This window comes from Clarias gariepinus, chromosome 3, assembly GCF_024256425.1.
Source record: "Clarias gariepinus isolate MV-2021 ecotype Netherlands chromosome 3, CGAR_prim_01v2, whole genome shotgun sequence".
In the NCBI taxonomy this organism is placed as follows: domain Eukaryota; kingdom Metazoa; phylum Chordata; class Actinopteri; order Siluriformes; family Clariidae; genus Clarias; species Clarias gariepinus.
The window spans coordinates 22,023,071-22,095,159 of NC_071102.1; the positions used below are offsets into that span (position 1 = coordinate 22,023,071).

Here is a 72,089-nt window from a genome sequence, read left to right on the forward strand (position 1 = left end):
TGTAGGTCATCGGTGAGACCATTACCTATGTGTGTGTGTGTGTGTGTGTGTGCGTGTGTGTGTGTGTGTGTGCACGTGCGTGCGCTCATTCACTTACACCAACACACACACAGACACACATACTCTCTCTCTCGGCTTCACAGCCCCCCCTCCTCTTATGTTCCCAAACAAACACACAGAAACTGGTCTGTCGCGATTCTTTTCAAAGGTAACTTCGAGTGTAACTAGCGATGTTCCTTGCTTATTTTTAAATGGTTAATTTTTAAACGGTTTTAAAAGCGGTCTCTCCTCCACACACACACACACACACAGCGCCTGCGTGCAGAAACGGAAACACTTATCAGCAGGATTTATTTTTACGTTTTTTAATGGTGAAGTACAGGTTAATTTGTTTTATTTTTACTTTATATTTTGTGTTAGGGCTGTAGAACGAATAATTTGAGTTTCCATTATTTCCTATGGGAAAATTATAAAATTTGGTTTACGAGTGTTTAGGAATACGAGCCCACTTCCGGAACGAATTATGTTTGTAATCCGAGGTTCCACTGTAATGGGGAAATTCGGTTGCGCTGTTTGTTTACTGCTTGTTATTTGGGCGTGCTGTCTCTTATTTAGTCTGCTGCATTTCAGGGTCGGACTAGCGTTGTTTTTCCCGTGTCAGGCAGTTTCTGCCTGTGTCTGGCTCTCACTTGCTCAGTACTATAATGTCTTGCGCAATGGTTTTTATTTTTTTCCTACTTTTCTTTTCTCTTTTTTGCCTCATTTTGCATCTTACCTCTGTAATAGATATTGGATATTCACCATCTCGGCTAAGGGCTTTGAACAGCCATCCGCATCCTGATTTTATGACGTATGAGCACTGCCGGAGTTTAGGGACTCTCCAGCGCCCATGGTACATTCACCGCTCAAGGCGTGCGTTCAGGAGTACCTTTTGCTCTAAGCCCAAAACGCTTCCATCCATCTAGACTAACTACAGATTGTCTGCTGCCAAACAACTTCCTGCTGGTCGTACTGTTCAGCGCTCTCTAATTTATCTCACTGGTACTCAGCATCGTACTGCAAATCTGAATTCTGTACATCGTAGGGCTGGGCGATATGGCTTAAAACTGTATCACGATATCAGTGTTTTATATCGGTCGATATCGATAATTATTGATATTTTTATAACCCATTTAAAATAAGGACCAGGAGAAAAATATATTACATTTAAACATTTTTATTTTAAACTTAACCTTTCTCTGATCATATATAAAGTGTAATAAAATAAGTGCATTTTCTGCTTTTGAAGAGGAATCCAGCAGACCAGCATGAAACAACGACATGGCGCAACCAAACGTGATACTGTTACATGATTGACGTTAGTGTATCACTCCCTACGTTGCTAGGTTACCAGAGAGCGAGTGCCTTTGTTAATGCAACTGTCACGGGCAACCGGAAGCGGACCAGAAGACTAGCAGTTAGCCCTTGTAGCATGGACGGTAAATCCAAACGCGGAAATAGTGCAGACAGGCTGGATAACCACGTGAGTCATTGTAAGAACTCTCTCACGCCGAGAGCAAGAGTTAACACAATTATACCCGCTGTTGCGGGAGAGAGGTTGATTTTACGGCAGCTGTTTATGGTAGTGTAGTCCAGTGCAGGCAATGCTTTGTGGGTAATGCAGTCCAATGTGCGTGAACGCAAAAATTTGAGATGAGAATATAGAGCCTGAACCTGTTTTCTTTCAGTAGTTTTTGGTTTGATTTAAGTACGGAATCCACCCGGAAGTTTGTAATATCGCCTGACAACGCAGTAAATAAAAGAATGGCCATGCATCGACTCATTTGTCTTTACCATCAGCGCCATCTTGTCTCCTTTTATACTTCCTGAATCGCGACCGGCACTAGGACCCTGAAATAGTACGGTCGCGATTCAGGAAGTGAGTGAAGCGGGTGTGCATGACAGCAACCAAACTAGCTTCGCGACCTCTGTTTTTTCCCGACAAAGAATAAAAATTATCGAACGTTTTATCTAACAGATTTTTTAGTGATATCGATCACATGTCTATCGCGATACATATCGTTATCGTTTTATTGCCCAGCCCTAGTACATCATCACTTTGCACTTCTGAACTGTCTGTCAATATTGAACAAAGCCCCTTATCCTAATGAAATTATCACTGACAATAAACTTGCCTTTTTTTCTCACTGAAACCTGGCAAGCTCCGGATGATTTTATTCAGTTAAATCTTCTTGCACCTGATGGATATAAGTATCTCACCCGACCTCGACTGCATGGCAAAGGGGTCTTGCTGTCATTTACCGAGACAATCTTTATCTGAAACAACTTGATTTTCTCAGTAGTGCAATGTTATACTCTTCACCTTAGTATACCCCTGAGTTCCGTATTCTTAAGGCTACCGGAAGATGGCTTGAACGTCTTTACAGGAAAACCGGTCTTACTGTTCATTATTTGGCTTTTCTAGATCATCTTAAATGTTATAAATCTGCTCTCTTTTCAGCCCGCTCTAACTTTATCTCTACCACAATTAATAAATCGAGCAACACGCCAAAAGCATTATTTAATACGATAAATAAACTTACCAACTGCCCACCTCAGGATGCTCTAGTATCCAATGAGTTTTGCTGCTCTTTTTTGGATTATTTGCTTGAGAAGACTAATGCTGTCCACCAATGTTTCCCTACTGATACGGAGCTCAGCCATCCAACAAATCTATCCCGTCAGTCTCTGTCTTGTTTTTTCTCCGACGACCCCAGATTCTGTCTCTAAGCTAATCCTGAAATTCAACTCTTCATCCTGTCACCTTGATCCTGCTCCTACTTCTACGGGTTCGACCCTTTTTGCACGGGTGGCACCTTTTTGCAGGGGTGTGTACTGAGCTCTCTACTGTACTCACTTTACACATACGACTGCATGACCACTAGCAGCTCCAACATCGTTGTGAAGTTTGCGGATGACACAACAGTGGTGGGTCTTATCACCAACGATGATGAGACAGTACAGGGAGGAGGTCAGTGCCCTGACACATTGGTGTCATCTCTCCCTCAATGTCAGAAAGACCAAAGAGCTGATAGTGGACTTCCGGAGGTGTAAAGGTGCACATTCCCCCATCATCATCAACGGCGCTGCTGTGGAGAGAGTGAGCAGCTTCCGTTTCCTGGGTGTTCATATTGCAGAGAATCTCACATGGTCAGCTCATACTGACCAAACAGTGAAGAAGGCGCAGCAGCGACTCTTCTTTCTCAGGAGACTGAAGAAATTTGGCATGAGCTCCTGCATCCTCAGGACCTTCTACCGCTGTGCCATCGAGAGCATCCTCACTGGATCCATCACGACCTGGTACGGCAACAGCACCGCTTACAACCGCAAAGCTCTGCAGAGAGTGGTGTGGTGTTCCGAGAGGATAATTGGAGGTGAGCTTCCCTCACTTCAGGACATCTACAGGAAGCGGTGCCTAAGGCAAGTGAGAAGGATCATCAAAGACTCCAGTCACCCCAGTAACAACCTATTTAAACTGCTCCCGTCAGGCAGAAGGTATGAAAGTATCCGGTCCTGAACCAGCAGGCTGAGGGACAGCTTCTATCATCAGGCCATCAGACTGCTGAACACTGACCAATAGGTCTTCACAGACACTACACTGTCACTTTCACACTGTCACTTTATAGTCACTTAGACACTTTATTCACTCCATACTGCACATAATTGCCTTTTGCACAACATTCATTGCGGACATTTTTTATACATTTATACACATTTATATACAAGTAGACACACTCTCACAAACGTGTGTTTATGTGTATATACATGTATGCATATGTGTGTATGTGTATATGTAGATATATGTATGTATATATAGATATATATACAGTAGATGTGTATATGTATGTATATTGTGTATATATATATATATACACAATACACAGTTTTTTTTTTCATTTATATTATAAAATACTACTTGGCGGCCCGCTTGGATTTTTAGAAGGTCCTCTGATGTGCGCTCCAACCCGTTACTCTCCATCTCACTTCTGACACCAATGTAGCGTTTTTCACCGCTAAGAAGGATGTTGGAGGGACGAGCGAGCTTACTTGCTGCCCAATGCAATGGCTGGAAGTACTTTATTTTGTACATGCAGTCACACAAAAGCATAAGTAGCACATTCACACGAAGCCTATACTTCCAATTCAGCCTAAGCATGTACCGGAGCACATTCCACACGTCACACACACATCACACACAAACAGGGCCGAAGCCACTAACCCAAACACTCTTCCCCAACATGGTGAACACACCGACATCCGCAAGGCATGCTTGTCGTCAGTCGCCGCCCCGCCCACGCTACAATATATATAACACACTAGGTAAGGACAGTGCTACCCTGCGCAAGCTCACAGACGCCCCTGATTGTAGAGCTGTGATTAATATGGGAGCACCAAGTACCTCTCATCCCTCCCCTGTGAGAGAGCTTGGCCAATCATTTCTCTCTAGACCTCCGGCTGTGAGAGGTTACAGCATCACCCAGGAATCGAACTTGCGATCTCCGGATGATGGGGTGAGCACTTTACCAATGCGCCACTCGGAGGTACCCACTGTGTTTTATAGCACGGGAAAAAGCCTGGGATCATTAGCTCACCAGCCCTGCCTAATTCCGCGGCCCCGCTCCTTCGCGTCCTTCGCGTCCTTCGCATACCTGGGGAAGGGGAGGCAGTCTAAATATTGAGCGAAGAGTGAGCGAGAAGCAATATTGATTTGGGCCCCTTTTTTATTCTCCACCAGTGTAACGGGTTCATCCCTTTTTGCACAGGCGGCACCATAAAGCACGGACACGAGGGAAGGTCTAAAGGGATAAAGGATCATTTATTTAAGGAAAAGGGTGAAGGTAAGTGTTAAAGGAGGGAGGACGAAAAGAAAGGAATGTTGTGAGCGGTGGGCAGTGGGCAGAGTGGCAGCAAGGGCCCACGTGGACAGCAGCTCCTGCGCAATCCGCTCATGCTGACTCTCCTCTTGGTGCATGGCCGGACCGAACGTGTAACCCCTTTGCGGCCTTCTCCTCCTCAGCGGCATGATCACAATATCCGGCTTCATTAAGAGCTGAAGAGCTGGCCGCTGTCCCTCTGCGGTGATCAAAGGCGTACTTGACTCTTTGAAGTCACTGGGGCCTCTTCCATTTTCCCCCTGTGTGTATGCTGATCCCCCGCCCTTAGCGCGCATTGCACTCTTTGCACTGGAAAAGCCCACTATCCCAAGGGATCATTAGCGGCGATAACTCACCAGCCGTGCCTAATTCCGCGGCCCCAGTCCTTCGTATACCTGCAGAAAGGGAGGCAGCCTAACTAGTGAGAGAGGAGTGAGCGAAGAGCAATATTTATTTGGGCGCACGGCCACCACAGGCGCACGCCGTGACGGACCCTAATGAATTTATTAAAATTAAACTGCCAAATGGCGAACTTACTTTACATTCTGTATAAATGTCAATATGTCCAATATGTCCAATTTGTGTTTCATGCATCTAATTTACAACTGGCTTTAATTTCTATATTGTTAAATATTAAATTTTTATAATACATTAAGATATGTATTTAAATATATTTCTCAATATATGAAAATCAGCAATTCCTTATGTATTTTTCAATATATTGTAATATTTTAACACACATATTATTCATATATTTACAATACATTGTAAATATATTTAGATCAGAACACTAAATCATTCAATATATGGACAGTTATTATATGGAGAAATATATTTTCTTTGCGTACAGGAAGGTGTGTTTAAAGTTTTGACTAGTTAACATATAATAGTAAAAGTCGTAGTAGTGTAATGTATAGCTATTAGTCCTATAATGTATGTATATAACATTGTCATACACAACGGCTAGACACAGAGAATGCTAGCATTATAATATTGGTATAAAATATTATTACAATATTATACCTTGTACAATTTCAGCACTTTATTAATCAACACCGTAAATAATCAACACAACGTAACATACAGAAGCATAACAAGAATATAATTTTGCATATAAAAATGTCACATTATCAAAAATCATTTATAAAATGCATTTCAGTTCATAAAGCTTTTTTTTTTATAAATGACAAATTGTATACTGAGACTGTATTCTGTTCTACTAATAAGCATTAAACACTGAACAAATTTTACTATAGCATGTAATAAATCGAATTATACAGCAAAGTATAGATAAAAATACACAGAGGCAGGATTTAAACCCATGTGGCTTCACATGAATCCAATCTTCACTGATAAAACTAACCAAACTACTCAGAAGTACTCAGATAGATACAAATACAGTACTGAATTACAGTAAGATTTTAACGAAGGTCCTTGATATTATAACCGTTGTTTTGGACTGCTTCAGTGTTTGGGGTCCTGACAGAGGCTGCAGTCTGGTCTCTGGTCTGATTGCTGCTCCAGCTGGATGGTGACGGAGTGAAAGCTGTATGTGGTGAAGCAGGACTGGGTCATCTCTCTGAGCACCAGCTGTGGCTCTGCAGTGTCATCTGAAAAGACAATGATAGTGACACGAGTTAATGTGGTGAAAATTACCCACGATATGACAAAACTTTGTGGACACCTGACCATCAAACCCTTCTGTGGTTCTTCCACACTGACAGATGGAAGCATACGATTGTTTAGGATGTCTTTTTATTCCGTATTATTACAATTTTAATGGAGCTGAATGCATCTTAATTCCCTGTATGCAAATCAAGCTCCATGAGGTTTGCCAAGGTTGGAGTGAAAGAACTAAAATGATCATCACTGAGCCCATTCGTTAGCGGACATAGATGTACAAAAGGTTTTGGCCAAACCTGTTAATCATTAACAGGTTTGGTGAAGTGAAGGTCAAGCTTAATGCTTTAGCATACCAAGACATCTTGGACAATGCTATGCTTCCAACTTTGTTCCAAACTTACAACAGTTTGGGGAAGGCCCTTTTCTAGTCCAACATGAGGACTATAAAGACATGGTTTGATGAGTTCAGTGCGGAAGAACTCAACCGACCCAAACACAGAGCCCTGACCTCAACCCCATTGACCACCTTTAGGATGAACCCGATCGGAGATTGTGTGCCAGGCACTCTTGTACAACATCAGTGCCTGACTTCATAAATGCTCTACAGAATGAATGGGCACAAATTCCCACAGAAACAGTCCAAAATCTTGTGTATGGCCTAATATGGATCAAGTCCATATTAAAGTATATGTATCATGTCATCATTTGGTTTGAAAACTATTCATTTCTCTAACTTTGATCATCCAGTGAAGCACCATTACTATTCTAAAATAAATTGCTTATTGGAGACCATCCACTGAAGGTCACCAGATGTCAATGTCCAGGTCCTATATGGAAGCTCAAGCTTTTTAATGAGAACAAAGTAAAATGTTTTGGCAGTTTGATGTTACGGCTTTGATAGAAACCAATGCTGATCATAACCTAGAAAAGTCCGTGTTGTAATACTAAAAAATAAGGAAAAAGTTCATACCGAAGACTCTATATAATACAAGGAGTGTTCAAGTTAAACTAGGACAATTGCAGTGGGCTCCGACCCACCGCCGAGATCATCATACACAGAGGTACACCCATCTTTAAAAGGTTCACATAATTTAAATGTTTTACTGTGGCTAAGTGTCTCATCCCCAAACTGTCCTTCTGTAAATGTCCATTGGTTTTATGCCTTCATTCAGGAGAAATCTCATAACAAGTCCAGGTTTGACTTGAACACCTGTTGTATATGTTTTTGTCCAACAAAAATGTAAAAGAAAAAAAAAACAGTTATACATCCTGAATATATAATTTGACTAACAATATTTGCTGATGCTCTTTCCTGTTTTTAATGATGGAAAATGTAATGTTTCTGTGTAAATTTTCTATACAATTTTTTTTTTTATCTTACCTATAGCTACGTGTGCAGAGAGAACTGCCTGGTTCATGGTCAGAGCCCAGATGTGGAGGTTGTGTACTGCTTTCACACCCTTAATGGAGAGCAACCTCTGTCTCACCTCCCTATAGTTCACACCTGCTGGTGTCCCTGCACGAGATATACATCAAACATATAAATCTCTAATTTATTGCAAACACAGATATAATCTTGTTATAGTCACATACTGTACATAATTATCATCATTGCTCATAATTAAATCAAATGAGAGTCATAAAACACACTGAAAACTCCTAACGTGAACCATGGTTAGACTTAAGACTGAAAAGTCCAATACATCTTATCCTGAACATCGAACTTAATTCAGTTTTTAGGATTTAATATAAAGCTCTGATAACCTTCAAAGGCCAGGTCATGGACATACCTTCCATTAAGACCAGCAGAATGTCCCTCATGATGGTGATTGTGGTGCCCAGGACAAACAGAGAGAACAGGAAGGTGCAGATAGGATCTGCAATCTTGTACTCCGGCTGCAAGATATAAGGTTATCAGAAGCACATTCCATTAGAAGCAGATGCCCTGTAATTAGGCCTATAGTGTGCTACTTTAAAGTTCAAGGCTGCACAGGAGGTAATTTAAGCTTTAGAATACTTATGAATAACCTCTTACCCTGAAAAAGATGATTAGTGCGCTAACAAGGACACTGGCGCTCTGCAGAAGGTCTCCGATCACGTGCACAAAGGCAGCTCTAACACTGGCATTTTCCTGGGTCTTCTTAACATGCCCTTGATTTTCTAGACTGTAGCAGTCAACATTAGAACGGCTCGGATTTTTTTTCTTTCCATGGCTGTGGCTGTGACCATGAGAGCTAAGTCCCCCATGGCTGTGACCATGCCCTGACTGGTACAAAGTGAGTGCCATTCTACATGTGAAACAGGAAGAAATTATCATTATGGTTCAATCATTCAACATAAAGGAAAAGAACCAGGTTAGAAGTAGGTTTAGTTTACGGCTTAAAGTTTAAAAGCACAAAAAAGCATACGAACATGATGTTGGCTATGACAGCACATCCAGAGGTGATGAGCATCACAGTGCCCTCAATTTCGAAGTCATCGCTGATGAGACGTTCCACTGCTAGATACACCAACACTCCAGTCACCAACCAAATTGTAAAGACCGACAGTAGAGCACCAAGGATTTCTGAAAAGACACAAAATATTCACGTGTTAAACAGAGCCATGATGAGAAGGAGAAAGAGGATTATGCTTACAGACTTACCTGCACGATGCCATCCATAGTTTAGTGTGTGTGTAGCAGGCCTGGATGACAACCACAAAGAGCACAGGCTAATAATGAAACTAGTGAAATCCACAAGTAAGTGGGCAGCATCCGTCATCACTGCCAGGCTGCCAGCGAAATAGCCACCTGCGAACACAGCCACCAAACAAAATATCATAACTGAAAATGAGTTACAACATGCTATCAGAATTGTCTTCATATCTCATATCCTAAAATCCCAATAGCCATACCCAAGATTTCTCCCACCATGAAGATCAGACAGATAGTCGAGACGATGTAGAGACGTTTCCTGGCCACTTTTTTCTCCTGTTCCCTGTCCTCAAGAGCATGGCTGCTGTCATGACAGTGCTTACTGTCCTTCTCGCCTTTGGACATACTAGAAATAGAAAAGGAAGAAACAAAAAATGACAAACATATACTGCATAAATTGCTGAACTACGTGAATATTTGCTGAATTTAAAATCATTTAAAATCATCACAGAAGCCAAATGTGCTCTACTAAATATCACTGGATACTGCTCAAGTTAGTACAACAGCGTACTCGGACCAATATGGGATTTAAAAAATAATAATAATAATTGGACGGGTAGGGGGGTAGGGAATTTCGAAGTTTAAAACTCAGAAATTTCAAGTTGTACGTCAAAATGTTTGAGGAATAAAATATAAATTTTCAAGGTTAAAACTGAAGTTATTGCAAGGAAAAAAAATGCAAGTCAGTATGGTGTTTTCTTCTAAATAGGTTCAGCTTATCTCTTCAAAGTCTGGATACTTATGATGATCTGATGATTCTGAGCTGAAGTAACAAGTGTGTTGCTAAATCCAAGGGAAAAGTAGAGCTTGAATAGATCTTCCACTCCAGGTATAATGCAAAGCAAGTGACCTCTGTCCAACCTTGCAAAGTGTATATGGTGTATATGCGTTTTTTTTCCTTGTTGGAAAAAAAAACCCCACATTTTTTTATTCTTAAACACAAAACTTCAAGTTTATTTCTCAAAATTTCTGCGTTTTTTTTCGTGAAAATTTTAAATTTTTTTCTTGAAACTTTGACTTACACCTTTAATTGCCCCTCCTCATCCATCCCTTTTTTAAAAAAAAAATCCCATATTGGCTGTAATACTCCATCGTGGGTTAGTCTGTTTATATGAGAGTGCTCTTAAATTCTCAAATATAACAGTTCAGGTTCGATTCCCGGGTGATGCTGTAACCTCTCGCAGCCGGAGGTTTAGAGAGAGCCGATTGGGTCAGTTCAGGTGTCAGATAATCTGCTATATCAGCTGAAAGGACAGAGGACTTTTCACTTACAACAGCTGAGCTCAAAGTGTTTGATTCCTCTTATAGAGCAGTTAGATGCAACCGAGCAATCTGACTGGACAAGAGGTATTCCTAACCTCTGTGATAGTGGTGGTGATAATAGACAGTAACAGTTTACTATATGTATCAGTCCTCGTCCCAGGTGTTCTAACAATCGTTAATTACACTAACTGTGTACTGGGGAGAGAGCAGCTGCCTGCCAAGACTTACATTCACAATCAGTCATAGAAACACTTTCAGTGAAAAAACACACATCTGATAACATAATAACAGCTTAACCAACAATTTGTCTCCTTAGTGATCACTCCGAATCTTTCCTAACCATCCCTGGTTTTTTTATTTACAGCTACAAAGCTAACTAGCTTCAAATTTCCAAATCCCTCTCTAACCCCAGATCAAGGGCACTTCTTTTTACCCCACTCTCTGCCCCCTGACTTTGCATTGCTGCAGCACCACCGCCGACCCCTAACCCTCCCCTGCCCCCATGATACTATTAAATGGAATAAGTGGGAATATAAAGAGAAACGTACAAGATTTACAGGACTACAGGACCCACCACCTCTATGGTTTATTCTCCACACCTTTTGGCTACATTGTAAGTATTTAAAACTACTTTACTTGTTAGTTAAACGTTGGTCACTAAATATCGGTCGCCAGCTTCGCCAGTCGAGGTTGGTAAGTTCTTCCAGTTGTGAAAGTATATGCATTGGTGGAACAAAATAACTGGCTCGATAAAGAGACAAATGATAATCTGTTGATAATAAATGGTGTTTGTGAAACTGTTAAATAAAAGCAATATGACACTTGAGGTTGTGCTGTTGTGCTAAATATCAGCATTCATCAACTATTCAGATATTTATCTCGTCTGATATTGTTTAATTACACCTCCGCAAACTGGGCAATGATTATAATTTACAGATTAGTACTAAAGGACAAGTCATACTTTTTAACCAATCACTGTAAAAGCCAAACATCTGTGAAACAAGTTAGTTTGTTGAAGTTAATTAAACAAAAAATGACGGAAGTCAGAAAAGTAGCTATTAATGTGTATGTGACAAATAAAATTTTAATTTATAAGTGGGAACAATTTTCATAAATATTATGAAAATACGTAAAGATATAGTATAATATAATATAATATAATATAATATAATATAATATAATATAATATAATATAATATAAACGTCTCCTTAAAGAACGTCATCATTCCAATAATTAGACTTATAATAGCATGTTTTTTAATAGGTTTCCTATAGCCAGACGCCTATATGTAAATTGCGTGAAGTATCTGTCAATCATATCCCATATTCAAATGACTTGTGGTTTTAGAATTGAAAATGAATGAAAATAAGAACATTAATAAAAACCTAGACTATGTCTTTTCATCAGAGCTGTGCTGTTAGAGGAAATAAACCAACCAGATTTGAGTTAACTTTTTAAATTATTGTTTAGTCATAGTTTCGGTCACAATTACTCATTTTCATGAATGATTGATTGATTGATTGATTGATTTCTTAAAATACAACAAGGGTAAAATAAATCTTTTAACACAAAATCTTGTGCTTTGCTTGATTTATTTAAAAATCATTTAGCCTACAAAAACAACAGGCACATCACAGAGATCTTTATCAGTTTATTTTGGACTTAGTGGTTCCATAATAAACTTTGATTCCTGGTCTGAGTACCAATCAACAGTACCCACCCACCCACCGCAGGTAACACGAGTGTGTGCAGCCCTTGTGCTGAGTCCCAAGCAGTAAATAAATTAGAGAGGGTTATATCAGGAAGGGCAGCTGGAGTAAAACCTGTGCCACATCAAATACTTGGACCCACTCATCTGCTGTGCTGTGGTGTTCCCGAAAAATTGGACAGCATTTTATTTCATTGGGTATTGGCTATAATATTGGGTTACGTACTGTAGAGGTAGCATTTTGATGTGAATTTTACACATATAGAGTAGATATGATCCGATGCCAATATCTCTATAATGAATCAATTATTTTTGAATTCTTAATATCTAACACAATCAGCTAAATCTTTTTTGCAATATTCACTTTAGTCTATTTACAGATGCAGAATCTTTAAGAAAAAAATAAAGACAGATTTTTTAGGGATGCAAAAGACCGAAATAAGATTCTTATTTCGGCAGGGATGTCTAAAATGGTTAAGGCTCTGGTTTACTGAGCAGAAGGTCGGAGGTTCAAGCCCTATTTACTACCAAACTGCTACTGTTGAGCTCTTGAGCAAGGCCCTTTACCCTAACTCCCCCATGGGTGCTGACCCAGCGCTCTGACCCCAGCTTCCTACCTGGGATATGTGGGGGGAAAAAATCACTTTGCTGGTACGCGTGACCAGTAATTGAATCTTAATCTTCATATTACAGTGTATTGAGTAAAAATTAATTAAAAATACACTTCAGTACAAATTGAGGCAGGATCAGTGCGGCTTTCTTTTTCACTCCCTAAAATGTCATAACGTCTTCAAGCTTTTTGACAGCTGCTTCATTTTTTTTTTATACATTTTGCAAAGTAAGCCTATATTTACTTTCATTCATTCATGTCATAATTGGTAGTGTTACTTATTAAGGTTACACCTTGGTTCATTTAGAGTGCCTGCTCACTTGTAGCTTCCGAAATCTGTAGTCTTAGGCAGAATAAACCGAGTATGCAGTCATGATATTAAAAGAAGAAAAAGAATGTAAGTAGTATTAAGGCCAGAATATCTCCAGTTTAAGCATCAGCTCCAGATTGGTAAAATTAATATTATTCTTCAAGGTCAGTTCATAATTTAGATTTAAAACCTTGAACACAAAAGCAAGGTTTAAGAACAGCAGTAGGTGCGTCTGGAAATATTGCATCTGAATTCATTATTTTCATATAAAAACAGAAACTTATTAATAATACATTTTCCACATTTGGACATTTGCTTTGTTTGCACCATCAACAAATTTCTGATCCGGGTGACAAACTAAAAATCAAATAAAAATAAGGATTAACCTTTTTTGTAAAAAAAAAAAAAGAAAAAAGAAAAAACTCTCAAAATGGGCATATTATTGTTATATATCATAGAAACAACTAAAAACAAGATAAAAATAAGTATTAACCTTTTTTTTGCTGTGCACACATACTATACACAATCGATTTTATGATGCAATAATGTTACACAATCGATTTTATGATGCAATGAGGTTATTTATTATTTATTTATTTTTAAATCACATAAAACCAGGCTATAGGTGTAGTCAAAATAAAAGCAAGCACGATGAAAGTAAGAGCATTTGATCAAAGAGTTGACTTATCTAAGTTGAGTTGATTTATCTAAAATGATATGATGTAAGATGAAACTGCACACATAACTCAAACTTTCTGTTTGCATACTGATGGCAGGCTTTCAATAATAACATTGCAATGTAAAGTAAATAATGTAAAGTGTTTCTTATCCAGTGTTACTGAAAGGATTAGGATTTATTCAACAGAGTCATATTGCATTACAGATTACAGTTCTGTAATTTTTTTTTCACAACTGAGATATAACATTTTTTTATTCTTGGCTATTGCATTTTTTATTTAACATATCTGTGCCCTTTTATTATATTTAAGTATCAGAATATTAATGTAGTTCAAAAATATGTAAGCTCAGTATTTGTCTACTAATTAACATTGCTGCATTAACTACTATATTTTACCTATACCTCAACTTTTATACTCAGCTCAATACAATTATGAATGCATACATAGCTTTGCAACTCAGTAATCTCATGCAGAATTTGTAAAATGTCATGCATGAAGGTCAAACAGGATGGCCAGCAATCTTGTGAATCCTGAATAATAAGACTTACTGTAGCTCAAAAAAGTCCTAAATGTCAGCATATATTAATATAAATATAAACCATTCAATTGAATATGATAGTTATGGGGTTTGCTTTTGAGAAACAGGATGGATTGGGTGGGTGTGAAGCTTTAAAGAGTTTGATTCCCTTTGGTTGAAAAACAGGAATAAACAATCAGAATTTCCCCTATTTTCAGACTAATCACTACCACCATCGTTCACATGACCTGTACGTCTGTCTGTCTGTCTGTCTCGGCCTGGAAAGGTGTGAAAATATCCCATAAAAAAGTAACCCAAAGAACATTTTAGGGATTTTTAGTTATAAATTCGCTACTCTGTCTGCCTCGACTGTGAAAAGTGAAAAGTGCACTTAGGTCAAGGCTAGTCAGGAGCTCAGAATTGCCATACACACTTTTAACAACAGCAATAGATAAGGTGAGGCCTTTAAGATGCTTTTACGGGTGAAGTTTTCTTTTCAGTATGTTAGCTGTGGAACATGTAAAAGTGCCACAAAGAACCTTGTTGTGGAAGTTTATATCAAGTTCTAGAAGAATCAAAACCAACAACTAACTAACAACCAAGTCCAAATTGAGCTACATTTTGAGGTCAAGCCGAACTGAATGAATATTTAATTTTTTAACCCTTAAAACTCAAGCGGTAGAGACCCGTGCCGGCAACACAGCATAAGCAAAGCTCAATGATGATGTTAAAAAATTGTGATAAACTTTCTTTTTTTTTAAATGTCGGGAAATTGTAGAACTCTCAAAATGAGCATATTATTATATATTTGGTCATAGAAACAACCAAAAACAACAATAAAAACATGTTATCACATGTATCTGTGCTATTTATTCGCCTGTGTGAACCATTTGTATTTTTTTGCTTAGTCTTTTGTATGGTGGGTTCAAATTAAATTAAATCCAGTTCATCATAATGCTTATTTTAGTGCTATTTAGTGCTAAAAAAAAAAGAGGATAAGTCACTACTACACAATCGTGGGCCATATATACTCTATGTTTATTTTAAAAAACAGCAAAACAAAAATGTTTGTTTTAAAGGCTACATGGATTTTCAAGGATCTACAATGATTTTCTTATGGGTCTGACTCAAATAAAACTGCTGTGCATGTGTGTGTGTGTTTAGACCTAACTGAACACATGACCAGCTGCTCTTTTCCCTGAGGTAACAGGGGTTTTGAAATTTGCACACAGCCAAAAAAAGACTCGTGCATAAAGCCCTGAAGCTCCCGGGTAACCCCACCCCCTCCCAAGTTACCCAGGCAATACCCCCCTATGGTTAGTTCACCCGCCAACCAAAGCATCAGGGTCCAAAATATAAAATCACAGTAAATGCATATAATGAATTAGATTTAAACCCCAAATCAAACATTTTTATGCATGCAGCAAGCTACCTTACCTTTCCCGAGTTACAGTGTACATCTTGGCAGCCTTCTCCATGATTAACAGCTCTTTCTCAGGATCGTTCTTTTTGGACATGATTAAGACTGATGAGATTATACTAGATGACGTTACTAAGACTTAGTCCTGGCCTACTGTTAAAAAATGTTTCTCAAGTAAAAGACAACAACATATATATATATATATATATATATATATATATATATATATATATATATATATATATATAAAAAAAAAGATTAAGCGAGGGGGAAAAAGTTTCACTCCGACGGTACTTGAGAAGAGCGTGAGAAAGTGAGTGTGTGTTCTCTGTTTGCAGAATCCTCAGTTATATGTAGTGTGTAAAGTCTGTGTGAGGCCGTGTGACTGTGTGAACCGTGTGCAAATAATCAGGGTGCTCACAGCACTACTGCAGTCACAGTGTGGGGTGAAAAACTGCCCCATCTGATCTGATCACACACACACACACACACACACACACACACACACACACACACACACACACACACACACACACACGCACACACACACACACACACACACACACACACACACACATTCGGCTATCAATCTCAACTGTGTAAGGGTAAAGTAAAAAAAAAAAGTTTTTTTCTATGTTTAAACATTACTTAAAGTCTTCAAACACATTTAGAATAATAAACTATAAAGGTTACTATGGTAACAGCTAATGTACTTAAATTTGAATATGTTGATGAATATTAAATAAGCACCAAATAAATAAAAAGAATTCAGGATAGATAGATGCTATAGACTGCCACAAAAAAAATTTGCCCCACCCCTATTTTTCTTTATACTTCGTCACAAATGATTGAGATCATCGGGAAAAAAAAAGCTTTCCAAACCTATCTGCGTATGTAAAAAAAAATTATTACACCTTAAACCTAAAAACTGATTATGCCACCCTTGGCAGGAACAACTGCAGCCAAATTGGAGGGTTTTCAGCAGCATCTTAGTTATACTTGGACAGGGGTGGCTCAGTGATGAAGGCAGTGGACGACAGTTTGGAAGGTCCCAGGTTCAAATCCCACGACCACCATGTTGTCCCTGTTGGGCCCTTGAGCAAGGCCCTCAACTACTCAGATATATAATGAAAGAAAAATGTAAGTTGCTCTGAATAAGGGCGTCTGCTAAATTTAAATCCAGATTTTGACTTCAAAATCGTAACACTTTTGTTGCCTTTGAGAGGGGGACTTGCTGGTGCGTTTCGGATTGTTGTCCTGCTACATAAATCCAGTGCGCTTGACATAAGTTCACAAACTGACAAGCAGATATTCTCCTTCGAGATTTTCTCACAGTACAGAATGGTTTCACCAATTATGGCAAGTTGTTCAGGTCCTGAAGCTACAAAGCAGCCGCAGACCTTCCAACAACCACCACCATGTTTGACTGTTGGTATGATTTTCTTTTTACCGTATAAAACACTGTGTTAATTTTATGCCAGACACAACAGGATGCACACCTTCCAAAAGTCCATTAGTCCACAGAATATTTGCCCTAAAGTCTCAATAATAATCAAAATGATGTTTGGCGAACAAGCCTTTGTGTTTTCTTTTTGGTCAGCAGTGGCGTTGGAATTGTCCCATGGATGCCATTTTTGCCCCCAGTCACTTTTTTATTGTAAAATCCTAAACACTTACCTTAACTGAGGCAGGTGAGGCCTGCGGGTCATTAGATATTGTTCTGGGTTTTTTAATGAGCTCTTGGATGAGTCTCTTGGAATAATTTGGGGAAAGTTCACAACTGTTCTAAGTTTTCTCCATTTGTTGATAATATCTCTCACCATGGTTTGCTGGAGTCCCAAAGCCTTAGAAATGGTTTGGTGAGACTTTCCAGGCTGATACACGTCAATTATTTCTTAATTTAACAGGTCTGCCAGTAATCAGATCTGGGTGTGGCAAGTTTATAATAAATTACTTAGCTTTAAAAAAAAAAATAATAATAATAATAATAATCACAGTTCATTTATGATTTAGCAAGGGGGTAATTTTTGGAAATTGTAAATTTGTAGTGTTTTTTTCTCCTAAATAAATGAAATCATGATTCAAAAACTGCATTTTGTATTTACTCGGGTTATCTTTGTGTAATATTAAAATTAGTTTGCATATTTGTCATACATTTAAGTGTGACAAATATGCAACAAAAAAAAATACAGTGCTGTTTTTCATCCCCCTGGAGATGATGGTTTTCCTGAACTGAGCAGCTCTGAGACACAAGTCTTCCACTGAACATACTCATCTGTTTGGCAAGAGTCCTGCACAGCTTATAGTTGGTGTTGGAAATTATAGACAGTAATTCTAGTTTGGTTCATGTTCCAGGATGGAGTCCAGGGAGTCCAGACAACCACAGAACCAGCTCTCCTGACAAACTTGTCCAGACATGTGGGATCCCTGCTCTTAAGGCAGTCGTGCTAGCACATCTTGGCATGAAAGAGAGTGCTGGCAATAACCGACTGGTAAAACATCTACAAGAGCTTCTTACAAGTGAAGGAGAAGAAGGAGTCGCACTGTTTCCTAAAAAATGAAATTTTTATATGATGATTACGTAATGAATCAAGCAGTTGTTTAACTTGTGAAGCCTGATTCATTGAGAATGCCAGCCGCCCGCTCACCCTCAGAGCATGCCAGGCATTATCGTGTTTGCCAATCGGATTTAGGAACTACAGTATGTGTGGCTATTCTGAAAGAAGCTAGGATTACCAGGAACACTTCCAAAAGTAGCTCAGTTAGACCTGCTTGAATATAGTGCCTTGCAAAAGTATTCATACCCCTTTTTTAAAAAAAAAATTCTATGTTCCAACCACAAACATAAACATATTTTATGTGAAAATTATTGTTCACAGACGCTCACCATCCGATCTGACCGAGGTTGAGCTATTTTGCAAAGAAGAACGGGCAAAAATTTTACTCTCTAGATGTGCAAAGCTGGTAGAGACACACCCCAAAAGACTCTGTAACTGCAGTAAAAGCTGTTTCTACAAAGTATTGACTCAGGGGGGCTAAATACAAATGCATGTCACACTTTTCAGATTTTTATTTGTAAAAGATTTGAAAAAACATTTATCATTTTCCTTCCACTTTACAATAATGTCAATTGTGTTGGTCTCTCACATAAAATCCCAGTTAAATTACCATTGTGGGTGTAGTTGTAAGGTAACAAAAATGTGAAAAGGCTCAAGGTGGAGTGTGAATACTTTTGCAAGACACTGGTACATTTGCACTTTCTGATCTGGGTTATAAGCATTAAAACATCATCCACCACAGACGGCGATCCATCCAACTGTGAAACAAAGACGTCATAAGTTTCTCATGAAAGAGGGCAACGTGAGAGCGGTGACGCATCTGAGAGAGCTAGTTGCCACACACTAGGGATGTAACTGACCATGATGTTCTTCTGAACGAACAGATACGAACAGGAGGCTTTCTTTGAAAGCTGCCAGAAAAGTAAACATGGCATCTGGTTGAAATAAGAAGTGTGCCTCAGGATTGGGATAGTGTTAGATGCAGCAGAACACAGCACTAGCAGGAGGTTTATAAGTTTTATACAGAATTGTGTGACCAGTTCTGATCCCTGGAAGCTGCTTGCATGTGCAGTAGCACACGTCTGATGATGCTTTCATGCAAAAAAAAAATTATGCATATTATATGAAAAATTCACATAAAAAAAAATGTAGCACTTGATAGCATTTTGCTTTATTTTTGAAAGCTGAAACAAGACCACTTCAAAACATGGTTAGTACCACTGCCTACGGAATTCCACCTCCACCACAAACACCACTACCTGTGAGTGTTAATTGTTTAATAAACACTGCTGACAATCACCTGTTGCATCTTGTTAGCATAGCTGCTTTGTCAAGAACCATCTTTTCAAGCAAGCCGAGTCGTTTCCTCTTGGCATTCATGATCAATACTGTATGTGATCCACAGTTATATATCAAACAAACTTTCTAAAAATTATATTAAAAAAAAACAAAATACAATAAAGTCTGGCTCTTTGGAAAGAAAATACAAATAAGGGTTGGCTCATTACGTGTATATATATATATATATATATATATATATATATATTTATACACACTACTGTTCATAAGTTTGGGGTTACTTTCTAACTCCATGACGGTTCCTGATTTTTATTTCTTTCTACATTGTAAAGGAATGCTGAAGGTGTCCAAAAAATGCATTAATCTCCTTTGAACAGTTAATGGTGAGATGTTTCTGCTACTTCTGCTCTGTAAAGACTTCATAACGCCTCTAATTTGAGGTGCTGTTAATTGGTCATTTTTCAGGCTGATAACTCTAAATGATCTTCTTGTCTGCGGCAGAGGTAGGTTTTGGTCTCGCCCTCCTGGGATGGTCTTCATGAGAGCCAGTTTCATTATGGTGCTTGATGGACTTTGCAAATGCACTGTTCTTGCAAGAACTGTTACAGAAAGGCTGACCTCTGTCTCTTAAAATAACTGTTGTTTTTGTTGTTGTTACATAATTACCTAATTCCATATGTGTTATTTTATAGTTTTGAAATCCCCAGTATTGTAAAATGCAGAAAATAAATCACTAAACAAAAAGAAATTTGCAAGTGACCCCAAACGTTTGAACAGTAGTGTGTGTGTGTCAGGTCAGGTCAGGGGTCAGGGGTAGCTCAGTGGTTAAGGCATTGGACCACGGTTCGGAAGATCCCAGGTTCAAACCCCACAACCACCAAGTTGCCACTGTTGGGCCCTTGAGCAAGGCCCTTAACCCTCAACTGCTCAGATGTGTACTGAGATAAAAATGTAAGTCGCTCTGGATAAGAGCGTCTGCCAAATGACTAAATGTAAATAAATGTGTGTGTGTGTATACTCAGCAAAAAAAAAAAAAAAAAAAAAGTCCCTTTTCCAGGACTGTGTATTTTAACAATAATGTTGTAAAAATCCAAATAACTTTACAGATTTTCATTGTAAAGGGTTTAAACAATGTTTCCCATGCATGTTCAATTAACCATAATCAATTAATTAACATGCACCTGTGGAATGGACCTTAACAGCTTACAGAAAGTAGGCATTTAAGGACACGGTTCTAAAAACGCAGGACACTAAAGAGACTTGTCTACCAACTGTGAAAAACACCCAAAGAAAGATGCCCAGGGTCCCTGCTCATCTGCGTGAACGTGCATTAGGCATGCTGCAGGGAGACATGAGAACTGCTGATGTGGCTAGGGAAAATAAATTGTCAAGTCCGCACTGTGAGACGCCTAAGACAGCGCTACAGGGAGACAGGAAGGACAGCTGATCATTCTCGCAGTGGAAGACCACGTGTAACAACACCTGCACAGGATCGGTACATTCAAATATAACATCTGCGTGACAGGTACAGGATGGCCACAACAACTGCCCGAATCACACTTTTTTAATAATAAGCACTACAAGTCATTTTTTTCACATCTTCTCAACCTTTATTTGGTTCAAGTATCCAAACATTTTTTTTTTGAAGGTTTGACGATAAAATGCACAGTGGCAAATAAGTTATAACTTGTGATTACACAGACAATCCATTGGATGATGGACAAAAAAGTTATAATACAGTAAACACGCACACAAAATGAACGCTTCAGTCAACAACCTCCTGACAAAAAGAATATTGTGGAGCCATTTCCAAATGAAAAAAATAAAATAAAATCTTTGGGGTGCATCTGCAACAGAAAGCTACAGCAACAGAATGGCTCTTTGGTTAATGATAAGTGAATTTAGATGAACAAGTAGCATATTGTTTGTTACCTTAGTTAAATGCATCTAATAAATGGAACTGAAACAAAAAGAAAGTAAAGGAACCTTTTGCAGACAGGTAACAATGATTCTGTGGATATTGCAGATGACCTTCACATTACATTGTGATCACGGTAAAATGATTCAAATGCTTAAAATAACCACATTGCATGGTTTTTCTGCATCATTAGTGTAATAACGCTAAATTGAGAACTTTAAAAATTTTAAATAAAAAAATGCAACCATCCACGTGCAGTATTTTAGGAGAAAGGTTTTAACTACAGCAGGTATAAATTCCTCATCTCTTCCAGACCTGGACAAAATATTTCGAAATTGCTATAATAAAATACTCCAGTTGATAAGATACTGCACGAAGACTGTTTTTTCCACAAGCTATGTGTACCCTCCAGTGAATTCATTAAAATTCACTACACATATATACACACACACATATATACATACATATACATATATATATATACATTATATATATATATATATATATATATATATATATATATATATATATATATATATACATACATACATACCCACACACACACATGCACAAAAATATTATCACAACAAATTTCAAGTACTACTGGGCAGTTCTAGCAGTTTGTGATTTGAAAAACAAAAAAGAAATCTACTGGCTATACTACAGAAGATTGGGCCAGGTGTAGTTCAAAACAACAACAATCATGATCTAACTTGAAAATAGCTAGCAGGGAATAATAATAAACCAGACAAAGCTGACCAAAGTAAAAAAAATAAAAATAATAATAATAAAAAAAAGACATCCAGCACGAATGAGGGGTTTAAAATACGTGACGTCGATACCAAACTTATGGCATGCCACTGACGTGAGTGGAGAGTTTTCTGTGCAAAGCCTCTGTTCGAGGCTGAGTGAAGGTGACAAGGTATGAGTGAGCTTTTTAAAACATGGCTTATGTAATGTCTGCAAAAACCACGTGTCGAGTCGAGGCTTCAAAGAGGTTAAGCCACTCAATAAAATCCTAGGATCTATTTCAGGACACATAACCACATACTGATAGTATGATGGGGTAATGGACATGAAAATCAATGTGTCAGGACCGAGCTCATGATGACGGTACAAATAGAAAGATGGCTCAGAAGTCCAGCTCAGTCAGAGGGGCTGTAGAGATCACCAGACGAGGGCAAGCGCACGTGGGCACCTGTCACATTAGGAAGCCGAGATAGATCCGGGAAGTTGTTGAGGCGAGATCGGAGCTCCTTCCGTACCTGGGTAACTTGAGCCAGTTTGCGCTTGTAATCCTAAAATATACAACAAACACGATTGTTGAAGAAGTTGTAAATGGTGTAATGAGCAAGAACATAAATGTGACTTATAGCAGGCAAGATGATAATGTAGGTGAGCAAGTGCAACTGAGGTAAATTAAAAAAATATTTCTTAGAATTTGAATAGGTTCTAGTTGGATAAGTCTTCCTCTTCCAGATCAGAGAAGTTATCTCTCCATGAAGTGACATATAACGGAGGTATGTAGACTAACTCACTTTATTTCTTTTCTGTAGTAGAATTTTCCATTAAAAGCATCTCTAAATATAACTTTGATTTAATTTTTTAATATATTAATATTTACCATATTTGTATTTATTATTATATGCACTTCAGTGTATTTAAGCTATATGCAAGATGTATAGTCACGTTGAATTAGTATTATATTGGTTCACTAATAAATTTTGTAATTTGAAAATCATCTTTTCCTCATCTTTTAGGTAACGTTAATTAGACATTGAAATAATTAATTAGTATTTAATAAGAGATTAAAATTTTCTACATTTAAGTAAGTAAACATTACACACACATTATGAGATGCATTACCATTCACTTTAATTACTATTGTGGTTTGTTGCCAATTAAGAATAAAATTTGTATAGCACTTGCTAGAAATAGAGCTAATAACATAAAAGGATAATTTTACCAACATTCTGACTATTAACACAGTTAGACATATCCATAGAAATGATGAGTGCAAAATTAAAACAAAAAATTGCAAAATTAAACCCAATTAATATTTACCCAAAAAAACTCTTTTGAACATACATTTACTGTAGTACGCTAATAACTGTAAACGCAGTTATAAAAATAAAAAAAAAGGCATAATAAGTATGTATCTTTGTGTTCAATAAAATACATACTATAAAGTCAAGGGATAATTAAATTTAAACTCCATGAGCATGTACATGTTAAATCAAGTTGCAAAATAAAATGAAGTAAATAGCACACTCCAAACTGTATATTTATTTTCATGGCGCTTAAAGGATGAAGACAGAAGAAGGCAAGACCTTCTGAGACCTGTATGTAAAGTTTGGAGAGTTAATCTCACAAGTCTCCAATTATTAATACACCTTGGTCATCTTTATTAATTTGTAGTTATACCTGCCACCTAAGGTTAAAGTGGAATTTTATAAAGGTTGAACTCAGTCTGTGATTGAGAAGGATGTTGCAGTTTCAATCAAATTCAAGGCCGATACTGTATGTTGGACTGAGAGTTTACCCAAAATACCAAAATGTTCAAGTTTACACATCAATAAGTACAAATCTATCGGGGCTAATCAATGAACTTTAAATCTGACTAAACAAAGTGGGTAGTCCTTAAATTACCAAGTCAATAAAAGAAAACAGTCATGCAAACTTTGGTGTCTGGTCTGCAACACTAGTCTGAACATGCAAAAACATAGGTGAAAACTTTCATGTCTTGTGCCGTTATTCCCAGTCAATGGGATTTTACTGAAGAATAACAGGCATATTATATAATTTCCAGCAAACATGAATGCTAAAGCAACTTCATTATGTTAATTCTACTTCTTACCACCCATCTAGAGTGGATTAAAAGTTTTGTTTATGTCACTGGCATTAAATTCTCCTTGCACAGGCATACCTTTGAACTGGATCAATTGTACAAAAAGGGTGTTTGTCTATACTCTAGGTGTCCAATTTACAAGACATTTATATATTACATGTTTATAAGTCTGCAAACGGAATAAAATAAAGATAAAAATGTAAAGATAGCTGAGAATTATTACATGTAAAAAATAAATAAATCAATAAAATAAAGCAGACAGTGTTTGTAGTTTGTAGCTGTTAAATTACATTACTATAGTAATTAGCTCTTACTTTTTTACATAAAACATAACTAAATCATATTGGTGTTTGATTCGTGCTGCTCATCATAATGTACGCGAGAGCAGAAAACTCTGTATAAGGATCATTCTGGATTGTTCCAGTTGACTTTAACCTCTGTTTATCACCAAACATGAGTGAAAGAAAGGTGTAGTTTCTTACATGTTTTTGCATTAGTTGGTGCTGCCCTCTAGTGGACAAGAAAACATTAAACAAGATTTCAACAAAATGTTTGCTAAGTAGGGGTAAGAAAAATGGAAGAGTTTACGCACTTCTAGTTTCTGCTCATTCTTGGCCAGGCCATCCCGCTGACTCTGCAAAAAAAGTGCGAGCAGACGTGTGAGCTGCCGTCGGTCATCGATCTCGGCTGCCAGGCGTCCACTGTAATCTGCCAGGAGCATGCAGGCCTCCTCTACCAGTCTGGATAAGCGTTCTCCCGACTCCTTATCTGGGGAAAAAATAATAATAAATACAGACTAAGCTAAGCATTCCTATTAAGAGTAATCTGTATTTTTATATATACACAAAAATGCCAATATAAAATATAAATATACATAATAATAAATAAACATAAATTTAATATATAATGTGTTAATTATATTTATGTATTTATTTTTTGGGCTATAGAACGATTAATTTTAGTTTTTATTATTTCCCATGGGAAAATGAAATTTGGTTTACGAGTGTTTTGGACAGTACACACACACACAAACAAACACACTCAGACATGTATGCATATTTATAAATGGTCCCGGCAAAGGGTCGCCACAGACAAGCACGCAGACAGAAAGGACAGACAACACGCAGACAGAAAGGACAGACGGAAAGGCACGCAGACAGACAGACAGACAAGCACGCAGACAAGCACGCAGACAGGCACGCAGACAAGCACGCAGACAGGCACGCAGACAAGCACGCAGACAGACAGACAGACAAACAGACAAGCACGCAGACAAGCAGGCAGACAGACAAGCACACAGACAGACAGACAAGCACACAGACAGACAGACAGACAGACAGACAGGCACGCAGACAGACAGACAGACAGACAGGCATGCAGGCAGACAGACAGACAGGCAGGCAGACAGACAGACAGACAGACAGACAGGCAGACAGACAGGCAGACAGACAGACAGGCAGGCACGCAGACAGACAGGCACTCAGACAGACAAAAAAGCACACAAAGACAGACAGAAAGACAAAAAGACAAGCACACACAGACAAGCACACACAGACAGACAGACAGACAAAAAGACAGACAAGCACACACAGACAAGCACACACAGACAGACAGACAGACAGACAGACAGACAAGCACACAGACAGACAAGCACACAGACAGACAAGCACACAGACAGACAAGCACACACAGACAGACAGACAGACAAGCACACACAGACAGACAGACAAGCACACACAGACAGACAGAAAGACAGACAGACAAGCACACACACAGACAGACAAACACACAAGCATAAATAAACAAAAAAAATAGAAAAAAAAAGACATGTATGCATATTTATAAATGGTCCCGGCAAAGGGTCGCCACAGACAAGCACGCAGGCAGAAAGGACAGACAGACAGGCACGCAGACAGACAGACAGACAAAATAACAGACAAGCACGCAGACAAGCACGCAGACAAGCACGCAGACAGACAGACAGACAAGCACGCAGACAAGCACGCAGACAGACAGACAGACAAGCACGCAGACAGGCACGCAGACAGACAGAAAGACAAGCACGCAAGCCGGGCACGCAGACAGACAGACAGACAGGCACGCAGACAGACAGGCAGACAAGCACGCAGACAGGCACGCAGACAGGCACGCAGACAGAGACAGACAGGCACGCAGACAGACAGACAGACAGACAGGAACGCAGACAGACAGACAGACAGACAGGCACGCAGACAGACAGACAGACAGACAGGCACGCAGACAGACAGACAGACAGGCACGCAGACAGACAGACAGACAGGCACGCAGACAGACAGACAGACAGGCACGCAGACAGACAGACAGACAAGCACGCAGACAGACAGACAGACAGACAGGCACGCAGACAGACAGGCACGCAGACAGACAGACAGACAGACAGGCACACAGACAGACAGACAGATAGACAAGCGCTCAGACAGACAGACAGGCACGCAGACAGACAGACAGACAGGCACGCAGACAGACAGACAGACAGACAGACAGGCACACAGACAGACAGGCACGCAGACAGACAGACAGGAACGCAGACAGACAGACAGACAGACAGACAGACAGGAACGCAGACAGACAGACAGACAGACAGACAGGAACGCAGACAGACAGACAGACAGGCATGCAGACAGACAGGCACGCAGACAGGCACGCAGACAGGCACACAGACAGGCACGCAGACAGACAGGCACGCAGACAGACAGGCACGCAGACAAGCACGCAGACAGACAGGCACGCAGACAGACAGACAGACAGGCACACAGACAGGCACACAGACAGACAGGCACACAGACAGACAGGCACACAGACAGACAGGCACACAGACAGACAGACAGACAGGCACGCAGACAGACAGACAGACAAGCACTCAGACAGACAAGCACTCAGACAGACAGACAGACAAGCACACAATAAGACAGACAGACAAGCACACAATAAGACAGACAGACAAGCACACACAGACAGACAGACAAGCACACACAGACAGACAGACAAGCACACACAGACAGACAGACAAGCACACACAGACAGACAGACAAGCACACACAGACAAGCACACACAGACAAGCACACACAGACAAGCACACACAGACAGACAGACAGACAAGCACACACAGACAGACAGAAAGACAGACAGACAAGCACACACAGACAGACAGAAAGACAAGCACACACAGACAGACAGACAGAAAGAAAGACAGACAGACAAGCACACACAGACAGACAAGTACACACATACAGACAGATAGACAGAAAGACAAGCACAGAAAGAAAGACAAGCGCATAGAGACAGAAAGAAAGACAGACAGACAGACAAGCACACATAGATAAAAAAAAACAGACAAGCACACACACACACACACAGACAGACAAACGCACAAGCATAAATAAACAAAAAAAATATTTAAAAAAAAGACATGTATGCATATTTATAAATGGTCCCGGCAAAGGGTCGCCACAGACAAGCACGCAGACAGAAAGGACAAACAGACAAGCACGCAGACAGGCACGCAGAGAGACAGACAGACAAGCACGCAGACAGACAGACAGGCACGCAGACAGACAGGCACGCAGACAGACAGACAGGCACGCAGACAGACAGACAGACAGGCACGCAGACAGACAGACAGACAGACAGACAGACAAGCATGCAGACAAGCAGACAGACAGACAGGCACGCAGACAGACAGACAGACAGACAGACAAGCATGCAGACAAGCAGACAGACAGGCAGACAGACAGACAAGCACGCAGACAAGCAGACAGACAAGCAGACAGACAGGCACGCAGACAGGCACGCAGACAGACAAGCACGCAGACAGGCACGCAGACAGGCACGCAGACATACAAGCACGCAGACATACAAGCACGCAGACAGACACGCAGACAGACAGGCAGACAGACACGCAGACAGACAGGCAGACAGACACGCAGACAGACAGGCAGACAGACACGCAGACAGACAGACAGACACGCAGACAGACAGACAGACACGCAGACAGACAGACAGACAAGCACGCAGACAAGCAGACAGACAGGCATGCAGACAGACAGACAAGCACGCAGACAAGCAGACAGGCACGCAGACAGACAGACAGGCACGCAGACAGACAGACAGGCACGCAGACAGACAGGCAGACAACCACGCAGACAGACAGATAGGCACGCAAACAGACAGACAGACAGACACGCAGACAGACAGACAGACAGACAGACAAGCACACAGACAAGCACACAGACAGGCACGCAGACAGACAGACAGACAAGCACGCAGACAGGCACGCAGACAGACAGGCACACAAGCACACAAGCACGCAGACAGGCACGCAGACAGACAGGCATGCAGACAGACAGACAGACAAGCACTCAGACAGACAGACAGAAAAGCACACAACGACAGACAGAAAAGCAGACAGACAGAAAGACAACGCAAACACACGCATGAATATTTATCAACATATACAGATAAAAGATATATATATATTTGTATAAATTTGTATATATTTATATGAATTAAATATATACAAATGAATAAACATAAAGTGTGTGTGCGTGTGTTTTTGTGTGCATCTATGTTCGTGTGTGTGTTTGTATGTCCATGTGCATGTATAACACATGCATGCATATTCATAAATATATATATTTATATTATGAATAATATATATGAACTAAATATATATAAATGATTATACATGCACACACAGTGTATAAAAACTTCTTTACAAACAAAAAAATATAAATAATAGATATACATATATTAAATATAAATAAACATATAAATTATAACAGACAAACACACACAAGCAAACACGCATGCATACTTATAAACATATATAAATAAAAGATAGATGTTTATAATTATGCATTAATATTATCTATTACTATATATTATAAATAAAATATATAAATAATATACATATGAACAATATACAGTACATGAACTAAATATTAGTACTACACTGTGTGTATGTGTGTTCATGTGCATGTATAACGCATGCATATTCATAAATATATATTTATATAAATAAAATATATAAATATACATAATATACATATATTACGTATATTAAATACGTACATATATTAAATTAAGATAAATATATAAATTATAATGAACACACAAACACACACATAAATAATATATATGAATTAAATATATGTAAAAGAATATACATTAAGTGTGTGTGTGTGCGCGTGTTTGTATGTTCGTGTGTGTTTGTATGTTCATTTGCATGTATAACATGCATGCATATTCATAAATATATATATTATGAATAATATATACGATATATATATATATATATATACGATATATATATATATATATATATATATATATATACATATACACGATATATATATATATATATATATATATATATATATATATATATATATATATATATATATATATATACACAAGCACACAGTGCGTGCGTGCATGTTTGTATGTTCGGGTGTATGTATAACATACAAATGAATATTCATAATGTATAAATTTATACGAATAAACAAAAATATATATATGAATAGATATACATATATTAAATATAGATAAATATATAAATTCTAACGAACAAACACAGACATACACACGCACGCACACAAACAAACACACAAACGTGCACACAAACACACACAAAAACATACGCACGAAGATAAACGCATGCACAAAAATATATAAAATATAAATAAACATACAAATACTAAAAATGTTTAAATAAAATACAGACAAATAATACATAAAAAATAAGAATACACAAACAGACAAACAGAAACACAAACAGACAGACACAAGATATACGCACGCACAAAGATATATAAAATATAAAAGAAACATTCAAATTAAAATGTTTAAATAAAATACATACAAATAATAAAATAAATATGTACGCACGCACAAAGATATATAAATATGCATCCAAATAATAAAAATGTATAAATAAAATACATACAAAGATATACATAAGTATACATATAAATAAAATAAATAAACTATACAAATATTTAAAAACATACAAATACATATATAAATAAAAAATAAATATACGCACAAAGATAAACACACGCACAAAGATATATAAAATAAACATACAAATAATTTTTTTTTACATAAAATACCTACAAATAAAATAAACAAAATTAATAATACATATGTACGCACGCACAAAGATATATAAATATTAGTGCTGTCAAAATTAGTGCGTTAACGCATGCGATTAATTTGAAATATTTAACGCATTAAAAAAAATTAACGCAATTAACGCGGTTGCAGTTTTTTTTATTTCCTGTTGTGGCCGACGTGTGTTCAACGTGCAAAGAAGTATGGATAAGACCAAGGAAGGACTTTTAGACGGAAAGTTTCAGTATAAAACTCTGCCGGATGGTCCTGTGGATAAAACAAAAGTAATCTGTACATTTTGCAAAGCCGAATTTAAATACCAGAGAAGTAATTCGTCTTTGACATATCACTTAAAAGCAAAACACCCCACCGAAACAATCTCTACAGGGCCTCACCAATGTAAATTGCATTGATTGTTTTGAAATTCAAATGACACAAATGGCACATACCTGTGTTTTTATTTCTGTAATAAATATGGCTTTCAAGCCAACAGTTAATTTGGAGAATATTGATGGTTTATTGCAGGTATGTTGTTTACATGAGAAAATCTGTGTTACAAGTTAAACAAAAATTCCAATAAACAATCATATTTGAATTTAAATAGTTTCATTGTCTTGAGTTTACATTAATTATTTACATTTACATATCCAAAAAGTTTCAGTCTTTTAATTGTGATTAATCGCGATTAATTGCAAAAAATTGTGCGATTAATTAGTTAATTTTTTTTAATCAATTGACAGCACTAATAAATATACATACAAATGAAAACATACAATAATAAAAGTATACATTTAAAAAAATAATAATAAATGACATACAAATAATAAAATAAACACACGCATGCAGAAAGGAGAGAAAAAACATAAATAATAAAAGAAATAAAAAATGTTTAAATAAAATACATACAAATACATAAAAAATAAGAATACACAAACACACAGACAGAAACAGACAAACACACACAAACACGAAGATATACGCATGCACAAAGATACATAAAATATAAAAACCATTAAAATAAAATGTACATCAATCAACAATAAAAACATGTACCACGCACAAAGATATATAAATATACATCCAAATAATAAAAATGTATGAATAAAATACATACAAAGATAAACATATAAATAATTATATATATATATATATATATATATATATATATATATATATATATATATATATAAATAATTTATATATATATATATATATATATATATATATATATATATATATATATATATATATATATATGCAAGAAAGCACAAAGATATATTATATACATATAAATTATAAAACGCATACAAATAAAGTATACATATAAATAATAAAACAAATAAATATACGCACGAAGATATACGAATGAACAAAGATATATAAAAGATAAATGAACAAACAAATAAAAAAGTTTAAACAAAATAGATACAAATAAAATAAATATAAATACATATGCATGCACAAATATATAAACAATAAAAATTTATAAATAAAATACATACAAAGATATACATATGAATATACATAAATAATAAAATAAGTATACATATAAATAAAATAAATGTATACATATAAATATTAAAACAAATATACGCAAGCTCAAAAAAACATAAAATATAAATATACATACAAATAATGAAATACATAAATAAAATGAATAATCAAAGAAAAAATAATGTATAAATAAAATACATAAAGATATACAAATACATATAAATAATAAGTATACATAAAAATAAAATTATATACATATAAATAAAATACATAAATATACGTGTGCACGCACAAAGATAAAATATACATACAAATAATAAATTTATAAATAAAATACATACAAATAAAATAAATATACATCTAAGAAATACACCCACACGCAAAAATACGCCCGCACGCAAAAATATAAAATAAACACACAAATAAGTATACATAGAAATAATCAAATTAATACATACATTTAATAAAATACATGATGTACATAATGTATATATATAAATAATTAAATAAATATACGCACACAATAAACATACATACAAATAAAAAAACAAGTATACAATACATACAAATAAGTATACATACAAATAAAATTTATATACATAAAATAAATAAAAACATGCACGCACAAACAAAGCTATATAAAATATAAATATAGATACTAATAAAAAAATTTTAATAATACAAATAATAAGTATACATAATAAAATAAATAAATAAATGTACATAAACAAAATAAATTTACATACATATGAATAAAAATATACGCACAAAGATATATAAAATATAAATATGCATACAAAAAAATGGTTAAATAAAATACATACAAAGAATAAAAAAGTATACATATAAATAAAAATACTTTACATATAAATAAGAAAATGAATAAATACATAAAATAATAATTAAATAAATATACGAACGCACGCACAAAGATATATTAAATATAAATACAAATAAAATAAGTATACATATAAATAAGAAAATATACACACAAAGATATATAAAATATAAAATATAGATACAAATAATGCTTAAATAAAATACATAAAAATTTGAAGTATACATATAAATAAAATACATATAAATAATAAAATGAATAATATACATAAATAATAATATACATAATAAATAATAAAATAAACATATGCATGAATATATACGCATGCACAAAGATATATAAAATAAACGTACAAATAATATTTTTTTAAATAAAATGCATACAAATAATAAAATAAATAAACATACTAATAATAAAATACATACATATAATAAAATAATTAATAATAAATAAATATGCATGCACAAATATATAAATATACATACAAATAATAAAAATGTATAAATAAAATACATAAAGATATACATATAAATATACATAAATTATAAAATAAGTATACATATAAATGAAATAAATAAAATGAATAGACATACGCACGCACAAAGAAATAAAAATAAATAAATAAATAAATAATGTTAAAATAAAATACATACATATAATAAAATACATACATATAAATAAAATAAATAAATATACATATAAATAATATCTTAATAAAATACATACAAAGATAAATATAAATAATAAAATTTAATACATATAAATAATAAAATAAATATACGTGAACAAGCACCAAGATATATAAATTATACATACAAATATTAAAAAAGTACACAAATAATAAAATAAATAAATATACATAAATAATAAAACTAAATAAAATATGCATGCACAAAGATATACGCAAACACAAATAAACACACGCACACGCCCACATACACATACACACCTGTGATTCTGTGCAGCAGGGAAGAGTCCTGCACCTCTGGGGGTAAAGCAGAGATCCTCTGTCGTAAAGTGGAGTCACTTGAAGCCGCGTTCTCCAACTCCTGCAGTGCCCGGATCAAATCCGCTGTCTGAAACAGACAAAATGCTTACACTTTAGAATAAATGGACTGCACAGAGGTCAGCAACTGTGCGACTTTAAACTACAGCTACATGGTTTTGTGGTACCTGTGGTGGATTCGCTGGAGAGCTCTGGCAGGGAAAGTCATCATCTTTCACTTTAATCTCCTCATACGCTCGCTTCTTGGCCTTCTTGTCTCCATCTAGAAAAATGTCATTGAAAGGGAACCTTTAACATACTGCCATATTTTCCAGACTATAGTACACATCCTTGACCTATAACAAGTGTATAAGCCTAACAAAATGGCATGTATGAACTAAGTAGATAAGTTTGCTTAGTAGTTACTGTTTCTACAGTTGTGATTGTTGCCAGTTTGCATCACAGTGGATTTTCGCGAGAAAATATGGAAAAAAAAAAAAGAAAAACAACTTTAGCACACAAATAACGCAAAGTTATTTCAACCTTGTGCTCCAAAATATCCTAAATATCTTTTCTTTTATTAAAGATGGATGCTATACAAAGCAAGGATGAATTAGAGCAGAGACTGCGAGCCAGGCCTTCTCGTCCAACATCATTGTCTGACCTTACAAATGGAACAGTGGTAAAAAAAAAATTCCCATAAACACACTGCTAAACCTTGTGGAAAGCCTTCCCAGATGAGTTGAAGCTGTTATAGCTGCAAAGGGGGCAGGGCCAACATCATATTTAAAGTATGTTTTTGTTGCTGTCCGCAACCAGCTCTGCTTCTGATTTCAAACACTTGTTACATTATAAGGCGCGTTTCGAAAGAAAGGTCAAGTCATACAGTCAGCCAAACACCCACATAAACAATACTAAAATACACTAATCCTAGCAGAAGGCAGCACAAATATGATCTGGACTTACGTAGTACTATGACAAGTTTCTCCAAGAGGTCATTTTCGTACACTGCTCTCTCCTGCCAAATCGACAAAACCCGATCCAGGTGCTTCTTACAGCCCTCTTCTCCTTCACTACACACAAAGGCAGAAGCAGGTAGGATCAACGACTCAATTGAAAATAAGAACATCCTGTTGCATAATGAAATTAGGCTGGAGTAAAACTGTGAGCGCTCACCTGGAGACATGTTTAAAGGCGTCGACAATTACTGGAGCGAAGTCCTGGGTGAACTCTGGCCCTTTTCTTTTGCTATTCTGGATGACATCGTTTGCGAGATAAAGGAATGTCAGTTTACGAGATACCTGGGCTGGAAAAAAAAAAAAAAAAAAAAAAAAGTGCAATATTTTGAGCAATGTTGTCAATAAGGCATCCTATTCTTGTATAGCAAAACAATTTTAAAACCGTACCTCCACAAACAGTATACACACGAGACTTTCATCACTTTAAAGAAATCGAGACTGTCTGAATGAAAGGTTTGTCAGACTGAGCGACTATCCAGCGTGACTTACACTTCATCCCTTTTCACAATCAGAGCAGATAGCCCAGCGCCCTCCTCAAGAACGCAACAAACGCAGCTTGGTGGTTCTGGGGTTTGAACCCGCGACATTCCGATCAGTAGTCCAAACGTCTTCACCACCATCTGAACTCCAGACATTTCTTACAGTCTACTATTTATAATCATCTTGATAAAAGCAGTTGTATTCTTTCAAAGGAAGCCTCAAATAAAACAGGAGACTCATTCTCTTGGTTGTTGATGGGTAAGCATCTCACAGGATTTAATTAACAAAAGCAATACACACACACACAAACACACACTAGAGTAACAACGACCCTTGGAGACAAAAGGTTCCATCGTACCCGCTTCAATGCCACTCAGGACATATCCTAAATGACAATCTAAACTAATGTGACATAAAAAAAAAAAGATATGACCCCAAGATCACACACTGTGTCAAGATCACACTTTCCTCCATTGTGATGTTTTATCTAATTAAAACTCTTAACCAATATGGGCCTAATGTTATGCACTGCGCTACTACCAAATGATTTGCTGATTAGAGGAATTCTGTCAATAGGGAAAAAAATTTGTACCTCAAAATGTTCATTGTGTGCTTGTAAAAGTACATAGTGAAAGCTGTTTTTCGTCACTATCTGCAACCAGCATGTTACATTGTTAGGCATGTTTCGAAGGACAGGCGAGTCACACGGTCAGCAGGTCACAAAATCCCCACTTCAAATACTGAAAATAATACACACCAACACAGATGTTGCTTTTAAAGCTGAAAAAATGAACTAGATACTTTCAACCCTGTTAATAACACTAACGGTCAGTCGCCAACACCACCAGTCGCGTGTAGTTAGTTCTGAAAGAAATCTGTATGGGCGGAGGAAAATAACTGGTTAAATAAACACCAAATCATAATCTGTTAATAATAAATGGTGGTTGTGAAACTGTTGTATAAAAAAAAAACATTACACTCAAGGTCATGCTGTTGTACTGAATATCAGCACGGCTATGGGGCACCCATGTTGCTATGACTGCATCATGGCCGTGCTGATATTCATCACAACAGCACCTTCTCTTTTGATATTGCTTATTTTACCGTAAATCAACACAACATTAATCAGTCTATGATATACTACAAAAAAAAAAATAATAATAATAACAGATTTCACTAATGCTTCTTTGTCGTAAAAAAAAATCTTTGTCTCAGAAATGCTAACATGTTCCAGGCTGAAAGTGTTAGGAGTCTGACTCTGGGGTAAACTTTACAGTTTGTTTATTTACATCTCGGTCGTGTTAAACATTATAACATCCCTGCTTAGGACACGAACCACATGAGACTATGGTGTCACGTGAAACATTCAAAATAAAGTGGCTGATCACTATGCTACATAAACCTCAATTTGCATCAGTGTGTCATTAGACAGAACTAATTTATCTTTTATTCTGAGCGCTTTAAAAAACACTGTGCCTCTCTCGGTCACACATGCTCACACAAGAGAGAAATAATGCTTCCTCATCTGCAATATTCATGTCATGTAGGGGGCTTATCGTGATCTAAGATTGTACGCTAAATCACAGCGTGAGTGGCTTCATAAACAAAAGTAGATGACAGCTGGGGGTAAAAATTACTAACTGTAAGGGAAAGAAGTCCTGATGAGTACACACTGCACTGATATTGCTGGTCTTTCGGCTGGAACAGGCAAGGGGTCGCCACAGCTGAATACTCGGTCCGCACAACACCTTAGCACAGGTCTACAGCGATTTTATGCCGGGCTTAGGATCGGCACTGCATCCAGTGGCCAGGGTGGTTTGGGCAATGGCTGGGAATCGAACCGGGGTCTTCCGCATGGCAGGTGAAACACCTACCACTGAGCCACCAGTGCCCTAAACACTGGGTACTGATTTTAAACCTATAAAACTAACCTAAATGCAGACATTAATTAGAATTTTTTTAAAAAGGGACAGAAGCTTACTAATCCCTTTCATCACCCTTTAATAGCCGCAGCATCATGGCCATCTCTAGCTGCATAAATTCCTCAGGAAATGGCTTGAGTGCCTGTGATCCGATTTAGTATTTTGCATTTTCAGAAAGTCAGTCACAGAGGGCTGAAGTCCTCGGGCAAACAGCATACACACCCTGACAGGTCTGACAATAACTTAAGCCTGGTGCACACTACTACATGGTTTTAATATCATGCATCATATCAGCTACTCAGTACATCACATCCACAGGTCGTTAGGCATATCAATAACAAAAACAAACATAACGTCTGACAAACACACTACTTTTTGCTACTACTATACCTGAAGTTCTCTTTGCAGAACAGATCTATCCAATCTATCTGACTTTTATCTTACTTCTTTTCTGATTTCCAGACAAAATAGTGACAGAACGGTGTTACTGACAGCACCAGGCTTTGTCTCACAAAGAAATGCCAAACATATACCAAAAAAACAAACAAAGAACCATGTTTCCTGCAAAAAAGCTGCTACAGTAGAGCAGGACACGCTCTACGCTTTTTACGCAGCCTTTAATTAAATGAACACATCACTATTAAAAGATAAAACCAGTTTATATACTTCATGTATATAAAGATGTAACTTACAAAATTATAAAGTAATATGATTCTGGTTTACTTAAGTACAATGTCAGTTGGTAATGTCAGCTGGTTGGTTCAAATTTATATTCAAATGAAAAAAAATTATTTATCCTAAGGAGGCAATTTAAGGTCTGTAGTAGCACAGAAAAAGAGCAAACACTTGTATGTCAAGACGTTTAGATGGACTGAGACGGGCCTGAGTTTACGTTGCATATTCTGTAAATCCTGTTATTTATTATAAATTTTTCATTTTATTATGTAACTTCTGTAAATAAACTTGTAGTTTGAAGCGGTATATATAAAATTATTTTTTCGCCTAAACAGTAATCTAAAAACAATAATAAATAAAATTTTTGTTATAACATTACTACTTATATTGATGTAAAGCAAATGCTGTACAAGCACTGTGTAAATGGTCAAATTTGACTAGCACAATTATAATTTTGCCTTTCATACTTTTACCACAAAGCTGAAAGGACAGAATAGTCCCTGTACACAAGCAAGCCCCCTGAAGACATTTAAAAAGAACTTGAACGGCCTGTACAGAGCCCTGACCTCAACCTCAATGAAAACCTTTATGATGAACTGGAACACTGGCTGCTTTATCACCTATCATCACTGAATGATCTTACTAATGCTCGTGTAGCTGAATGATTACAATCCCCTACAGTTGTTTCCCTTCTTTTGTAGTGAAATCTTGAATTTATTTTTTCATTTTTAGGTCATGTACAGTTTTATAAGCTCTTCACTGCATATCATACTGTCTGTGGTTGTGTACGATCATTCATTCATCTTCTATACCAATTAACTTGCGCAGGGTCACAGGGGGCTTGAAGCCTATCCCAGGAGATTTTGGGCATGAGGTTGGATAAACCCACAAAGCAGGGGAAGAACATGCAAACCACCTGCACACAGAACTGAGTTGATTCTGTGTAAAGGGTCACGTGGGACCTGGAGCCTATTTTAGTAGAGGCGGGGTACACCCTGGACAGGGCATATAATAATGACGCTTAGGTTTAAATGGCAGTCTGACCATCTGACACAGGTAGGCCAGAGTGCTAGGTTTACTACAACTATAACATGACCTAAAAAAGACCAACTTTGGGAAAAAAAAAAAAAAAAAAGCTTTTTTTATGTGTAGATTTATACATCGCACAATGATACAGTGCTGCTCTTTTTGTATATTCAGTGTATTTAAACAGATATAGCTACATTTATACATACATAGAGTATATTGTTATTAAACAGTACCTACTGACATATTACATATACACATACATACACACACGTTTGTATATGTATATACAATTGTACTTATTTAACCTGCACTTTATAATTTGCAAAATGCACACCATTTGCACTGATGTACATGCACTACTATTTGCACTTCTGGAAGATGCCAAGGTTGTTACTAAGAATCTGTACTGTGCAAATGCAATAATGCCATTAAAGTTGTACCTACCTAACAAACACTGGCTCAGGTTGTTTGTTACCAACACTGCACGTTAGTCAAAGTGATACACAGATTCCTAACTGGACTGTTGCTGGTAAATCACGTTACAGACAGTATAGTTCACAGATTCTAGCTGGTTTATGTGTTAGTTAGTGTTTGTCATTATCTCCAACACAAACGCTGCAGATGAATGGCGCGTGCTCTGCTCTGTGCTAAGCGGCTAGCAAGCGGTGTGTGTTTTTTATTTTTATTATTATTGCCGATTAATACGTATCATTTATTGATGTGTAAAATGTCCGTGCTTTGTGTAAACCCATTTGCGCTGGTCCTTACCTTTTGTCAGCTCATTATACCAGACTTTGACGATGGTTTTCGAGTGTTTTCGGTGGTGGATTAACCATAGAGACAGGGTCTGTACACTCTGCTGCGAGTTGCTAAGTTCTGCCAATTTTTTCTCCAAAGCCGATTCGGAGAAAACTGACATTTTCTTTTTTAAGCTCCTTTTTAGGTAACGCACTTTATTGTTTTTCACACCAAACCAAGCAAAAATAAAGTCAGACAAACCTGAGCAAGTGAGGTATACAACCGTCAACATCGAACTGCGCATGCGTCCGCCCGCGAAACCTTAAAGGCGCATAGTGCTCTTGCTTAAATACCGTTCCCTCACGCGCTAACGAAAATGACGTCAAAAAGGAACGCGCACCAAGTAACACTAAAGCTGGTATATATATATATATATATATATATATATATATATATATATATATATAAAAATCTAAAGCTAGTGTCGGCGATTACGTTATAAATTTAAAACACTTTAAAAAAAAAGTCTTCACGAAAACGGGAAAACTTTATGATTTCTAAAAGGAAAATCTGCAAAAGGCTTCAATTATTGTACTTGAAAGCTTTTGAAATGTTTACCGATCATATTTCTTTCATTTGTTTTCATGTTTGTTGTTCTTTCGGCTGCTCCCGGCAAAGGGTCGCCACAGCAGACCATCCAGTCCGCACATACAAGCTTGGCACAGGTTTACGCCAGATGCCCTTCCTCACACAACCCTCCTATTTTATCCAGGCTTAGGACCCGGTACTGCATCCAGTGGCTGGGATTCGAACCCTGGCCTTCCGCATGGCAGGAAAAACGTCTATCACTGAGCCACAAGTGCCCATGTTTAATGCAAACTATAAAAAAAACACAGGCTCAACCAAGTTAAAGAATATGCCAGAAGTAGCAGAATGTGGGCCACGGAATATATGAATAAACAGACATGTTGATCATGTCATTGAAGTGACAGGGTGGTCTAGTGGTTACCGCGGCACAGTGGCCGCGCACCTTGAGTGTCGAGTGATCGATTCCTAATATGGATCTGTTTGCGTGATTTTCATGTTCTCTCCATGCTTGGTGGGTTTCCTCCGGGTACCACATGCACATTAGGCATGCGAGTTATATGGGTATTGGTGGCTCAGTGGTTGGTTTCTCGCCTGCCATGCAAAAGGCCCAGGTCCAATTCCCACTGAATGCAGTGCTGGTCCCAAGCCCAGATAAAATAGGAGGGTTATGTCAGGAATGGAATCTGGTGGAAAAACCAGTGCTAAGATGGGAGTGGACGAAAGACTAGCAACAATCTCCATACTATCACTACGTCATCATATTAGGCTCAAACATAATTAACATTAGCTATATGTAAGTTTTTTGTTTTTAAATAAATAAATAAAAACCAAGCAATAGGCTTTAAAAGTCTATTGTTTGAAATATATAATTGACCTAGACTGATGAAAGGGCGTAGTGGTTAGCACTGTCGCCTTACACCTCCAGGATCCAGGTTTGAGTTCCATCTGGGGTTTGTATGCGTGGAGTTTGCATGCTCTCCCTGTGCTTTCCTCCGGGTACTCCAGCTTCCCACAGTTCAAAGACATGCAAAATATTCTAATTGGTATTGCCAAATTGCCCATAGTGTGTGAATGAGTGTGTGTGCCATACGATGAATTAGCACCCCATCCAGGGTGTATCCCGCCTTGTGCCCTAAGTTTTTTGCAATAGGCTCCAGGCACCCCGTGACCTTGTATACAGGATAAAGCGGTATAGATGATAAGTGAGTAAGTGAGTGAGTAAATCTTGTTTATCTGACATGTTTCTCTCCTTGCCTTGCTTCTGCCTTTCTACCACCTTACGTAGCTGAGTGACAAGGCGGATCAGGCAGTATAGCAAAAGCGGTATATGCGAAATTATTTCCTCTCCTAAACAACAATTTAAAAACAATAATAAATAAATTTTTAATTATAACATTATTACTTACATTGATGTAAAGTATATGCTGTACAAGCACTGTGTAAATGGTCAAATGTTTATGGGCGCCTGACTAGCACAATTATAGTTTTACCACACTTTTACCACAAAGCTGAAAGAACAGAATAGTCCCTGTACACAAAGCAAGCCTCCTGAAGACATTCAAGACCTCAACCTCACTGAAAACCTTTATGATGAACTGGAACGCTGACTGTACTCAAGGCTTCATCACTTAACATCACTGAATGATCTTACTAATGCTCATGTGGCTGAATGATCACAATCCCCTACAGTCATGCTCCAAAATCTAGTGGGAAGCCTTACTAGAAAAATGGGAGAAATACTCACATCATCATCTAGGAGTGATTGTATACAGTAGGTGATTGCTCCTATACAGCAGATGGGTTCCTAGCCGTGGTCCTGGAGAACCCATTGTCCTGCACATGTTTTTCTTTTTTCCCACTCAAGTCAGGATGGGCTGTTAATTATCAGGTTAGTGGAGTAAGGTACATTGGAGCAGGGAAAACACTGCAGGACAAACCCTCACCCTCACGTATTTGCTTTCCAGATGTAATCCTTCTTTGCTCTTATAATATCTTCCACACTACTGTAAAGTTTTTCCACTAGATCTTGTAGCATGGCTGTAAAAATTCATTCAGGTGTTCATTTACCCACAAGAGAAACAATACCATTATCATGTCAGCTTAGGAGGCCTGGTGTATATAGTATTTAGCCTTGAAATTCATCTGAAATCTGTGTCATCTGTGTTTAATATGGTAGGGTTCAGCTCTCTGTGCAAGCACTTAAGTTCTTCCACTCCAGGGATTTTGTGTTGTGTTCAAGGGCATTGTCATGCAAGACATATTTGGGTCTCTTTTCCTGTCATAACTGGTTATGTACCTTAGTGAAGGGAATTTGTAATGCTCCAGCAGATTAAGAAATTCTAGACAACTCTGTACTTTTTTTGTGCCAGCAGTTTGGAGGAAGGAACAGTATGTGTGTCGTTGCTCAAGTGACTGTTTATTTCAAGCAGAATTTGCACATGTATCTTAAACCTTTTTTTAAATTCTCTTATAAGTAATAAAGTGCAGTGACTTTTTATCAGCCTTAAAAGGAAAGATGTATCACTATATTGTACAGAGGATTGTAAACTGATTATAAATTAAACAATAATAGAACATTATTAAATAGTCTGTTAGAATAATATAATATACTGTATCTAACAACTCTTAAGTTGTAGATACTGTATATTTAAATAAAAAAAAATTCTCTCCTGCAGGCAACTTGTGCAAAATTAAAATTAATTTATGAAACATATATGACACAAGAACGTTATGTTCTACTTCTTCTAGTTTCTATGTCTTAAAGTTAAACAGACAAACATTGGATTTTACCCCACACGTGTTGCAGTCACTGTAAAAAAAAACACTGTAAAAAGCACAAAAACAAGTATTTGTTTGTTTTTGTTTGATTGATTAATTGACTGATTGATTAATTGATTGATTGATTTATGATTGTTTAATTGATTTATTGATTTACCTATATTTATGCCAAACCATGTATTGGCATGTACTGTAAAAACATTCTGTATATTCAAAGCAGATATACTAGTTTTAATAGGTATCATTAAGGCTTGTCAATGTAAGAGGTGTATTTTCAACAACATTTTTAGCTTCAGGGCCGGCTCACTTACTTTTGGTTTACAGTAAATAATATGCCATTATGCTTAGACCCAGTCACATTCATGATTACTATTTGCACTGTTGCCATCACTACAATTTCAAATCAAAGTATGTACTGCATTTCACTACATCTCCTTCTTCTTTTTCTTATTATTATTGTTATCAATCATTTATATGTATGTACTGTATGGGTCATTCTAGAATTGCGGGTACATTTTGCGTCTCCGAGATAAACCTTTTATTATTTTTCAAAAACAAAAAATTTATTAAAAGAGTTTTGAAAAATTACACAAATTATATCAAGCTATCACTAAAAATAATGTTTATATGTGTATTTAGGAACATTTTGTCATGAAAATATTAAATTAAAGACTCCCTCTATACCTATTTTTGACTGTCTATGCCTCCTAAATCATACATTCAGCTTTAATTATCATGAAATAATTACCACCAATTTAAATCTTTTTTGTGTGTTTACTCTACTAATTTATGTAAACAGTTGCATAAAACATCTATTTTCTGTATTATTTGTAATTTTAGTAATAAAAAAATACATTTTGTGTTGGTCCCTACGTTCTGGTCAACTCTGTTAACTCTGTTATAAAAAGGCACAACAATCTTTAAAGCACTGATAAAAAAAAATACATGTGACTTGTATCATCCAAGTGATGTCACTTCCTCTGGCGGGAAAATCTGGAAGGCACTGAGGTATGTTATTATTCCTCTCTCATTAATTTGTACAAAATGTGTAGGATACACCAATAGTAGATTAATTATTTGTCAAATCTGTTATTGTGATATTTCAGTGAATCTCTTATTCACTTTTTTAAAAACAATAATACTCTATGATGAAAATACATACATTTCTGTTTTAGACATGCCATGTGGTATCTGGTTTGAGGTTAGCATCTTGAGCTAAAGCACAAAATGGTGGAAAATGTCAACTCTGTTATTGTCAACTCTGTTAGTGGTCTAAAAAGTTTAATGATAACAGAGTTGACAATGATTAACAGAGTCAAATGTTCCCTACCACATTTAAGCATTTTGTATTATTTTACAAATATGGATTCATTTTATTGGTAATTATACATTTGTTGTTGTATATCATTACAGGTTAAGGAAAATGAATGATAGGTAAATGAAGCTGTCAGGCAGCGGCAATACAGGGCACGGCGAGATGCCGACCCTGTAAGGAAGTCAGAAAATTTGAGAAAGGACAGAGAAAGATGGCACAAAAGGAAAAATGCAGGGCAGACAAATGAAGTGGCTGATCTGTGTGACAGGGAGAAAAGATACAAGCGCAGGTATTGGAGAGAGGCACAGCAGAGGTGCAGAGCAAAAAGATAGAGACTTCTAGAGATGACACCACCACAAAGTCCCGAACTAGACCCTGAACCACAGATATCCGGTTGACATTAGGTCCAAGAGTAGAATTTTATTTAGGTTATGTAGACACATGCAGATTGAGGAAAGTTAAGTTCTGTGTTAGGACTGACAACATAATAACTGAACTGTTTCCTCCAAGATGTTTTGTGTTAAAGGTATACTCTGTAATTTGCATTGTCTGTTTACACATTTTAATAAATAGTTCACTGTGCAACTTTGGAACTGCATAGGAATTCTCACCTCAGAAGACAAACAAAGCGTTTACGGGTTTGGAACGACATCGGGGTAAGTGATTAGGAGTGTGACAGAAAACATTGTTGTTTTTGGACTTATAACTATGGGTGGTCAACTCTGTTATTAATATCAACTCTGTTACCATCAGTGTCAACTCTGTTTGTTTAAGATTTTGCTTTAAAAATATAATTATATGTGAAAATTATTAGAAACTGATTTGCCTAAATAGTTTTCTTACTACATGAAATGTTGTAGAATTTCAGTCATTTTTAAAGCTATGTTTAGAGAAAATGCACAATATCTTGGCAACGTTTCAGTTAAAGGTGTTGATATTTTTTACTCCAAGAAAAAAAGTCAAACATTTATCAGGCTTAAAGTTGAATTAATTGATAAAAAGACATAAGTTTTCTTAGAGCAGACAGTGTTTTAAATTTTGTCACATTTATTAACTGTATATATTTGACCCAGTTTGTCAGATTTGAGTTGACAGATTTTTCTGTTCGTACTTTGATTTTCAGAAAATTTTTAAGATCAGCAAATATTGAAAATATTAAATTTGAAGTGTGTTCTATGAAAATAAAAAAGTTTAACATAAAAAGAAAATAAAATTTTTTGTCTTCTTTTTCTATTTGAAATGTACCCGCAATTCTAGAATGACCCATATATGTGTTTATTTATTTATTATTTATTAATTCATACTTATTTTTACTTTTGGCTTATATCCTTTAATGTATATTCTTGTAGTTTAGCATAAAAGAAACCTATTAACATGTATTAGTAATTCAGTATTTGGTAAATAATGTTCTAATCATCCAAAACATGATTCTAGTTTCTGAGACATTATTTATCTCATTGACTCATTAACAAATTTATCCATTCAACTAAATGATATTAATCAGCGTATTAAGGGACTCCACTTCCAGCCATTGAGAACATTCAAAGGAAACACTGTGTGCGACGGGCACGCAGGATTCTTATGGATTACTCTCACCCCGCCCACAAACTGTTTTCTCTCCTGCCTTCCGGTAGGCGCCCCTATACTCCTCCCATTACAGTATTTACGCTTTACACTATTTAATATGGACTGCACTACAGTGTACATACCTGTTTGAAAATAGTAATATCCATGCACAATATATTTGTAAACTTCTGACTGAGTATATACTCGTTCATGTCTACTTGTAAATTCCTGTACATTATGTTCATATCCACCTGTACATGTCTACTTGTAAATTCCTGTCTATAGAGAATAGAACATTATGTTCATATCTATTTTCAAATTTCTGACTACAGTTAATACTGTATATACGGAATAATACCTGTATATACGGCTCAAATTTATAAGTATAGTTACCAGCAATCTGTATAATATCCTTCTGTAATAGTTACCCATAGCTTCTCCCTGCACATATCCATCTTAAGTGTACTTAGAACTTATACCTTTATCCTGCACTTTCTGCTAATTGCACTTCAGTTAGATCCAAACTGCATTTCGTTGCCTTGTACTTGTACATGTGTAATGACAATAAAGTTGAATCTAATCTAATCTAATCTAATCTGATCCCTCTCCAGTTTCCTTAATTTATAGAACCTGATAGCTGAAAATAAAAAGCCTGAGAGACTTCATATTTAGCTAAAATAGAAAAATGCTTGTTTGATCATATGACTAGAGGTAAATAGATTACAAGTGAATTATTTGCACAATTTATTAGCCGTCTGGACTCCGTGATGGAAAGTACCACCGTTATTCAGGATTCTCACTGACACTGCAGTCTGTTTGTGTGCGGCTGCTATGAGTGTTTCAGGTGCAGCAGCACTGATGAGGTTTAATACACATCAGCATTGTATCTGTTACAGTATAAGACTCGGTTAAGAGTTATGATGCCCACTTGGGGCTAAAATGAAAGAATGAAAATGAAAAGAGCATACATGGTTTACAGGTATGAATTGATTACTGACAGCAAAACATTCAGGCAGAAATACAATAAAAGAAGGAAAACGTGACGGACATTAGGACTTTTGGAGTGAAAAACAATCCATTGTGGATATTGTGATATCATGCTTTTTCTTTTGATAACTAAAATATTCTTCACTGTCTTGGAAAATGTATGATTTAACATAACTTACATAACACTTCCTGAAGTGTGTATACAAGTTCTTCCGCTTCATGGACCTTGTGTTGTGTTCAAGCACTATGTGTGTAATTTGGGTCTCTCATTTCTCTCTCTCTCTCTCTCTCTCTCTCTGTATATATGTATATATATATATATATATATATATATATATACACACACACACACACACACAGTGGGGCAAAAAAGTATTTATTCAGTCACCAATTGTGCAGCTTCTCTCACTTAAAAAGATGAAAGAGGCCTGTAATTTTCATCATAGGTATACCTCAACTATGAGAGACAAAATAAAAAACAAATAAATCCAGAAAATCACACAGATTTTTTTATGAATTCATTGGTAAATTCCTCAGTAAAATAAGTACTTGGTTAACTACAAAAAAGCAACAATCCTGGTTCTCACAGACCTGTAACTTCTTCTTTAAGAGGCTCTTCTGTCCTCCACTTACCTGTTACCTGTATTAATGGTTATCAGTATAAAAGACACCTGTCCACAACCTCAGTCACACTCCAAACTTCACTATGGCCAGGACCAAAGAGCTGTCAAAGGACACCAGAAACAAAATTGCAGACCTGCACCAGGCTGGGAAGACTGAATCTGCAATAGATAAGCAGCTTGGTGTAAAGAAATCAACTGTGGGAGCAATTATTAGAAAATGGAAGACAGACAAGACCACTGATACTGTAATCTCCCTCGATCTGGGGCTCCATGCAAGATCTCACCCCGTGGGGTGAATGACCTGCAGAGAGCTGGGACCAAAGTAACAAAGGCTACTATCAGTAACACACTGTACCACCAGGGACTCAAATCCTGCAGTGCCAGACGTGTCCCCCTGCTTAAGCCAGTACATGTCCAGGCCCGACTGAAGTTTGCTCGAGAGCATTTGTATGACCCAGAAGAGGATTGAACACCATACCTACTGTAAAGCATGGGAGTGAAAACATCATGCTTTGGGGCTGTTTTTCTGCAAAGGGACCAGGACGACTGATCCGTGTAAAGGAAAGAATGAATGAGGCCATGTATCGTGAGATTTTGAGTGACAACCTCCTTCCATCAGCAAGGAGATTGAAGATGAAACGTGGCTGGGTCTTTCAGCATGACTGTGATCCCAAACACACCGCCCGGGCAACGAAGGAGTGGCTTCGTAAGAAGCATTTCAAGGTCCTGGAGTGGCCTAGCCAGTCTCCAGATCTCATCCCCATAAAACATCTTTGGAGGGAGTTGAAAGTCTGTGTTGCCCAAAATACCAGTAACAGTGTGTGAAAACCTTGTAAAGACTTACAGAAAATGTTTGACCTCTGTTATTGCCAACAAAGGGTATATAACAAAGTATTGAGATAAAATTTTGTTATTGACCAAATACTTATTTTCCATTATAATTTGAAAATAAATTCTTTACAATGTGATTTTCTGGATTCTTTTTTTCTTATTTTGTTTCTCATAGTTGAGGTATACCTATACCGTGAAGATTACAGGCCTCGCTCATCTTTTTAAGTGGGAGAACTTGCACAATTTGTGGCTGACTAAATACTTTTTTTTGCCCCACTGTATTTTTCGTCCAGTATACAGTTTAATGTTCTCTCTTATGATTGAAAAAAAACATGACTTATTGCCTTTAAACTCCCCACTAAATTATAACTTTAAAAAGCAAACAATATTTATTTTTTATCTTTTTTTGATTGACCCCTTTTAATGGAATGCAAACAGTCAGGTTAAGGTTATTCAGTCCAACTTCAGTTTAATGCAAATGTACAATGCAAAGAGAACTACAAAGCCAACTACAGTTAAACATGAATGAGTTACAAACGCAAAACTGTTTCTCAAATAAAAAAAACAGGGCTGCAGCACATTCAAATTTATTAGTATCCTTAGTAGTCTGTAAGTAATCCAGTGTGAGAAATCTGCATGCAAACTAAGGAAGGCGCGTGCAATTATAACATGAGACAAAATAGGGGGTTTTAAGGGTTTTAAATCACATTCAAGCCACGGTTTAGGCGGTAAGTAAGCATATTAGGAAACGACCCATCTGTGTACATTTTTACAGGTTTTTTATTTTACATCTTTTCTCTTAGTGTAAATTATAGTTTGCTGACATTTTCCAGTTTTTCACTCTTAGAAAGATTGCACTTATTTATACAACTGAGAGCCTCTGACGTTAAAACAGACTGGTCAAACTTTCTAGCGCGAGTGCTGATCTGGGAACGCTGAACCAGTCTGCTCCTGGTCATCCACGGCGGGATAGAGAAGCTGAAAAGATCCTAAATCCCTCACATTACGCCGATCTGTGGTAAGGGGGTTTGCACAACAGAGCTCTGTAAGAAAATCAATCACACCATCCGCAGTCCTGCAGGCTATATCGGCCTGAAATAAATAGTTTATAATAAATAACAACACCGTGGATTAACCCTCAACCTTCACTAGGGAAGAAAAATTCATAAATAAATTTCAGTATGCAAGCGTTTCATGCTGGTTTAAATAACGAAATATAAATGTGCTACTTGAATAGAAAAGATATTCATATACCGACATAAATGATGGGAAGAAAATTCAGGAATAAACTGTTCTATCAAATGATGGAGAACTTCTAATACCTACTTTTCCAATGATACAAACAGCACAGATGCCACAGTTGAAAGAAAATAAAAGAAAGCTTAGTCTTTATTATGTATAAATATATTTACTGTACACAGCCTATCTTGTAGTTTGTGGTTACTAATAAGGTATGAACCATCATCTGAAGTGTTGAATGTGTGTTTTGATTCCTAAAACATGATGTTAGTTTACATTTCTCCATGCTGCACCACAGCTATTTCTCTGGACATGCTCTGAGCTGAGTGGAAAAACTTACTGAATGAAAATTACGAATATTTACAGCTCTATCATAACCAGATGTTAGAGAACCTAGTTTTTGTCTTTCTTTACAGTTTTTGTTCCCCATGCATCCTTTCACAGCGTACGGACTGGTCAGAGTGAATAGACAATAGAAAAGAGAGACGAGATGACTGATTTATCTTGCCGGTTCGATCATTTGGTTCTCTACACAATTTATTCCCCTCATTGCCAACATCCTGGCATCCTTTCTTTCTCTTGGTTAATGAAGTGCTAGCTAGTGCCAAGCTTTTTTTTTGTTTGCAGCGATCAGGGGAAGAGTGATGTCTGCTCATGCTGTTTAGATCAGGGTTTGGTTAGTCATACTACACTGTACCTTATTCCCAATGCACAAAAGCTGTTTCAGCAGACGACATGGTGGATCTTCTGTATATATATATATATATTTATATTTATATATATATATATATATATATATATTTATATTTATATATATATATATATATATATGCGCCTTTACGTTGGTGTGATCACCAAGTCTGCTGGATGCATAGAGCTATTACTCTGACCTTCCTGCATATCTGCTAAACCCAAGGGAATTATGGAACAAAGGGTCTACACACACTGAGAGACAATATGAGAAAACGAGTGCAATGTTAACACTGTGTGTGTGCGCGCGTGTGCAGTGTTTTTTTTTCTTCTTCGTTGATCTATTTTTGCTCACTCCCTAGAGCGGCCCACGATGGCCAGGAGATAGATGAAGATGTTGATGATGTCAGTGTAGAGGTTCAGAGCAGCGAAGATGTACTCCTCAGGGCTCAGTGCCAGCTTCTTGTTGCCTAGGAGAAGCTGAGTGTCTACAGCCAGGAACTAGGAAAAAACAAACAAAGGTTTATTATGGTTGTTTTTATTTCTTGGATAGCTAAAAGGACTGGAAAAAATAAAAGCAGTTGTCACGTTTTGTCACGTTGTCACGTTAAGCATACGATACCGCATCGTAGTATCATTTTATAAAGTATAAATTGATTTGTATCACCCAGATGACTTTCTGATGTGTCTGCTTTCACGCTTTTTTTGCTCTTTTGATTTTAATCTTACCAGTGTCACCTCTGACTTGCTTACTATGTTTACCTACAGTATACACCTTTAAAATGTATTCTGCTTACTGGCTGATCGACCAGTTCATCTCTATTATAAATGTAATAGTAATAGCAAAAAATATTCTAGAGTCAGTGTGGCGATATGTCTATTGCGATTCATAACTGAATAATTTTCCCCCAACTCTCATATTAAGGAACATTAAAATGATCCTAGCATTTATGAGCCTCCAAAACCAAAATGGACTCAATTTTAACTTAAACAAATCTCCTGTTATACTGAACTTTCAGTCTCACACACTATGATGCAGATCAATCCCTGCTACCCATTATCACTCAGATGAGGATGGGTTCCCTGTTGAGTCTGGTTGCTTTCAAGGTTTTTTCCTATGACCATCTCAGGGAGTTCTTCCTTTGCCACTGTCGCCGTCGTCCTTGTAAAGCTGCTAGTCAAAAGTCAATGGCTAAAAGCGATATACAAATAAAAAAGCGCTAAATTGAATGTTGTTACTAAACTGGTAACATAAAACAGTGCATTCAGCACTGCCATAGTATACAAGCTAATAATAGATCATGTCCTCATAATTTTCCACAAATATCTTTACCAAAACGCGACGCAATGAATAATTTCGAACTGGATAAACATTATTACAATGAATACATTTTCATTTTCATGTTCCTTCTTTCCTTGAGGAAACATAAATCCTTCTAAACGTACACAGCACATTTATTCCCTTTGTTATAGTTTAAGGAGAAATGGAATTGCACAGGTACATAAAAAACCTATTCAGGATTTATGTACAAACTAGCTAGATGATTTGCATAGATTTTTTTTTTAAGCATGCTCTTTGAAAAATAGAGTGGTCTGATTTCCCATTCCTGCCTATTCATCATGAAGAACAACAATTAAATAGGTCAAAAAAATAAATAAACCAATGACATTTATTCCTATATGCTTCTAATATTTTAAATGAAAGCATGATTAGACGATAGAATATGCTAGAAGGATATAGAAGACCTATTTTAAAAGTCTAATGCATTCTGTACACGTAGATATTAGTACTTACGCAGGTGAAGAGCAGAGCCCCCAGGGAGGCGTAGACAATGTGCAAGATCTTGTGACGGATGAAGATGCAGAGGATGGAGAAAAGCAGGAGCACGATGAGGCACACAAATAGCACACCTCGGCAGGAAGTGAAATCATACTTGCTCTAGAAGAGGTGAAGACAGATGAGGAAGATGATTAGAATACAGGTCATTCTGAATGTACAAATGTACTCTAATCTTTTAAATCAAATCAACAGGTACAGCTATAACATTAAAAACCATTAACATTAAAACCGCATAAGTTTTGGGTCCTCCGTTTGCCACCGGGGCAGCTCTCTAATCTCTCTGATCTAATTACTCTCTCAGAATAGTCTACTATTAACAGAGCCTCGATCCGATCTGCAGTAAGAGAGCTTAAACAGTCAAGTGCACAGCAATTGAAACTGACAAATTTATCTCATGCAAGAGTCAAAAGAGAAAAAGCACACAGCTTTGTGAAAGTCCTCCATACAGAAAGCTGTATCATTAAATGACGCTGGAAACACATCCAAATGCTGGTGCTAAAGGACTAAAAACTTCAGTAACAAAATGAAAAGGATTCACGTATATTTTGTAGGAAAAAATTAGTTTATAAATATACATACGAGTTATTATTTTAACAGTCTATCAGAGTATAATGGAATTGAAGCAGGAAATAAAAAAAGTTCCCCCTTTGCCAGGGCGTGACTCTGTAGGACTGTGGTGTGGGTGTGCTATTGGATCTGGCACCATTATGTTGGCAGTGGATCCTTTAGTGGATTAGTGGATCCGGCAGATCCCATGGATGAAAAATCAGATTGGGATCTAAGAAATTTAGAGGCCTTCGGTTCTTTGTCTGCTGGATCCTGTGCCTGATGGACCGTGGTGCGCTGGGTGTTCTGGTGTCTTTTTATCATAGCCAGCATTGACTTATTTTGTGCTGCGTTGGCTCTTCTGTAAGATCGGACTGCACAGACTGGTCTTTTGTCCCTGCGGGCATGGCTGAGCCTCGAGTGCGCGTGATCCTGGCGCCAGTTAACCAATATATATATACTGTAACTGAATAACTGTGTTATTCAGTTGACCTGGGGGTTGTGGTGTTAATGTTATGGCTGATTAGTGGAATTTACACACAAGCAGCAGGCTGACCTGAAGGGAGAAGAGCACCACGGTGAAGCACACTACTGCAGTAATGCCCACTGCCATGATGACTGTGTCTGTGTCATAGAAGCTGGCGATCATCCCCACCATGTAGGACAGGCTGAGAGTCAGAATAGCCTGAGGAAAGGAAAGAAAACAGAATGTAAACTACATGTATACACTGATCAAACACTTTTTTCCTAATCCTGTTACAAGACTCGATGTGAGTATTAAACAAAGCTCTTGACCTCTAAATACATTACGTTATGCAGAGAGCTGCTGCAACATGATTGTGTGAATGTACAAGTGTACAGTAAACTTTCCAATACACTGCGAAGTAAGAGTTCTGTACCGGGCACACGTTCGGATTTGTTCTCATGTCCCACAAAGTATACAATGTAAATATACAATGTCCGACAAAGTATACAATGTTACATATACAATGTAAAGCATACCGATCCACTTGATCCCCACACTGCCACCATGTGGCCAAAAACCGTAACCGGACCTAAGGAAATAATTCTCACACATAACAGTTTTACTTTAAATCCTGTGTGGAATCCTGGACTCCATTTTATCTCAGAGCTGTTTTCCACTGTATTGGACTGTAAACTATGTTTTGTTCGGTATTTTCCGAAATTACTATTATTCACCCTCAGTACAGCTTTACAGGGCCCACATTTTCATTCATCGTGCTCCCGGACTGATTCATTGAAACTGCTGAGGCCGACTCGTTTCTCCCGCACCGCCCCAAACACGACACACATTCAATATACCGGACATTAGACAATTTAAAAATTCACTTACACACTGAAAATATTGTATATAATTGTAAACATTGGTATCATATCCACTGCAGTGTCTATTTTTTGTTAAATACAGGTAATCTACTTCCATGATTTATTTGCATCAACGAATGTTTGTAGAACCGCGGTCCATTCGTATCTGCGGAAATTCATAACACGAACATTCGTAAGTTGGGGACTACCTGTAACTCATAATGCAGCAGTGTGTTCCTACCAGTGCCACCAGATTCCAGGGGTGTTTGCGTCGAAAATCTCCACAGCAGCTGAGCGCGATGAGAGACACAAAGAAGACAGCGTAGGAGACGTAGTACGTCCACCGATTCTGCCGTACAAACAGCTTGACGTCGTCTGCGAATGTGAAGATGGCGACGAAGGAGAATGTCACCATCAGCTGTACGGTTAAGACCATGAACACCTGAGAAAGAAGAAGCACAAAATGTCAGAGAGAGTTCTGAGAAAGACGCACAATGTTTACACACCGCTTCTTAGAATTACAGCGGTACCTTGGCTTACGAATTTAATCTGTTCCGGAGGCGAGATCTTAAGGCGAAAATTCGTATAGCGAAATGCATTTTCCCAAAGGAAATTATGTAAATGCAGATAATCTGTTCCAGTCACCCAAAATTATTACCAATATTAATGATTTCTTTACGATGTCTTTAAGATAATTATAATCATATTTTTGCATACACAAACAATATTTTTTTTGAATAAAAGACATGTAAATGAAATAAAACGAAATAAATACTCATTAAACCTCACTTAACTTTAATTTATGATTCCACTGGCTACTTTAAAAACCAAACTGAAAGTGGCTTCATTTCCTTTTTGCTACCATTCCTTCTAACATAGATGGTTCTTGGGACCCATGGTGCTATGTCTTCACTAAATCTTGCACAAAATGCAAAAGAACCCACAAAAAATATGCAAACTCGCTTCACTTGGCTTTACACTGACGCAAACAAATTCTCAAGGACTCCCTTATTTTTATTTATTTGTATAGCGCTTTTGAAGGACTCTATGGCAACTTATCCGGCATTCGGTTCGGCTCGGTTCGCTCGTATGCTGAGGTACCACTGTATCTGGCTGCAGTCAGGATCCACCTCTGAACATCTCCCTCTTTGGAGTCTTTACCTTTCTGATGAAGGCTTGGCGAATTGTCTTGTCCTCCCAGCCCGAGTTGGCAAATTCCTCATTGTCGTAATATGAAGGAGGCCCATCTCCGCTGTGATACCCTGGACTGCCCATAGCAACTGCCAAAGTAAAGAGTCAGTAAAAAGCTGTATGAAAATCTGCAGCTGTTAAAGTTAATAAAATTTAAAAATTAAATATAATTTAGACATCTAGATCCAATCTTCATTAAAAAGAGAGATTAAACAGTCAGGTGTCCAGAAATTCCAACTATAAAACTGATAAAATAATCTTGTGCAAAAGTCAAAAGAGAAAAAAAAGCAAATGGCCTTGTGGAGTATGCTCCATAGAGAAAGCTGTATCATGGTAATACTTTTGACTGCTGTGCTAGCAGACTAAAAGCTTTAGTGGCAGAAAGAAACATATTCGTACACACACTATATATATAGTGATTTTGCAAGTCTACAATTTTCAGCATAGGTGCATTTCCACTGTGAGAGACAGAATCTAAAAAGAAAAATCCAGAAATCACATTGTATGATTTTTTAACAATTTATTTTTGAATTACTGTGTCAACTAAGTATTTGATTAATTGAGTCAAAAAAATTTTATATTTGGTACAGAAGCCTTTGTTAACAACTACAGAGGTCACTTCTCCATACAGATCTTCTCTAGATCTGTCAGGTTTTGGGGCTGTCGCTGAGCAACACGGAGTTTCAGCTCCCTCCAAAGATTGGATTTAGGTCTGGAGACTGGCTAGGCCACTCCAGAACCTTGATATGCTTCTTACGGAGTCACTCCTTGGTTTTCCTGGCTGTGTGCTTTGGGTCATTGTCATGTTGGAAGACCCAGCCATGACCCATCTTTAATGATGTGACTGAGGAAAGGAGGTTTTTGCCCAATATGTGTGTTGGGTGTTGCAGAAAAACACCCCCAGAGCATGATGCTTCCAGCCCCATGTTTCACTGTAGGTATGGTATTATTGGGATGATACTCATCATTCTTCTTCCTCCAAACACGGCGAATGGAGTTAAGATCAAAAGGTTCTACTTTGGTCTCATCTGACCACAGGACTTCCTCCCATGACTCCTCTGGATCATCCAGATGGTCCCTGGCAAACTTCAGACGGGCCTGGACATGGGTTGACTTAAGCAGGGGAACCATCCGTGCGATGCAAGATTTTAAACCATGACGTCTTAGTGTATTACTAATAGTACCCTTGGAAACGATGGTCCCAGCTCTCTTTACGGCATTGACCAGCTCCTCCCGTGTAGTTCTGGGCTGATTCTTTACCATTCTTAGCATCATTGATACCATTAGCCTCTTTTGTTTTCTGACAATTGCTCCAACAGTTGTTCTTTTTTCACCAAGCTGCTTGGCAATTGCCCCGTAGCCCTTTCCAGCCTTGTGAAGGTCTACAATTTTGTCTCTTGTGCCTTTTGATAGCTCTTTGGTTTTGCCCATGTTGCTACTTAGACTTTGGCTGATTGTGGGGTGCACAGGTGTCTTTATGACAGCTAACAACCTCAAACAGGTGCTACTAATTTAAAATCATGAGCAGAGTGTAGCTGGACTATTTAAAAGCAAAATAACAGGTCTTTGAGAGTCAGAAATCTGGCTGATAAGCAAGTGATCATATACTTATTTGACACATTAATTCACAAATAAATTGTTAGAGGCTGAACTTGTGTGGACTGTGAAGGATTTGCAACCAAGTATTTACCCTTAAGAGACCAGACTTATTTCTCCTTTAAGGAAAATTATGAGCGATATATCGCAGACCAAACAGAGCACATGGAGCACATTTGAAATATTTTCCTTGACAATCTTTAGGTTAAAGAGGTTGTCAAAGAGATAATTTTATAAAGTGTTTTATATAATTTGTTCCAGAAATGCAGTCAGAATAGGTTAGATACCAAATATGAGTTGTCATTATAATATTATAATACAGTATTTAAAAGATATGTTTCATATTATTTGATAAAACACACTGTCAGTAATAAAATGCTAGGTTTTTAACACAAACTTGTTCTGTCACATGACTATTTAGTTAAAGTCAAAAATGAAGCTGAATTAGAAACTTTCCAGAACACCTGTGTCACCATGGAGTCTTATGGCTTACAATTATGTTTGTTTAATTACTTTTAGTCCCTTAAAAGTATACTGTATATACTGAAGTGTACACCTGATTAAGATTTAAATATTCTCAAATATTTATGGATTGCATGCATAAAAACTGGTTCATATATAATGTAAATGTTTGAACTTATTTTAATGAGGGCCTAAAATAGGAAGGTGAGTCAAAAATTATCTGCACAAAAATTATCTGGATGTACAATGTTTTAGAACTAAATTAAAAAAAAAACAAATACATAATTTTTCCGACATAATCTCCTTGCTTTTCCATACACTTTGTCCTTCTGTCAAAAAACTTTTCGTATTCCCTCATTAAGAAATATTTTAAGCTGAGCTGCGAACCACAAATGCACCGCTGTCTTCACTTCTGTCTTGGTAGGGCTGCTTTTAGAGGACCAAACAGGTGAAAGTCAGGTGGAACAAGATCAGGACTATAGGGAGGACGCTTTAACACCTCAGGGTGTCAGTGACATTGTGGGCAGAAGTATGCGGACGTGCATCGCCATGCGAGAAACTTTTACCTACCTTAAAGTATTGCTCCACATTTTGTTTGCAGATATACAAACGCTCTTGTTTATCCTCTAACATGAGTTGTTTCGGCACAGTTCACTAATCGGTCAGATTAATGTTTACTACATTCTTCTTGTACAGCAAAATCAAATAGCCAAATTTTGTGAAAAACAGCTCCCCTTAAGTAATAAAGCACATATATATACACGCTACCCTGTCTAACTGTTAGTGGGGCTTGGCTGAGTCTTGGAAGAGATATGCAATATTTCTTTCTAATGGTCTACGCTTAAAACGTTATCCTATTTAAAAATTTAACTGCTGGTTATGCAAGGTGTTATTTCTGACAGCATTTCACCTGACATTACTAAAAGAACATAAAACGGACAAGAAACTCCTAAAACCCATCTTTCTCCATGACGGATCACGGGCCAAGATACTGGCTTGGCACTGCAACATTTAGAACTAAAATAACATTTCTAACCCTAACCCTAGGAACCCTCAACCCTAGATGTGCATGATCATAGTGCTAACCACTACTCCACCATGTACTGTACACCATGTACTAAGTATAAATGGAAATACCTAAACATTATCTGTACCTGAAAATTAGAAAATCAGTACACCATTATAGAACCTCATACTCACCATTGGGGTCGCCACCAAAAGCAGGCTGTCCAGGCCCTTGGTAAGGGCCCTGAGTGTATGGCCCTTGAGGATATGGCCCCTGTGGATATGGACCCTGAGCGTACGGCATTTGTGGGAAGGGCATCTGAGGATACGGTGCAGGAGCTAACCCTGGTGCCCCCTGAGGAAATCCTGGTTGTCCATACGGTCCTGGTGCTGGGTAAGAGAGTCCTCCTGGAGCCTGACTGTAGTTGGGTGGAGGCATCCCAAACGCATCGGGCTGGGGTGGCCCGTAGACGTTATTGTGTAGGGGTTTGTTCTCGCCCATTACAGGGTAGCCCGTCTTCTCCTGTGACATGTCTGCTTTCCTCACTCGGACCTAGCTGCAGGAAAGGTGGAGACAGAAAGTTTCTGAGTACATTGCGAAGTCGTAGTGTTTTAAGCTCTAACTAATGAACCCACTGGAGTAACGAATCAGCAATGACCCAGTTCTATCATTTCTGCCGACGTAAGACCAGCAGGATGTTGAGTACCATATTAAGAGATGAACATTTAGCATAAACCCCCAAAGGTCCACTGAACACTGATCATTTAGCTATTCTTCTAGAAAATCCTTAGAAAATGTAAACAAGAAAAGGGACCTACGATCTGCAGTAACTCCTGGTACTAACTGCTATTAATAAACAGCAGATGATTAAGAGGATTACATTGGCAGGGAAACTACTTGAGGGTATTAGGTTAAGTTATTTTAGGGGACATGAGCAATCACCTTAAAACAGCAGTTACACAGGGATTTACAGGCAGCTTAGAGACAAAACCTAACTTGATGTTGGAATATACTGATATTCTATACCATGGTTTTAAAGTAACAGCATTTCTAAACTAATAAGCCTTTATATTACAAATCCAAGCTGTTACATGGGTTTTTCAAGCATCATCACAAACGCCACTACATCACATAACATCACATGAACATTACTACACACAATTAAAGCTGTGCAGTTAAATCAATAATGCAATTTTGTTGGTCGATTCTTTTTATTGACTCATTGGGTCAAATCGATTTATGCGTTTTGAAATGAAAAGGCAGGGACAGCTTAAGGGGTTAAGGCGCTGGCCTACCAATCAGACGGTCACATGTAACCCTGGCATCACCAAGCTGGCAATGTGGCCAATTGTTAAATGGTCTAAAATGGACTAAATCCAATTAATCCTTAAAAAATAAAAATACATCACAGCATTTGCAGAAAATACAAAATGTTCCACAAAGTATACTCAGTGTATACTCAGTATATAGTTTCATATTGTGCTTTTAAAACAGTGTTTAATTTATATATTCTTTCTTTCCCTATCCATTCTTTTCTATATCTATATTTATTTTTCATGGCATTCATTGGGGACAGCAAAGAAATAATTTCATTGCACGGTGGGAACATTTTTCTTTACTTTGCATATGACAAACTTGAAAAACTTAAAGTACTTGCAAAATATTCTTGTTTTGCAAAATTATCACTTCTTTTTTAACTTTTTCGTTAATGAGCAGTTGGCGCATTACTGCCCACTACTGGACTCAATTGTTTGGCGGGATTGGCAGGAAAAAAAGATTATTGCTTTATGACATTTTAATAGTCAGCAACACAAGTTGCAAAGCATTTCAACCTTTAATGCACACCTTTATCAGCCTAGCGTTTAATACTTCAAAACCTGTAAGAAACATAGGGTAGGTGCTTGAAACAAATCAGGCAATAAACATTAGTGCTTTTAAATAAAAATAAAAAAATCACAATGTCCAAAAATTTTACCGAATAGATAGTCTACCTCTAATTAAACAACCGTTACTCACATATCTGTGACCGAGTGTTAAATCAACCCCAAAACTGCTGCTGATTAGTTAGCCTTATGTGCAAAGTTATAGACTTCCAAGTATTTTGCAAACATCTATGTCAGACTTCTGTGCAAAATAGTATCTGGTTAATAAAGGCTATTAATTCATATAAATATAAAACAGAAATCCATTTATTTATACAGACCACACAGCATCATCTCTAACTTCAGCAAAGAGAGAGTGTGTAAGCATAAAAAGCACTCACATCCTAATTCAGAAAAAGATATAGCCTACATATTTAACTAAATAGCATTTAAAATTTCTCAAAAACACAGAAGATGCAGAGTATTTCTACAGTATAGTCCAGACAGCAAGTACTGTACTTCCACTCGATTTTAATAATATTACTGCCGTAGCACATTACAAACCAGTGCTTCAATGAGGCAATGTTGATATTCGGGACGAATACCAGAACCTCAACCTACCTGAACCTGGGTGCAAGATTATTATTATTATTATTATTATTATTTATTATTATTATTATAATTATTATTATTATTATTAATTTCTTATTTTTTTGCATACAATTCATGAGCAAACTCACACTCCTAAATCAGGACAGCATCCCCTTATCCCCCCCAGTAAAACAAAATTCAAAGTCAAAATCTTTTATGTCATCTGGACAGTTGGAAAAACTGGACATGGAAAACAGCAGAAAGAAAAAGATGCAAATCATGTCACACTGTCTGGTTGAGGGTCAGACTGCTTGGGGAAATAATTTTTTTTGTATATTTGCTAACCCACTGGTGTTCAGTAAAACCTGACAGATGGAAACGGCTGAAAGAGCGAGTGTTCCAGCTGACTGCTGTCCATGACGATCTTTTTGACATCCGAAGGCATCGTTTCAATTATACATCCTGTCAAGAGGACGGTTTCCTGCTGACAGTGAGCTCAGCTAATTTCATCACTCTCTGTAGGTGCCTGTAGTCACCAGAGGAACTGATACCGCACCATGCTGTGATGCAGACATCTAGAAACACCAGGGGCCATTCCACATAGTCGCAGTTCCTTAAGAAGATAGAGATGCTCCTGGCTCCTTCTCAGCACTGTGTGAACACAGGTGATCACATCAAGTTGGGAACGTAGATGCCAGGGAATTTTAAGCTGCTTTCCACCTCCTAAAACCTGTGCTCATTAAAAACAACAGAAGTTGTTGTGTGAGTACCAGGCAGCCAGGGTTTTTAGCAGCCATTTTACCAGCTTACAAGATAAGGCCTACAATGATGGTGACATCTCCGGCTTAAGCATGTCATTTACCATCTGTGCTGTGCTTCAGAGTCAGTACGTAAACAGGGAAGACAGAAGGGACTGAGCATGCAGCCTTGGGGACCTCCTCTGCTGACGGTGAGAGAGAATGATGTGAGGCTGTCGTCCAAACAGCCTGTGACCTACCCGTCAGAAGGTTCAGGATCCAGTTGCACAGAAGCCTATCCATATCCAGGTCCTGTTACTCGGTAATGAGCCTGGTGAGAATTTTGGTATTGTATGATTAGCTGTTCAGAAACGAACAGCACTCTTACACTGACACCAGGTGGTTAAGGTTCATGTGCTCTACCAGGGTGATGGTGATGCTGGTGAACCTGTTGGCATGGTATGCAAACTACAGGGCATCTAAAAAGGGGTGGTGGCTCAACAGATAAATCTTTGGGTTACCACTCACAAGTCGGGGGTTCTAGTCCCAGCAATGTTTGATGTTTGACCATATCTGCTTCAGAGCCACTGCATCATGGATGAGCCTGAGCTCTGATCCCAGCCTTCTAACAAGATGACATCCAGTGCTATAAAAAAAGAAAAGGTAGCCATGGACACTGTGAAGTCGGCAACTGACTGCAGCGTGACACTGCCCTTAGCGAAAACTGGGGGAAATAGAGGAACTATTTGATGGTAGGATTAGAAAAAATCCCAACTGTCTTTCCATTAGTCATGTGACAAAGTACTGCTGTGTTTGGAGAATGAATCATGCATTCTCAGTGTTTATCTCTACGTAATGTTCTGTAAAAGTAGAAAAGCACTATTACATGACGCTGCCCTAATTCCACTGAATACCAAATCCGATGAGGATTATTTCACATTCATCCAGAACTACATACAGTACAGTATGTGCTGCAACTGGCTGCATTCAGACTCCTGCTCTCTAATCTCTCCATTGAATGCTAATTCACGTGACGTACTGGAATGCCACTGTGCTTCTCACGTCCAAACAGCCTGCTAGATCTTGAAACTAAAGCACTTCATTTACACTTTGTGTCTTAACTATATTCTGATGGAGGCTGTTTAGAGCATCCTCAGACAGATTTAGCTCATCTGCATCAGACAACAAAGACATTAATTCCAGTTTTAGACTTTATATTTTTGAGAATATGATATGGAATTTACACATAATGCAAATTCTTACTCTTTAGTCATGGCTGCAGATATGTTAAAAAAGAACAGCGATGAGTAAGTTTTGATCGCGGATGAATAAGGTTAACCGTGGCCACCATTGTGAGCCGTCAGCCTTTTTAGAACGCTGATTCTGCATGATTTCAGCACCGTTATCTCTCTTTCACCCTGTCACACACACTCACACACAGATTTATGTTGATAAGAGCCTTTCTGTAATCCTTCCCAACTAAGATGGAAAGAAAAAATGAGAAACAGACAAAAACAGACGTCACTACAAGCAGGTTAGTACTTTGTGCTGTTTTATCATCAAATTTAAATGATCTAACACATTACTACTGATGCGATAATGGCCACACCCCAGTCATGACATCCTAGGAGAGTTACTCATTGACTGACGGACTGACTGAGAGCTTATCCGGAAGCACACATGGGCAGGAGTGTCTCATGACATCTGTATAGTAGTTGGTGTTATACTGTACCATGCGGATGATGATTTCATTTTCATTTCGGCATTTGGCAGACGCTCTTATCCAGAGCGACTTACATTTTTATCTCATTAGACATCTGAGCAGTTGAGGGTTAAGAGCCTTACTCAAGGGCCCAACAGTGGCAACTTGGTGGTTGTGGGCTTTGAACCTGGGATCTCCTAAACCGTAGTCCAATGCCTTAACCACTGAGCTACCCCTGGCCCTGCAATGAGAAATTTTTTTTTGAGAAAACTAAGATGTTGGATAGATGAGTTTCACCAACAGCTAAATTATCATAGAACCCTCTGCATCTGATGATACATCCACCAAGGTCCCACCCACATCTGGATCAAATACGTATGACCCTACCCACCGAATGCCGGTGCCAAAACCCATATTGAAAACCATTTATGTTAGCACTTTCAGCAAGAAAACACACCTGCTAACATTTGTTCATCTTTAGGGCTGCAACAACTAATCGATAAAATCGATAATTTTCGATAATGAAATTCGTTGTCAACGAATGCCGTTATCGATTAGTTGGTGCTGCTCACGTCACTGAGGCGCGCGACCACAAGATGCACAAATACACACAGATACACAGCCGCTCGCGCAATGGATGTTACAGGAGCGTCTGCAGGAAAAAGCTCGCGCCCCGAGTCCTCCAAGGTTTGATAGCAATTTACATTAAACGCCTCCAAGAAGACGGTAACCTGCACGCTATGCAAGACCGAGCTTTCATGGCATGTCATGCACGAACACTTAAACTGAAAACGTGTTGGTGTTACGGATGGCGAAACGTCAGCAGGGTCAGTAAAAACTGTATCTCCATCGTGTAAAAGTTGTATAGTTTAAGTGCTTTTGTTTAAACTGTTTGCTAACTTCGGGACAGTCGCTCGCTAGATTTGTTCACGTGCTACTCGCTAGCATCACATTGCACAATCACCTCATGAGCAATAGTGATTAGTTAAATGGCGCTAATTTAGATTATCTTAATTTACACGGTGCGAATAACAGTAGAATATTACATTTAGTGATTGTTGTGGTTTTCAGCGAATGCAAATAACAGTATATTTGGGACTATTAGCTTTATGCATTTCTACAGTTTTTTTATAGTCCACTACAAAGTTAACTTGTAATTTACTGTGGTTTTACTTATACATACATCATTTTATTATACAAAATTACATTACTTTAGCTGTTTATATTTTATTAACTAAATATATCAGTGTATTTTATTAACTATATATATATATATATATATATATATATATATATATATATATATATATACTGTATATATTATATACTACATTTCATTTAAGGTTTAAAATGTCAAAAATAAAGATTATTAAACTCTATATGTGGCTTTTGCATTTTAAAAAGTTTCTTTTTATACATAAATAATACCCTGATTTATGTTTTTTTAAATAGTTATAAACAAAGAAGTGGTTAGGTTTTATCCGATTAATTGAAAACATAATCGCCCAACTAATCGATTATCAAAATAATCGTTAGTTGCAGCCCTATTCATCTTCAACAACACTTTGTCCCATAAGTAATTGCTTACGTTGTTCTAAATTGCTTCTGAACCATTCATGTTGTGTTATAAGCTTTCAACTACAATGGAACGGAAACATCCTCAATCGCCAACCAAGAAAAAGTTCAAAAGTTGACCATCAGCTGGAAAATCCATCAACGATTACAGTTTTCTGGGATTCTCAAAGGGCCAGTACTGGAACGTTATCAGGAAAAAGGTTATTGAAGATTTGGTAGTCATGTGACTGCAAAAGCCCTATATATTGGTCAAGCGCGAGTACATCTATACATTGTCGAATATGTGATGCCTATCTAGTTGTCTGGGGTTGAATAATACTGAATAACAGAAAAGAAATCCTCTTAAGAGTCATGTGATGGATAAAGCTACATCTAATCAAGATCTTTAAAGACAACAAGAAGAACATGATTATGCTGGTCCAGAAAGAAAGAAACAGCTTCTTAATTAGGTACCAGAAGTCAGTAATGGCAGCCATTAGTTCTGCACCATGATTCCTGCCTGTGTTAGTGTTCCCCTGTGGAACCGAACGGTTCATAATAACTGGAAGTGGAGCCAGAAAAGGCTTGAGCCCTACCTTGTCCGACCTCTACAGAGAGAATATCAGCCTGCTGTCCCGGGACAGCGCTCAACAGAGCATCGATGTGCTCCTGAATCAAAACAACAAGCTGAACTCCATCATAAACTGTAAATCTCTGCCATATTATTTAGCAATGTGCAGCTGGGCAAAACATATTTTATACAAATTAATTTTTTTTAATCCCCATCCAGGTTGTCTACATCCGTTCCTAACAAGGTTGCAGATCTACACCCTACGGAAACATGCAAAGCAATTGGCTTTACCATTTTTAATATAAATTTGCATGACTTGTAAACATGACACAGTACATTCACTTCAAGCAGGCATTTCCATGTCACTTACAGACGTTATGTAATTTCTGGGCCAGAAATCTAATTTATGAAAAGGTTTAGGAGTGATCAGTCCCTATACCGCTGCCATTCATGAACACTGTTTAATAGCCACACGTGTAATAATCAGCGTACTGAAGTTTTCGGCCCAACTCATCACTGCAGTTTATACCGTAACACTTTTGAATTCTTCTTGTTGAATAATTAGTAGGGATTGATTAATTGATTGATTGATTCATTTTCAGGAACTTTACAGATGACTCCATATGTATAAGTAGAATTTATGTCACAGAGTCTCCAGTCTCAGGGCTGTATAACAGTATTCAAATAAAGCCATATCTTTATTTTAGGCTTTCCTGCACATTAATATCGTCAGTGTGGCGGGACTGTGGATTCTCAGTAAGGTGACAAGCTGCTTTTTTGGTCTTATTAACATTGAGAAAGAAAAAGAGAGACTGCTATAGCGAAGGTGATAACTGGAACTAACTTTTTTATATATATATTTTTACATTTCATAAAATTATAAATGGATTAAAAAAAGTAATTTGTGTCATTTATTATTGAATAAAATTGTTAGCATTGCTGAATAAAACACATTGGGGTGTAAGTCATAAGAAAGTATTAATGTAGAACCATTGCACCTTGCAATCATTGGTTAATTTCCAAATAACAGTAAGCCCTGTCTTGTGTTATTCCTCAGATAGCATTTATTTCAACTTTAAGGTTCATTTTGCAAATAAGAAATTAATTGATATCCATAGGATTTAATAACACTTCCTGTTTTGTCCGTTTGTTAATTAGTCATTTGTATGATGGATTAACAAAGAGGTTTTTGAGATATTGACAGTGGTTCATTCTGAATGGTTCTCAATGTACCAACAAACAGTTTTTACAGTGGGTTTGTCAACTTCTAAAGGGACATGTTTAACAGAAAAGTATTAGCTACTGAAAGATACTACAGAGATAGGATGGTGGCGCATTGGTTAGTGTGGCTGGTTAATCATGGTTCACTGGTTCCAGGTCTTCCAATTTTCTTCTACCTTAAAAAAACATGTCAGTAACAGGATTGCCCATGCTACAGTATAGCTTATACCCAGCTAGAAATGAGTACAGTACCAGTCAAAAGTTTGGACACACCTTCTTGTTATTTTAAAACTTGATGATTTGGAATAATTCTTGCAAGAACAGTACTCTGTCAAGTGCATTTGCAAAACCCGATGAATGATGAAACTGAAGACCTTCCCAGGAAAACAACACCAAAACTTACCTCTGCTGCAGAGGAGAAGTTCATTTAGAGTTACCAGCCTCAGAAATCACCAATTAAAAAACAGCATTATGAAGATTTACAGAGCAGGGGTCCGTTCTAACTCAGTTAGCTGGATTTGATTGTTGTGGATTTGTCCTGATCTTGGATTGTTTCGTTCTTCAATGCACATCTCGCATTTGCTGTCATAGCAACATGTCCATAAGCTTGAACCTGCTCGGGAGCAGGTTTATTTTATGTAAACAGGATTTAGGCTGCGCTCCTGGCGGGTGAAATGGCGAGGTCACATCTGATTGGTTAAAGAGCACGACTAATGCAAACTGACTTACGTGGGAAAAGAAAAGTACCTTGCAGATATATATATATATATAAAAAAAACATTTATTTTTCAGGGGTTTGTCATAAATATGCAAATAAATATGTATATATATAATAAAAAAAAAGTAGACATGTTGTATTTTTAAAAAAATTAATATTTCTATTTTTTTCATATACAACATATTTATTTTCATATTGCTTATTTTATTTTATTGTCTCATGTAATTTGTCATTTGTAAACCCTTAACCTATGAATTTATGTTCTAATACAATATTTGATAGCGATTATGTTGGGGGGCAATCCATGGCAGGGGAGCATTTCAGCGCATAACACGCAATCAAAAAATTGAGCCCGCCATTTTGTTAACCAAACAAAGGGGTTGTGATTAGTGTTTCTACTGTCGATGTATAATGCCTTTTAAACCAACGCACGAGCGAGCAATAATCCTAGACAACTAAATCCAGCTATACTAATTATCAACAACAGGTGTGCTCGAAGAACCAACTTAACCAGATCGTAATTAGCATGATGATCTCATCTTAGATGTGTCAGGTTATCTCGGATGTGTCAAGCGACGCATGAAGAACGGACTCCAGAAGTAGCAGATTCATCTCAATATCAACTGTTCAAAGTAGATTATTGCGTATTTTGGAAGAACGCCTTCAGCATTGTTTTACAGTGTAGAAAGAAATAAAAATCAGGAGTTAGAAGGCGTGTCCAAACTTTAGACTGGTGCGTGCCCATGGTGCCTTGTGACATACTGGCAGTCTACTTTAACACCGCTACATTGCTACTTTTTTCTCTAGTTGTGCTCCGGATCCACAATAATGGTGACCAGGATAAAGCTCTTACCAGAAAGAAAAAATTTCTTGATATTCAAACTGAAATCTGATGTTAAAGTATGTGTAGGATGTGTAGTGTTAACAAGAAACCGCTCCATGTTCTTTCTATTTTCAGAATAACTGTATTTCTCAAATCAGGATTTGTGATATAAATAATCCCAATATTAGTCAGATATTCAGTGATGTGAAACAGGATACTTTCACACGGTACAAACACAAGCCTCTGCATCTGCACTCCTTTGCAGTGTTAAGCGCACCTGCTTCCAGCCACCACAGACGAGACTAGAGTCTTGCGGTTGCATTGTTGTGTGTGCATATGTTCTGGTTCTTGTTCTCGACTGTGGCTTTGCATCATTCATCAGTTCTCATACACAAAGCAAGGTTTTTTTCAACGCCAGAAATTAGGGCTGCAACTAGGGACCAATCTAAATAATCTAGTAATTACTGAAACAACTAATCCACTATTTTGCTAAAAAGTAAGGTCAAGTTAAGCATGAAATGCTGCCATGTTTGAAAGGGTTCCAGTCGTGATGTTGTTGCCAGCAGGCGATCATTCACTTCACTCCAGGACGCAGTAACGCCTAGCATTCTTAGTCAGAATAAAAAAAAACACACATGATCACATTCCAACTAATCAACAATTAAACTAGTCACTTATTTGATCTTCAGTCACAGTCGACTATCGCACCCCTATTGCAGGTATTACAGTAAAAAGCAATTGCAGTACCCTTTTACTGATCAGATGAAAAAACTGAAGCACTTCCACCTGATTACTTTGTTTAATTATCTAATGCATTTGTTTAATCATCCTCCCTAAAGTAATCTCATCTGTTCAGGGCTCTTTTTTTGTTTTTTTTAAGGAAAACATGTCACGATTCTCGTCTGTTGTAGTCACAAGTACTCTATAGAAGTGGTGGAGAAACAAAAAAACAAAAAGTTTAAATAATTTAGCAAAATCCAGCAATATTGTTCAACTTCAAGCAAAAAGACTGAAAAATAAGAACATATTTTTTTCAGATTTTAATCTTAGATATGTGCTATGTGAAAAGGGGGCCAAACTATCAAAGGGCACATACATACACAATTTTGGGAATGCCAGATAACCTAATCCCCATGTCTTTGGACTGTGGGAGGAAAGTGGCCACTGGGCATGGGGAGAACATGCAAACTCCATGCACACAGTGGCGAGAATCGAATCTGGACGAGAATCAAACCTAGAACCAGAACTACACCAACACTCATAAATGTTTTTTTTTTTGGTGTTTTACGCTGTCCAGCACATCAGGCAATGGATACTCCTCACCTTGGGGATACTGTATATCGATTGTTTTTATGGCAGTTACTCAAAGGTTTGCGTTGCTAGCTCAACGACCGATGGTCACTAAGGGCAAGTTGGGAATGCCAATTAGTAGTTCTTAGAAAAGGGGAATAAAATAAATAGTTTAATTTTTTTTTTATCTTATTCTTATTTTTAACTTTTTATTAAAATATGTTTGCATTTAATGTACAAAATTCCTGCATTTCCTCTACAATCCTACAGGGGGTTTGCTCTAAATTATTTACATATAAGCAGGCAGTAAGTGTCATAGGAGAAAAACTATTTGCGAAAGTTGTTTATAATTGAACCAAAATCTGGAAAAAACATACAAATCATATCGATACCTAGGTATTGTGATAACATAGTATCAAGTCCATCCCTACCAATTGGAATAATCTGCATCTCTTTGGACTGTAAAAGAAAACCCATTAAGCAAAGGGAAAACAAGCACATTCAATGCATGCAGACCCGAAGCATGAATCAAACTCTCGACCCTGGAGTTGCGAGCCAACAGTGCTAACCAATGAGCCACCGTGCTGTCACAAACATATAAATATTTTAAAATACTGTAATTCAGTTTCAATGAGAATACGAATATAGTTGTAGGGGACCATACTGATTCCCAAAACACCATTCCCATGCTGTCATGTCACAATGAAAAAAAAACAAGGCTAGTTTCTGACGGAGCAAATTAACTAGAGTATGATGCAGCAGAATGTGGCAGGACGTAGGGGACGAGTTGGTGAGCTGGCCCAAACCATGACAAGCGAATTTACATCATGATAGCGGTGTTGGTGATGAAAAAGCTGGGACATCAATTATTTATCATTTTAACTGTTTTAATAATAATTTAGCAGGACTGGCCTCAACTAAAAAAAAAAAAACACTATATATATATATATATATATATATATATATGTATATATATATATATAATTAGATATTTGAATTGACACTCTAGTATTTATCTGGTTAAGACTAATGACGAGAAGATTAATCATTAGCATCAGTCTAATCTAAGTCATTTGCCTCAGTCTAATCTTGTCTCTATGTCGACATGAAAGTCGTTGATAGTTTATTATAATAAATGCATTTATTTATTTACACTTCTAGGCAAATGGATATACAGTATTTAGGTTCGAAGCCATAATAAATCTACAAAATATAAAAAATCCAAGCACTGGGTTTCAGTGTCTTTAAAAGTCTGTTTGGGTTATGATGGCGTTTGTTGTGGCGTTAGAGCAGAAAATAAGCTCCTAAAAGCTCGATAGGATTGCAGAACGACGCCCCAAACTGCGTCATAGTGGCCACACACGTGCACTACTCCACAGCGTTAAAAACAACGCTTCCACGCCCCTTTTTAGTGCACTACACATTCAACACGGCGCCATTTGGGATTCAGCCTCAGCGCGTGCACCATCACCATCCCGCATCAGCTGCGCGCGCGCTAGTAACGCAGATGAACATCATGGCCGTTAAAACCGTTACGCTGTCTGTTTAAATTAAATTCAAACAGATACACAATATATAAAAGACATATTGATAGAAACTTACCGTGTTGACTGAGATCAGAAAGCTGCGTACTGAATAAATAAGCGCTATGCTGTAGAAGCCCGTGCGCGCTGTCACTGCACTCTGTAGCTGAGCTCTCTAGCCCTCACCTCCTCCTCCTCCTCCCAAGACTGTGGTGATGCTGGAACCTCTGACGTCATCCAAACCGGTCACGTGACGTCGTTCCAGAATCAGCGAGAAAGATCAATTGTTTGTTATTGTTAACTGTATTGTTTTCATTGTTAACTGTATTTAATGTGTTTTGTATTATATTTGTATTGTTTCAATAATAATAAATAAAGATCAATTGTTTGCCCCCCCCAACTCAAAGTTTCCTGCGTGGTCGTGCAAAACTCCCCACCTCGTATATATTTCCCGTGAAATGTAAATGTAAAAGCTAAGCTTTCTGAATCATAGATTAAAGAAAAAACATAATCCTAACGATGAGAAAAGTAGAATAAACATATAATACAGGAAATAAGTAGTACAGGTAAGATCTAGTACTATAATGTACTATAGTCAAGGGTGGTTAGCACTGTCACCTTGCACCTCCAGGGTCCGGGTTCTATTCCCGTCTCGGGGTCTGCGTGATGGAGTTTGCATGTTCTTCCCATGCTTTAAGGGTTTCCTCCGGGTACTTCGGTTTTCCCACAGTATAAAGACATGCAGATAAGTCTAATTGGTGTTCCCAAATTGTGTGTGAAAGAGTGTTAGTGTACATTATGCTGTGTGCATGTGCGCCCTGCGATGGATTGGTACCACGTCCAGGGTCTACCTCGCCTCATGCCCAAAGTTACTTCGGATAGGCTCCAGGTGCCCCGTGACCCTGTATACCGAATAAAATGGTATGGGCGATGAGCATTTCTTCAAAATTTTAAATTGTACTTTTTTTGAAGGTTTAATTGCACATTTAATATTAGTTATTATATTGCAATTTGTACTTATTGTCTTTGACAATAAATAATGTGTAAGGATAGTAACTCAGGTTTCTTTATTGTAGATACACGTACACTGATTATAGTAGCAGGTCTCTATTTCCATTCATTCATTTTCTATACTGCTTATCCTGTAAAACACAGGTACTGAATTAAAATTTAAGAAGGTCCGGACAATAACATTTTCTTTGAGCTGAGGTCCGAA

The 72,089-nt window shown here is 37.3% G+C and overlaps 2 protein-coding genes across 4 annotated transcripts; both read right to left on the reverse strand.

Moving 5' to 3' along the window:
• Positions 1–6,090: 6,090 nt before the first annotated feature.
• On the reverse strand, positions 6,091–40,006 carry slc30a8 (solute carrier family 30 member 8). Of its 3 annotated transcripts, XM_053493489.1 has the most exons (14): positions 39,728–39,994; positions 35,011–35,140; positions 34,801–34,907; positions 34,023–34,117; positions 33,799–33,925; positions 24,956–25,131; positions 22,663–22,813; positions 9,432–9,578; positions 9,181–9,327; positions 8,949–9,102; positions 8,572–8,824; positions 8,327–8,432; positions 7,918–8,052; positions 6,091–6,523 (listed from the first exon to the last, which is right to left on the reverse strand). In XM_053493489.1, the coding sequence occupies exons 1-14, from the start codon at positions 39,987–39,989 to the stop codon at positions 6,378–6,380; spliced, it is 2,136 nt and encodes a 711-aa protein (XP_053349464.1). In that variant the 5' UTR covers positions 39,990–39,994; the 3' UTR covers positions 6,091–6,377. The 3 variants fall into 3 exon arrangements, with proteins under 3 accessions (XP_053349464.1, XP_053349462.1, XP_053349463.1); XM_053493487.1 differs by lacking the exons at positions 22,663–22,813; positions 24,956–25,131; positions 33,799–33,925; ... (2 more) ...; positions 35,011–35,140; positions 39,728–39,994 and adding an exon at positions 15,758–15,903 and having other exon boundaries at positions 9,432–9,577; XM_053493488.1 differs by lacking the exons at positions 6,091–6,523; positions 7,918–8,052; positions 8,327–8,432; ... (2 more) ...; positions 9,181–9,327; positions 9,432–9,578 and having other exon boundaries at positions 22,068–22,813; positions 39,959–40,006.
• A 10,404-nt stretch (positions 40,007–50,410) lies between these two features.
• On the reverse strand, positions 50,411–71,074 carry grinaa (glutamate receptor, ionotropic, N-methyl D-aspartate-associated protein 1a (glutamate binding)). The gene is made up of 7 exons (XM_053491355.1): positions 70,953–71,074; positions 58,476–58,837; positions 55,188–55,306; positions 54,268–54,468; positions 53,257–53,385; positions 52,110–52,253; positions 50,411–50,815 (listed from the first exon to the last, which is right to left on the reverse strand). Exons 2-7 carry the CDS (start codon positions 58,810–58,812, stop codon positions 50,666–50,668), a joined length of 1,080 nt encoding a protein of 359 aa, XP_053347330.1. The 5' UTR covers positions 58,813–58,837; positions 70,953–71,074; the 3' UTR covers positions 50,411–50,665.
• Positions 71,075–72,089: the final 1,015 nt, after the last annotated feature.

Excerpts from the sequence above, each read along its gene's own strand:
- slc30a8 (XM_053493489.1), bottom strand. The coding sequence starts at position 39,989 with ATGTTGACGGTTGTATACCTCACTTGCTCAGGTTTGTCTGACTTTATT. Across the intron at positions 22,814-24,955 it reads AGAATGAGCAGAAACTAGAA|GATTACAAGCGCAAACTGGC; the intron begins GTGCGTAAACTC and ends TGTATATTTTAG. Across the intron at positions 8,433-8,571 it reads CACTAATCATCTTTTTCAGG|CCGGAGTACAAGATTGCAGA; the intron begins GTAAGAGGTTAT and ends TATATCTTGCAG.
- grinaa (XM_053491355.1), bottom strand. The coding sequence starts at position 58,812 with ATGTCACAGGAGAAGACGGGCTACCCTGTAATGGGCGAGAACAAACCC. Across the intron at positions 53,386-54,267 it reads CCTGGAATCTGGTGGCACTG|GCTATTCTGACTCTCAGCCT; the intron begins GTAGGAACACAC and ends TCCTTTCCTCAG. Across the intron at positions 50,816-52,109 it reads GGGCTCTGCTCTTCACCTGC|TTCCTGGCTGTAGACACTCA; the intron begins GTAAGTACTAAT and ends GTTTTTTCCTAG.